This window comes from Telmatherina bonti (assembly GCF_933228915.1).
Source record: "Telmatherina bonti genome assembly, chromosome: 18".
In the NCBI taxonomy this organism is placed as follows: domain Eukaryota; kingdom Metazoa; phylum Chordata; class Actinopteri; order Atheriniformes; family Telmatherinidae; genus Telmatherina; species Telmatherina bonti.
This window is the reverse complement of record NC_136616.1, coordinates 23,086,642-23,158,730: the sequence shown is the minus strand read 5'-3', so window position 1 is coordinate 23,158,730 and position 72,089 is coordinate 23,086,642. Positions and strand designations below refer to the sequence as shown.

Sequence of the window (72,089 nt, the reverse complement as noted above, 5' to 3'; positions counted from 1 at the left end):
TGTCTGTGGACAATGCTTCTTTCTTTTTAAAGCCCCAGTTGTTGATCCATTAAGATGTGTGTCTACCCATCTTTTTCTTATGTTTCTCACAAATGTCCACACAAATAAATTATTTAAATATTCTGCGTTTTCTTCTGGTTCTTGTAGAACATTATCACCAAGTTGTTGCTAATAAGAAAGCCCTACCAAAGAAGATGAATGAGTTGCACCAGCCTCTGATGTCAGACTGAATAGTTCTTTTCATCTTAATGTTCGGAGATAGCATCCTTGATGGACAATTCTAGTGAAATTACACCTGAAAATGGTTGCTGGAAAAGAGAATTTAATGTCCTTTTTGTTGTTCGGTTTTCTCTGTATAAAGGTTTCCTAAAATGTACTGTTCTATTTAGTGTGGCAGGATGAAAGTTAATTTCCACATTAAACAGTTATGCTGATCTCTGATTTTGGAGGGAAAAAAAACAATCCACAAAGCACTGTGAAACCAGTGAAAAGTGGAGAAAAAGTGGAACAAACTTTCCCTCAGAATCCAGGCCAACGCTTTACCCCTTTGCCAAGTGTTGTTCTTTCCAAAACGCCTGTGATGCTATATGATTAGGTCTTTGTTTGAACTAAGTACAAGCCCACACACATATATTTACTCTTAATTGGGATATCTAAAAGGATAAGGGTGAGTAGGCTGAAGATGGAGGAGGGCAGTTGAATTTTTATCTCCAGCAAAGGAGGAGTTTTTCTCTTCAAGTGGCTCGAGATGTTTTTTGCTGGGGATCAGCTTTAGATCAGCTTCAGCCTGCTTCTTATCTTTGAACTTTATCCAATGTGTGATGCTTTCCAGCATGTCGTCAGAGAATAAGTGAAACCCTTTTAGGAGTTGCTGATGGCTGAATAACAATCATTAACAAAAGCGTCATGGGTACTTCGGCCTTGGCAATTCACAACCCCGTTTGATCTATAGAGAACACACCGTGGATGTCAGCTGCAGGAATGCTTATTTCCCTGGGGATCCAGCCAATATGGGACAGCAGAATTCAAGAGGCTAAAAATATATTTGTAAGAGGTGATTACAGGTATGAAGTCTGATGGGACCAGAAAAAAGGCTTTGAAATGCTAAATTATTGTCCATATCATGCTCTAAATAATGGATGATTGTCATCTTTTGTCATTTGCTGTATTATTATCATGCATAAATTTGTGCTATTAGATGTGTCCTTGAATGGTTGGAAGAGACCAAATCATAAGTGCAGCAACAAGAAAATGCTGACATAGATGATGACATAGTTTGTAAACTACATTTGCACCAAAAAAGCAATCAAGCTGTCATTGATTAAAGATCAAGTTCCTACGCTGACTGGATTCAGCACAAGACCTTATTTTACCACACAGCTTTCACATTTTCTGCACTTAGACTACTTTCAAAATGCTAATTTACTGTCCACAGATTTTAAACTGACAATAACAATAATTTGTTCTTATTACTAACTATTATTTTTTATCATTATTAGAAGAAGAAGATGTATGTATTACTGTTAATATTATCATTTTAGAAAAACCTAGGGACACTATTTTAGCTTTTCCACACAAAATGTCTAGTCTTAGAATAAAAAACTAAGGTTAGAATCAAAATGTTACTTCTCTATTTTGAGCAGTTTGGGTGAAGTTACCTGAAATGCATCCAAGACTACTAATAATACAACTGATTAAATCACCATTCTCATGAAACTAAAGAGAGAAAAAAAATAAAATAAAAAAATAAAAATAAAATATATATATATATGTGTGTGTGTGTGTGTGTGTGTGTGTGTGTGTGTGTGTGTATATATGTATTTCTTTTGTTGTTGTTGTTGATCCCAAAACATGTAAGTAGCATGTTACAGCAGCAAAATCACTAAAATTAAAATAATAACATAAACAATAGAAACATGAATAAAATGACTGATGACAAATACAGTTTTATTGAAAATGATAGAATATACAGTATAAAACATTATGTGAACAATTACAACATATCTTAATATATACAGAAGTACTGTGGTATGAACGAGTTTGATGAAGAAAGTTTAAATGAATAAGTGGCAAATTACAGAGGAAGGCAGGCAAGCTTTCCGGTATCCGTCCTCCAGGCAACTGAGCTGAGTGAGTCTGTTGCAGGAGTGGGTGTGATGGGTTCTCCAAGATGGACAGTAGTTTCTTCAAAGTCTTTCTGTGGACTCACTGGTACTTGCACTCCCCCTACCCTGTTTACCTCTTTTGGCAGCCTTTCCAGAATATGGAAAGGTTGCATCATGCACCTTATTTTCTGAGGTCAATTATCATTTCCCGGGTCTTTGTCATGTTCAGAGTTATGTGTATTTTCATCAGACCACTCCACAAAATCCTTCCATCCACCACTCACACAAGAAACCACTGCAGAGTAATCTGGGAACTTTTGCAGGTGGATCGACCCAATTTGGACGGCAAGTCTGAGGTGTACAACGTGAAGAAGAATGGCAATAGCACGGTCTCCTGTGTGCTGCTTGTCAACATGCTGGACAGCCTATTGTACTGCCAGACAAATTGTGGTCTGCCTGTCAGGTAATTGACAATCCAGAAGATTGGCAATTTAGCATCAGATTCTTGAAAGAGTGAAGGGAATCCATAATAGCAGCACTAATTCCTTTAAACAGTCTTCCAGGATTATGATTTGATATCCGTTGTATTACTTTTTGATTCTTAGAGGTTATGTCCTACTTCAGATTTCCTGGACTTCCACTGTCTTTCTGCAGTCTTTTGAGGGCTCAAATGTGATCATTGATTTTCAAATAGGCCAATTTGGTCAAGGATGGATGATGAGCACTGATTGGAGTTATGCCAGGTTCAGAAAAAGAACTGAGTGTTAACAGTTAGACTGTATAGATGTCCCTCTCATGTGGCCAAATGACCCATCATTTGTAACCCTGAATGTAAGAAAAAATGTTAAACGGATGCTTCCCTTATCAGCAACCCCTTCAAATTCAGTCTGTTTCAGTACCTCTTGATTAAAGTAGCCCTAAACACAAAAGAGCAAACGCTCTTATCAGACAGATATCAAGGGAGAAAAATAACCCTCACCATGAAGGCACTGCTCCTCCCCCTTATCTGTGACTTCCCCAGGCAATAGGGGGAGGGGACAAGCAGCCGGGGAGGACATATAAGTGGAGATGAGGAACAACTTGTCAAGATGGTGGATAATGAACAGAGCACTCCATGTGGGTGGAGGAACTAAGTGATACTACTTGCCCCTTGGGTGGGTTTACCCACATTTGTATCAAATGCCGCTCATGCCACATTGGCATTCATCATTTAGGCCTTTTTGGCAGCAATTCACCTTACAGCAGTCACATATTGTGCATAATCTGGTTTGCAAGGGCACCACCATGAGCATGTTAAGAAGCTCAAGTATGTCAGAGAATTATGTTAACTACTTCAGAGCAAGGCCTTACATATCTAATCTACGACAACAAAGATCCGAAGTGGACTGAGCAGAAATAAGTTGCTGAGAAGTATTGAAGCAAGACGATAGAGGCTGCCTGTATCCTTAAATTTTTCAGCAAATCACATTTGACATTGGCAAGGTGCAAACTCATTTCACAGATCTAAGAATAAACCAAACTGTTGTCTCACCATGCTTGGAAGCAGTCGTTCTTGAGAACTTGTTAATTAAGTGTTGAGGACAAAGCTCCCGGTGTATGTCATCATATAACATCTTAATTAAATTTATTTGCCGTTATAACACCCTGCTCCATCACAAATCAAGTTCAAAATCTCATTGATCAAAATGATTAGGCAAGTATCTCAGAATTACCCTGTACAACATTATTAGTATACTTTGGGATTTTAAGCATCCAAAAGAGCATAAAAGTTTGAACCCACCTTTATTTAAACACATTTCACCATGGAAACCAAAGCACTAAGTGTATTACAAGAGATTTGACAATGGCTTACACAACTTAAGCCCACATAATAAAGAATTAATGAACTATTTGCCAGGGTGATGCATATTAAGGCATGTTTAACAATCTGTGAGGCAAGCTCTCGACAGCCACTTGGCTGGGGTGATGGATTTCAAAGGAGGATGAGACATCAATCACTGTCCCATGGTGATTGGTTGTTTGTGTGTGCGGCAGTGGCCCTCCATCTCAGCACAGCGAAGGTTGGCTGATTGCTCTCTCTGCCTCTCTACATTCATTGTAGCTACCTGACACCATGTTATATGCCTAATGCTGAGCATGGAAATGTTCATTTACACTTGACTGGGCCAAACCTCCACATCTGCAATATCATTTGGGTGTCTTGAAACTGAATTTGCCGGTTTGCAGGTTTAGTTGTCTGGTTATTGCCTCCCTTGCTGTTTTTGTCCATTTATACTGAGATAGGTCAGATGTCTGTCTTCTAGCCTTGCTGCTACGATTGTTGACTGACAAGTGGTCAAGATGTCTCTTTGTGCTTATCAAAAAGTTGACAGATGAGACTGAAAAGCTTTGCTGCCTATCTGCTTTGAAACCGCTGCGGAATCAGGTCTTTGAGCTACAACAACTGCTGAAAGCAACACATAAAATGACAATAAAGCTAAAAAAAAATTGTTTGCATTGATTTTTGAATAATCCATGTTTTAAGTTATTGTGACTTCAGAAATATTTTCTGTCTTATCCCTAAATATTCACTGCTTTAAAAGTAGTGAGTTCTAAATCTAGTTTATGATAATATGTGTTAAGTTCTCGGCAGTACTACTGAGATACAGACCAATCTTCAAAGCCACCAAAGAAGAAGACTGAACATGTGTACAGATTAAACTTATTTATCAAATGGGGGGGGGGAATCATCTCCCAGTAAGTGGCCTGAATGCATTTTTTATTTTGTTTCCAAAATGTTAAGAGTCTGTGATTGCTTCTTCAGAGAAGTCTACAGTGGAAAGCGACGTTAAATGACAGCCTGCGACAGCTGTTGACACACTTACTGGAATCTCCCAATTAAAGTTTCCATAAAACAGCTTGCAGAGTGCTATTTGCTTCCAAATTTACATGTTTCTTGCTGAAACAGACGTCTGGGAGGCTGTTACCACACTGAAAAGTTTAGTCTCCCCTGATTGGTAGTTGAGGCTAGTAGAACTGACCACATTGGTGTTTGTTCATGGTCATGAAGGAGGTACATAAAAATGTAAAGAAGGCTCCATTGGATGTGAGATTTGCATATGTCAGGGGTATGAAACTCTGTCCTGCAAGGTCCGCAATCCAGCAGGTTTCCTATGTATTCCTGTTTCAACACGCTTGAATCAAATTAAATGGATCTAACAGCTGGGGGTGGGACATCGAATTGAAAAAAAAATCGAATATCGGGATTTTTTGGCTTCATAATTTCAGATTTCTTTTTTTTTTTTTTGGATTAATTTCTTTTTACAAATATATACAAATAATCCATTATAAAAATTTTGGTCATTTTTACTGTTTTTTTTATCTTTTAATTTTTCTTCTTGGACATTGTAGCAGCAGAATTATGATCTGGCTACTGTGTTGTTTTTTCTGAATTGAAATGACTTGCAAAAAAATAAAAAAAATAAAATGTTTTTTTCTTTGTTTTTAGTCTACAAAAATAATCAATATTGAAGAATTGTGAGGATCACTATTTAAATTGAATCAGCACCCTACAAAAAGCCCTACTAACAGCCTATCAGGTTCTGCACAAAAGACTATATAATTTGAGTCAGCCATGTTGGAGGAAGGATACATGGAAAACCTGCTGGATTGCAGACCTCGTAGGACCAAGTTCAATACCCCTGGCAAATATTAACCAAATATTTAGTACGATGAGTCATCAATATTTTTGGGCTTGCATTGAGACCCAATACTATTTAGACAGGAGAAACGTATGATTTCTTTGCATTGCTGAATCAGCTTTGGGCTTCCACTGAGAAAACATCAAGTGGCAACCTCCGGCCTATGTGGAAGTGCATAAAACTGCAGCTCCCCCTTCATTCGCTAGGGGCTGGCTCCAAAACAGAGCAAATCCCCATAGACTCCCATGTTAAAAAGGCCATGTTCATGGCAGAAATAAACATGTTTACAGCCTGGTTCAAAAATCCATTTTCGGTTTAATAGATCAGGCTTACCTTGATGACAACTGTGCGGGGAGTGAATTGTTTTTCTAACTCGCCCGTTTTAAAGTAATTTTATCTCGAAGTTCGGCAAATTTAGGGGCGTGTCCTTTTGATTGACAGCTACCAATCTCTGGCTTCAAGTAAGAAGAACGTAGAACAACTGCGGTTTTTAGCTGGTTAACAACTTGACTTAGCTTTAGCCCGCTTACCTCCGTTAGCTGGGTAGCTCCCGTTATCTCGGGGTTAGCACGGTTAGCTTTTAGCTACAGAAAGCTCGGAGTTTGCTCGATGTCAATCATCCGCCATGACGCTCACAGCCCCCCTCTCAGCTCCACCTCTATGCCCATATTTGTATTTTCCAGGTGAGACGACGCGCATGACGTTGCGACGGTAGGAACCGCCCACCGAGCTTCAATTCAGCTCTTCAGAAACCCATGGGTGATGTCATGGAGACTCCGTCCATCTCTTTGTACAGTCTATGGACAACATACAGCACTGAAACATTTCATTAGAAATTTCAACAAATCAATGCATTAAGTCACAAAATTGCACTTGCACTTAAAATATGCAACAAAACAAACCTTTGGTTGCACTCTGCAGGATTTTATATCCATGACAGCTCTGCTTTTTGCAAAAATGAATAGGAAAAAGGAAAATTGAGTACCTCAAGGTATATACTACCACTGTTTTAGTATTATACAAACTGTAAGGCAAGGGTGTAAATGGTGATTGTAGTGTATCTCACAGACAGCCAACGTCACTTTTATATGTCAATATATCTGTGACAGCCATGTTACAATAGCCCACATCACTGTGATCAGTATAAACATATCATTCCCTCTGATGTGTTATGATATAACTTAAATTTTCATTTGTAGTGTGTCTTGCCAAGGAATTTTAGAACATGCTGCTTTGTGTCACTGTTGAAAAAGCATGGTAATAATGCATCCAAAGACGTTCACTCAAGATCCCAAATCCTAAGACAACGTATTTATACAAGTAATTTTCCATGCAATGTTATTATAGATCTGCACAAGCAAGTCAGGGGTAGAAAATAAAGCCGAGAAGAGCAAAATTTCTCAAGTTCAGAGATGGTACAGTGAACTGAGACAAGCGCCAATAAGGACTGATTGGAAATATGTTTGAAGTACATGAATTTCCTTTTGTCAAGAGTTAGATTTTTACTTATGGATTACTTAAAGATTTGCATCTGGTGAAAATGTGAGAAAATGAGAGCGGAAACAAAAGAAACAATGTGAAACACCATCAGCCTTGAGAAGTACTGAAGAGATATCGTTCCCTTAGTATTAAAACCGGATATTGTAGAAACGCATTTCATAACTGAGTTATTCCCTTTCTTAGATGACAAAGATTTACAAACAGTGAAAATGTACATTTACAAAAGACATTGTCGGACCAGCTTTGTCTTTTGTTTGTGCTTGTTTCTTTGTTCTTCATCATATTTAGAGAATATTAGAAAAAATATGAGACAAAAAGATGAAACCTAAAAATGCATAACTGCTTTCATATAAGTCAGGTTTGTATGACTGTGTCTCATTTTACAGTTAATGAATTTGACATCAGAATCATAAGAATCAGAAGCATATTTATTGCCATTAACTAGGGATTTTTCCTGGTGCAATGGCGCAACATGGAACATTCTAGTAATAGAATAAAGTAAATAAGGCTAGAAGATTGAACTATAAGGGCATGCAATGAAATAATCTAACTGAAAAAGAAATGTTACATTTACAAATTAACACGACAAAGCAAAGATGGCACCCTGAGAGCACACAACAAGCAGATGAAAGATGACGCATGACAAGGAATCCAGCATGAGATCTCACCTGGCATTTCAATACACTTTCTCTTTATCCTTCGTGGAATAGCCTTTCAGTTCTTTTAGTCTCTTAGCAACACTTACTTTACTTAAACTTACTCTGTATGTTCTGCATGAGGAAATTAAAAGAGAAAGTATTGTTGGGTAATAAATACTTCATATGCAACATAGTTTCTAAAATGCTACAGATTTCTTGCCTTGCCTTGCTCTTTTTAATACCATGATTAATCTCATTACTTTAACCTGATGCCACAAACACCAGTCAGCAACATCAGTCTTGTTTTTTGTTGCTGTCATTTCTTACCCTCGCCTTGATACACGATGAAGACTGATGGAGAAAATTAACATTTATCTACGTATATTGAGGATTAGTTTAAAGGGTATTATATTCAGTAGAACAAAGTGGTTTATCAAATACACTTGAAATGCCTTATAATGAGCCCGAGGCTAATATCTTTCAGTCTTTGCCGCAGACAATCTCTGACATTAGTTCACATTGGTATGGTCTATTGTTTTTGGAATTGGTTTAACTCTAATGCCTCCTCCAGATGGCTTTCCTCAATTAAGCTATTCTTTTCCAACACCCTTAAGAAGCAATGTGGGTGCTAAGAGTTTTGGCAGTTACATGTTGTTTGTTTTACGTGTGTTGCTGTGCCCTTCACAGAATTAGTCATAGGGTGAAAGTGCTATTAGAGTAAAATTAGAACCCTGCTGTGTTTGAAACCACACAGATAAATGAGTATTTTTAATCAGTTCATAAACACTAAGGAGGGGTCAAGTTAACCTCAGACTGACCTCCTTAAGTCATGAGTTGTAGTTTAGAAGGACCATAAACCCTGTTATACTCTTTATCCGTCTTGACCTCACTATAATGCTGCCCATTTCTTATGATCAACTTTTACTTTTTTATCCAGCTACTATTATAATTCCTTTCGATATTTTCCAAGCTGAAACAATGAAATGACATATTTGTTCAATTTTGACTGAAGTACATGAAAGAACTATGTGTAAATCAATAGCTAACAAGACATTTCCGCATTGCTTTTTGCACTTATGACATGTGAGTGACAATTTAATGACGCTTGGGAGAAGATCTGCACTGCTCCCAGTAACCCAGCCACATAGGGTTAAGTGAAAATGAAGATCTAATATTGCCCTGGCTGTGAGGTGTCCTGCTGTGTTTAGCATGACTGACAATATGGCCAACAGATTCATTTCAGTTTCTTTATTGCTGACAGTATTGATGATTCAGTGGAATGAAATCACCGTATGGTGCCTGCTTCATGATCACGCCTTTTCATTCTCTTGGGGGTCAATGATAACAGCCAGATTAGCTGAATGCTGTGCTGTGTGAGTCAAACTTGTTTTTGTTTTTTTTGTTTGTTGATTTTTTCCCCCCTTCAATACTGGATGACTCACACTGAAGAGGTCTCTGATTGTATTTAAGAGTATTCAGTATTTGGTACATGTGCACAACGACTGCCGGAGCTTTACAGTGCACAATAGTGAAGTTGAATGCACAAAAAATATCTCAAATTTAATAGCACACGTGTCGTGCAGCTCTAACCCGAACCCACAAAACAATTCATAGTGCTTTACTTAAAAATATTAAAAGCATTTCAGCAGGTTGAAGGGAACCTTAGTTTTTAATTTAAAATATTGTGTTGTGACTCAGTTTTTGGCCAACCTGATTTATGAGCAAGCTATCTGCTGAAGGCCGCTTGGTCCACTTTATGGTTCGATTGTTTGGTTAATTACTAATTATTTTACACCATTAAGTTTATATTATGTTTTTGTGCTGCAAGAACCTGTTTGTGTACAAATAGAGAAATAAATAAAAGAGCGTAAAAATATTTAAGCAGGGTGTCAATGTACCCGCGGATGGACCAATTCTTGTTTCACGAGGTATTCATCATTAATCTATCTATATATTATATTCATTAAGAATCATTAAGCTAAGTTCCATTGCATTGTTGCACACTGGTTAATGAAAAAGTATCTAACCCTTACTACAGATGAGTGAATGGGAGAACTGCATGCTGTTGTTCATTCATCCACTCTTCCCATTATTACCCTTTTTAATGGCACAACAGTTACAATTTTAAATGATCTAGAAGTTAGTCAGACCATTCCAGAAATGCCAAAATAACTGATTATTCTATACCAATTCTTTTAACTAATGCCTAATGGTTTTCCTCTGTAGAGATGAGGTAGTTCTGAAAGACCACAATCACTTAAGGTGTTATAAATTCAGTCCTTACACAGATTGTGTGGTTGGCAATAGAAAGAAGAATGCCTTTCTGGGTCAAGCAGTCAGTGACATAAAGTTAAAGTAAAAGTCTGTAGGATGGACATTGTGAGCATGCTGTGAGCTCAACATATGGAGTTTTCTGGAGATTCAGTTTATAGTGTTTCTTATTCTATCACAGTGGCAAGGACAGATGTGAGTAGCAGCTTGAACTCTGGACTGATCCATCTACAGGAGGTGCTGGAATCTAGGAGTCGCATCTGGGTTAGCTTGACTTTCATACATTAAACTCAAACTCCTGGTGTGCATGTATTACCAAGGTTATTATCTGTACTTTTTAATTACGTCTTTTCTCAGAATGCTGGGAAATTAAATGTTCCCTTTCCTTTTTGAGTTTAAATTAACCAACCTGAACAACATTAGGCACCATAGAGAAAATACTTCCATTGGTAATATTTTACATACAAATAATACCGCGAGCTACATTTACAGTAAGCAGCTTCACAGCAAGGACAGACAGCCTGGTTAATCGCCACTCATCTTACTGATGCTAATTTACTTAGCTATAGGGTGCATTCACATCAGGATAGTCTGCTGGACTGAGTCCAATTGGGGACTATAGTGGGGTGTATCAATACGAACCGAGATCGCATTCACGCTGCACTTTGGTCAAACGCACCAAACCTTTACAATAATCCTTATTCCCACCAAAAGGTGGCGCTGCATTCGTGTTTAGTGTTTCCTCCTCTTGCAAGCCAAGCATGGAGCATGAAACTATTGCTGTTTTGGGTTTTTTATTTTGTTTTATGCAAGAATACCGCAGAAATACACTGCAAAACTGGATGCAGTATGAATAGACGAGGCAGAGGACTGTTAGCTCGATCACTATGTTTTTACCTACAATGCAATACGACGCCACATGCAGAAAGGGGCTTTTTTTTTGTATTCCACTTTCCGAATTTGGTCCGCTTGAAATGGGCCGAGACCTACGTTTGTAGGTGGGCCGGGTCTGCTTCTTTGGTCCAAATCAGAATTTGTTTGGCATATTCACAGCTCCACGTATGAAGCAGACTTTCTGAGCAAACACTGTTGGATTCAACTCAAAAAGGCTGATGTGAATGTGCCCTTAGGGCTAAAGGCATGTTCCAGTGCTGCTGCTTGGTCCGCTTTAAATGGACTCTGATGTGGACCAAGGAGACACTCTGGTCCACCAGAAAGCCAGGGGTCTTGGTCCGGACTATCAAGGGACCAAAAAGAACAAGATCATATCTGCTGCAATAAAGCATCAAGAAGAAGAAGGAAGTGATGCAGATGATTGTTTGGGTAGGAGGAAAAACAAAGCCAACATGTGTTCACAAGACATATGTTCTGCACATTGCGGTAGAATTGGGAAATCCAAGACCAGATTAATGTTGCCAAGGCAGTTTTTGCCACATGAGTAATGTGCAGTTTGAACACAAACCGAACCAAAGGAAGGTGTAACATCATTCAGAAATCCCCACCCAATCGGACTGCCTGCCAGGCTATCCTTAGGTGAATGCACCTTAATTAGTTTAACACTTACTAACTCAGCATTTGACTGTTTTTCAGACAAAGTCTCCAATTCAGTCATTCAACTCTCACCAACAGCTTTTGGGAAGCAGGAAGATTGACACTTGAATGAGTTCAACAGAAGAGCTTGCTCACAGTGTTCATACAAGTTTTTTAATTAGGGGTTAGATTATACCTCGTGGGTATTTGGGAGCACTCTATGGGGTGCTTGGGAAAAAAAATTAAGTTAACAAAAATAGTGTCAGTATAGAATGTAGAATTGTCCTGTAATAGCAATAAAATATATACATGTAAGTTTATAAAGTATTCACTTTAGTTTTTCTATGAAGCATTTTTATTCTGAATGGGCTTCTAATCGGAATACTTGTGTCCAGGATAACATGGCCTCTGGTGCACAAGTTTTGGAGAATAATAGTCAAACACATCCCTTTTCTGTAAAAGTTTTAGAGGTGGAAACAATAATTTTAATGTGGCAAACATATTTTTACATTAAAATGGCCCAAGTTTTTCCTTTATAAAAAAAGTAATCCATGTCTTTATGTTTTATTGACATGGAACATGTTTAAAATGCGTCCTTTTTAAATGTTTGATATGCGCAAGTCTTTGTTTAATGACAGCTTTTAATAAATTAGACACAGATTATGATTGACATGGCTGAAAAATGATGCTACAGGGGTTATAATGCTAAGAAAAGCTTGAGAATCACTGAGCTAGGACACGGATTTAGTAACAACCAAACTTAATGGCTCAAATACTGCTGTGCTGCATCTTCAACCCTTTGTTACCTGGGTTGTACATGAATATCTTTTTCTAAATCCTGATGAGACAGTCTTTTAATCATCGATATGTTCTTCAAGTGATAATAAAAAAAAACTTTCTTAATGTAACGGCTGAAATTCAGGTCCCACATTTCTGGCTTTGTTTTTAAACTTAAAAACTGAGTGCTGATTGTTAGTGCCCCAAAAACTATGCAGTTTGATCTGCATTTAACTGAAGGAAGTTCTGGCTCATTCAATCTTGAATTAATTAAATCAGTTAATTTAATCGGGATTTGAATCATGCTAGAGTCTCCTGGTGAGAGATTATAAATTTATGTATGATCAGCATAATCGTGGAAACATATTTTGTTACGTTTCATAATCTGAGTGAGTGGGTGCATGAGAATGTTAAAAGCAGTGGTCCTCAGATAAAACCTTGGAGAACTCCGCAGCTTGTTTTTGTTTGTTCAGATTTAAAGGTGAAAAGGTTCGAATGATCTATATGATTTTATTCACCAAAATGGTCAAAGGAAGGAATCAGTAACCAGAGTTTAATTATGGACTGGCAAAAGGCGCGTTAGAGTGATCTTGCTTTATCATGACAGTGATAAGAGACCGGTGTGCTTGTCCCGTTATGCGCAGCTGCAGGTGGAAAGGGATGAGAGGCCGAGTGACACCGGGAAGTAAAATGCCAGAGAGGGACTAGGCGGAACTGTCTCATGATACAAAATATTCAGTTCTGAAGGCAAAAGAGTGTTCAACCTGATGTTTTCATTAAGGTTTAAGGTTTATCTAATATTAGTATTAGTATTTTTGATAGTAACTTACGCACTTATTATTGTTTTTATCTAATGGTGTTTGTGGTATTTCCAGTCACCCCTTTCCTAATAAGTAGCATAAGACATGGAGCAAATTTTTTTATGTGGCAAGAAGATAATAATACATCTTATTCATTGGCGCCTTTCAGGAAACTCAAGGTCACTGTACAAAACAAGATTAAAATTCAAGAGTAAAAACCCAATGACATGTAAAACAAGTAAAAACAGCAATAAAGGGCAACAGTGAGATGATCATCCAGTGACTCAGATGATTAGCTGATAATCAGACCTCCGTTTAGCTTTTTAATGAGTTCACCTAATCATTTTAATCAGTGAAGCAGGTGAACGTCAACATCTGATCAAACCGTGATTGTAAAAGGGAGGAGAAAAAAAATGCATAATCATGCAGGCGTGTGCTCATTTTCAACAATATATTAGTGCATTTTAATCATTTATACACTTTATGCATGTCTTTACTTAGATAAGATGCCAAAGCACTAAATCTAAGACTTTTTCTTTCTTTTTCCAAAGAGAAGATAGCCTGAAAGAGAACATTAAACTGAGCACATAATGTAAAAGCTAATGACTTTCTTCTTCCACAAACAGACTCATTGAACATTTTTAAAGATGTCATCTAACAAACTTAAAAACCTTTGTGGATAAAGAAAAACTCAAAATCCAAGAACCCCTATCAGATGGCATGCACTGATAATACTTAATGTAATAAATGGGAGCAAAGATCAACTGCATATTATGCAATTAATCATAATGGCTATCATTATGACAGTAGAAGCATCCCATGACTGCATTTCAGAATAGTGCACATCTCTTTAACATACCCAAAGCAACCAATACTTTCATCTTCTGAACTATCACCTCTCAGGTTGCCTCATTATGTGCCTTGATCTTCTATGCAGTCGGATAAAAACAGAAGCCTTGCAATGCTTTGATCTGTGGCATAAAAGCTCCCCAAGAACTGACAATATGTCATGATGGAAACAACATTAGATAAACCAGGTTAAAATAAAATGTTTTTTGATGTTTTGTTGCATTATTGATGGTGATACAAAAAGTAAATATTGACCTCATGAAATTCTGAGAATGAAATTGAGTTTGGTTCATACAGTAAAGGAAGCCAAATGGTTTCTTTACTCTCATATAGCTCATCTTTGTTAAAGTTATGTATATTATTTAAATAAATAAAATGAAAAGCTCTTCATTTCAGCTCTTCACGCTGCTATTTGAATAATGAATAATAAAGCTGTTGTAACATTTGGAATTACAAACTACTTAATGGTTTCAAAAGAAGGGCCTTGGTTTGTACGAACAAAGAACAGAATGTGATGATTCATTCACTTCTCTTTTCAATCCTTTTTTTTGGACACATTTTGGGTGAAACAGAGACAGAACCCCCTCTCTCTGTGCCCATATGGCCATCAAAACATGCTGTGGAGCAGAACATTTTAGAAAAACATTCATCTCTTTAACAGACATTTGCATATTTATGCAGAGCACTCCAGTAAATTGGTTTAAAAGACTCTCTTTTCTTATACTTTCTTTCCACGTAATTGTGACAAATTCAGACTTGTATTTTCTTTTCTTTTTATACTTCTTGCTGACTCATCATCGGTCACCTAGGTACAAGTAATCAAGGCTTGTCTTAAATATGTAATGCTTGATTTACATGTTGATTTTAATCGGATGCCACTTGGGAGAATAAAGCCAAGCTCCCCACCAATTTCATTGTGAATTCGAATCAATGCAGCTGCATATTTTTTTTCTGTGTAGACAGCATTAAAGTAGTGTTGTAAGCTTGTGGCTGCTTAAGGCATGAGAGGATTTTTTTTCTTCCTTTTTTGCTAGAAATGATTTAATTTCAATTTGCCCAGCAGATTGCACTGTAGTGACGACACTGCCTAATTAAACCTTTCCCCAAGGCAACAAATTAAACCATCTATTGAACTTTAAACAAAACAAAACTTTTACACATATGACCTCCTTTGGTGAAGCTAATGATTTGCAGCCAGGGGAGACAGCTTGTCATGACACAATTGGACTACAGCTGAATTTGGAAAAAAATGAATATATCAAAAGAAATGTTAAAGTTACATATAAAGAAGCGCTGTTACCGTGCCGATTCCACCATGATACGAAAGATTAATTATCTCTGACATATTTGTGTTTATACATCCTTTTAAAACTGTAATCTGTATCCCAGAAGGGTGAAGAAACACAGCATTCTTTCGGGATGCTCAGCACAGTGTAGATCGCAGCATGCACTCATCAATGTTTTTACTTTTTTTTTTTTCCCGTGACTTAAATATAGCACACTAGAGTATTCACATAGAAAAACATTATTTGCCCCTATTTCAACAGCATAGTGCTCCAGTTTGGGAAGGATTAACATAGTCCCTCTAATTGTTTACGCTCTTTCTTCTCACTGTTTTAATATGCATGCAATGGAAAATGAGAAGTTGTACTCCCCGGGATACGTCCTGCAGGAGAAGTTGGTTCAAAACAAAACTTACAGCTTACAGTAGATGATGCTAAAAGAGAAGTTAACCTTGTGTTTCTGTCCTCATCTGATTTCATTCAAGTGTTTGGAAAGAAGGTGATGATTTAAAAAAAACTTCCATATGCATCCAGTTGGCTTTTCATAAGGTGATCAATTTCCACCAGTGGGGTTGTCAGTTACTGAAATGTATTGTCAGTTTGACTTTTTTTCAATGTCACAAAGAATCTAGTTATGCAGGAGAATTTTTTAAAAAATAATGAACCTCAAGAGCTGCTTGTTGTAGTGGAAATGACAGCGGTGCATTAAGGAGAAAATGCATTTTGGGCAAGTAATATTAAAGTATATGAGCTCAAAGTTTTTTGCCTTCTTAGATATGATGTGACCAGCATGAACTGCTTTCATTGCTTTTCTAGTCCCTCCAACGTCAATTGGTATTCTAGTCTTAATGAAGTGTTTGAATAGCACAGCTATACAATATAGCAGCTTAAAAGGAAAATCCGTCCCTATAAAAAGTTTTTACATACTTTCCTGTATGAACATATAGGCAGATGCTTCTTCTTTTTTAGCTCTGTATTTCTCTCAGGTGTTCCATTGGGGGGTGGGGCATCATAATTGTTATTTTTTTTATACCTTTTTACCTAAAAGTATATTTGTCCTAAACTCATGTCTGTTGTGTGAAATCTGATGACTGACTGGTTTTCCTATTTGTTGTCTTTTCCTCTAACATTGCTGAAACCATTGAACTGCTGTCTGGTATGCGTCCGTTTCTTTTTGGAAAATAATCCAAACACCTGCTTGGGATCAGATAATTGCGGTCTCTATGCTCCCCGCTACTTTATATAGGGCATCTATCACCCAAGGTACAAGATGACATTTAGCTCACCAAAATATTGCTGAACCAAGACTGACAGTAGATAAAAAGGTAGACAAAGGTTAACTGAATTAGGAGGCAATTTACAGAGATGTATATGATGACTCTTCCTCCACAGTTGACTGGAATTTTTCTTTGACAACCCATAAAACTAAATAAGTGTAAATGTTTTGTGTTGTGTGGCAGGACATCTGGATAAGGAAAATCCTTGAATGACTCTCCATTCCTCAATGAGAGGTAAGAAAAAAAATTCTTTTGAGTGAAGTACACAACTGTTCGGGTGTTACAGTCAAATTACATCATATCAAACTTTGCATATAATAATACTCCTTGATAAAGTCTAAACTTGGTTCAACTTTTGGATGTATCTGTGTGTAAAAGAGTACTGAAATGCATAAAATTATGGTTCCCTCATGCCACAATAGAGGAGACATGGTTGCTTAGAGTTAGAATTCTCACCAGGCCAGTTCAGACCAGTATAGTTTTTTTTTGTTTTGTTTTGTTTTTTGTTTTTTTTACTTAAATAAGGGTTGTTCAAGGTCAGTCCTCAAGGTTTACTATCCTGCAACATTTATACAAAACCCTGCTCTTTCACACCTGAATCAAATGGACAAATTCCCTCATCGGCATGGCCTGCAGAGGCCTGGTAATGAGCCATTTATTTCATTCAGGTGTGTTGGAGAAGGGTTGTCTACAAGCTGCGAGATGGTTGATCTTAAGAACCAGACCAGGGCACTCCTTACTTAAGTGAAGGCATTTCTTCATTCAGAGCCAATATTATATGAGGAATAAACTCATTCATATCACATAATATCCATCTAAATGTATCTTAAAGTTTACTCACATATTCGGATATCCGCTAGTAACAAATCCACTATCTCAATGAGGTTATGAGATTATCATGGGCAGTTAATTCTCCAAACAGAAATAAAAGACAATAAAATGTCATATTAGAGGTATAACAGACATAAATTCCAATGTATTAAGCTTTTCACCTCATCACTTGTAAAAGGGTTCGTTTCAATGATTTCACCCAACTGATTTTTGATGAAAGTACATGTCAAAGTAACCTTCCTTTTGGAAAAAGACACAGGTATAAATAAGTGGCTAATGATAATGATGATTATTATTATTTAGCAGCTTTACATTTTCACAAAATCTCAAAGTGCTACAAGTTCAAATCAAGAGAAACTAATAAAAAGTCTAATAAATACACTTGATTATATAAAAGCCTTTCTAAATTGAAAGTTTTTAGGTGTTGGTTTTGTTGGAGAAATTATTATGAGTTTGGTTTGTATTAAGTATTAGACATATATGCTTTGATTTGCTGTGATCCTGCTGTGTTTTGTGTCTATGCACAAAGCTTTCTTTAAGTTATATGATCCTTGTCTGGAATGTGCAGACAAAGTCTGAGACAGGAAGAGTTTCCTGCAGGGCATCTGTTTTTGTCAACTGCTTGGTTGACCAGTTGTCTAAAGGTTAAAGGTAATAAGACCAGAGTATTTTCCACCACAGTTTTTTGTTTTTTTTTTTAAATTAATTTCTACATTGTCTGTGACACCCTTGGGTCTTCAGGAAGAGCATTCCACAGACATGGAGCAGCAGCCTGAAATAACCTGTACCCCTTGTGCTGAGTTTGGTCCTAGGTATGTAAAAGCTATTTGAGTCAGTAGTCCAGAATCAGCAAATGGTGGCATGTAGAGTCAGTAGCTCTGTCAGGTAGCTTGAGGAATGGCTATGCAGACACTGGAAGGTCAGAAAGCAGATCTTATACTCTATCCTCTGTTGGAGGGACAGAAAACTGGAGGCAATATGGTTGTATTTGCACTTCCTCACCAGTAGAAACACATTTCTGGATCTAAAGCTTGTGCAGGCACAAAAAAAATCTCTTTTTCCACTAAACTTTTGTGCACCATTTTGAAAACACATCCCAGAGGCCATGAAGCATGAATGATAGCAGCAAAGCTACAGCAGGTTTACTTTTATGACAAATGCATTCAGACAAGTTTGGTGCAGTCCAAATTAAAATTAATATGAACTCACATGGATGGCAGCCTCATAATTATAAACCTAAAAGAGCCAAAAAAAAAAAAAAAAAAAAAAAGGGGAAAAGATCCAGAGAAGTTACACTAATCAGCAAACAAATGGAGACTAGCCCTGTGAGTTACTGATTTTATATGCCTTTTTAACAGTAACATACTGTAAAGTGCAGCATCACATGTCAGAGTATAAGTAAAATACAGAGGATTATTTCATGTTGGAAAATAAAGATGACAAAACCTGATATTAATAGATCAGCTAATAGTCTTTTACATATGGTAAGAGGACTAGATAGTGGCTTCCTCTGACAGAAAACTGCTGGCTCAGTGCTTTCTTACACAATGAGAGGACACTTCCCCTCATATTGCCAATGTTTGAGCCAGTCACAATTCAGTCTGACAGCCATAGTGCAAGGAGAGGTCGACATATGACACAGTCCAATGAAGACAGTGAATAACAGTCTTGTGCAAGTGAAGCTATCAGAAAGAGCAGAGTTCACAGTCTGTTTAAGGTTAAACAAGGGACAAGTTTGAGAGGGTTCAGACAATCAGCTTTGCAAAGATCCTGTTTAATCTGCTGTCATCTGTGGGACAAACTGTGGTTCATTTTCACTGCATCACACTGTTTCAACTTTGTTTCCAGCAGATCATGAGTATTATTGCCATCAATATTTAGTGCCCAGCCAATCTGCTCACACAAATAGCTTTATCTGATCACTTCTGTTTGAGTGCCATCAAGATAAACAGACAGGCACAGAAAGACATTTATTTTCCCTCTTCCTAGTTACCAGGGGTAACATTTTTGTCCTTTTGATTGGTTGAAAAAAGCTGCTGTGACAACATTGACGGCTTCTGAAAAATTTTGAGATTTTCAACTTCGTTCACTTCAAGCAGCTGCAGAAAAAAGGCAGAGCAGTCTGACAAATGACAATGGTTGCACCTTTCCTTTTTCCAAGACAACCGTACACATACACCTTCTTCTCATTTAGATGCGCTGACACACAGAGAAAAGGTTCATGTGGACGCAATCCTTTACAGCGCAATGCTACTTTTTACTATGCCAGCACCATTGGAGGAGAGCAAAGGCAAATTAAGAAAGACATGAAAGATGAACCATTAAGACGAAAACTTGCAATGCAAGTCCCCCTCTGTGTTAGGCTGCATCTCTGCACTTTGTCACTGTTGGTCTCTTGGTTTTGTACACTGGTGTTCTGGGAACCTAACAGCGTGGAGACACACAGCAAAAGTGGTTGCATGCATGCAGTCAAAAGCAATTTTCTTATCACTCTTACACTATTTAGACTTCTACATCCCATCTGGAATCCCATTAAATACCCTGGTTTCTAATAAACATGCTTGAAATGAGCATATAACAAAGTTTAATTTGTTGCTACAGTTGCATGAGTGAAATTCTACTGCTTCATGAGCACCAAGTGTATCTTGAAAATTTGCTCTTTTGTGGCATGTTTCAGTAAAACTGGAGTCTTTGCGCAATCTGCACCAATGAAATGATTTAATGGCAAGTAACCTTTTAAACACGTTTCCACTAAATATTGTGTCAGTAGTATTTATCTTGTAAGTTGCCCTTTAAACTAAGGAGGGACTTTGGTGAAAGAAACCTTCAATTCATTTGGTCAGAGGCAGAATATTTGACTTTGAAACAGTTTTTCTTTGCTTGTCCTCTTGTGGATAGTGGTGTTGCCTCCCAGTGATCCAGACTGAAATAAACTAGTAAAGGCAATTGATAAATGATTAAGCATGTCCTACAGCTGTAGAACTACTGCCCCATTAAATCCATCAATTGCATATTTTAAAAGAATCCATCGAGTGACTAACTAGTTTACTCTAACTCAAGCAGTGAAAGCTCTCTGTCCAGGCTCGACAGTCTTAATATTAATTTTCATCTCGCTAACTTCCAACACTCCCAATTTCCTTTAATCCTGTCTGGCTTTTTGAAGATAACGTCACCTTAAAGGGACTGAACTAAGTCGATCAGTTCACATCAAAGACTAATGTCCAAGACATTTGAATACCTTGTCTGTCAATAACTGGTAGAAGTTCCTCAATTTCTAATCATCATTATCTGCGGTGTCTTTGTTCTGTTGGCAAATGTGCCTGGAATGCTTCAAAGGCATGTTAATCAAGCAGTGTATGAAGATGCCAGGAGACCAATTACACTTGTGAGCTGCACTTCAGCTTTCTCAATTCCTTGAATCCTGCTGCTCAAACATGGTTATCATCCTGATTTCATTCCAATGAAATAGTTGACCTTGACAAATAGCTGAATCCAGTGAGGAATTGGGAACATGGACACAGGATGGCAGCACTTTAGTCTGCAGCTCTGGTTTAAAGCAGCAGCATCTACTGTGAATGAGCCACATTGCTCTATATTTTGATGAACAGAGAATAGAGCAGTTTTGTTGCCTGAGGCTTGCATGAATGTGGCTGTAATTTGAATTTGTGGATTATTCTGAAGGCTAGTGGAAGCTCTTTGTCATCTTTTCAGTGAGTTCACTTGGACTTAATAGCATTAATAGCTTTACTTCAAGGTCTAAGCACACAATTCTACCTCAAAGTATGAACAGGAAATGTATTTGTATACTTAAAAGGCCACTTGAAGACACTTTAGTCATTTTGCTCTATAACTGCCATCCAAGATACATCTTGAGAAGTGTGATTTGCGGAGAGCAGATGCTGGTTGAACAATGAGCTCTCCATTGCTCCAGCTGTTTCTTGTTTCGCTGTAGGGTGGACTGAAGAGCAGAAAATATGCCACCAGTGGAAGATGCACCCCAGCTGGCTTTAAGAAGCCACAGTCTCATCTTAATCATCGTCCAGCCATCCATCTGCCATAGGATTTCTGTGTTCCCAGATGTCGTAAAAAGCCCCACCATGCCCCTCGCACCCCGCCAGACAGCAAGTGCCTGTCCCTGCTCTGCTGGCACTGCGTTCTGCTCACACCAGGACAAACTTGATTTGACCAGAGGGAGGCTCTGGTGATTGATGATTCCACCTCATATCTTCAGCCACAGCAATCTGGCCTGGCACCACTGCTGCACTAGTTGTGTGTGTGTGTGTGTGTGTGTGTGTGTGTGTGTGTGTGTGTGATGGATATATCATGTGTGCATAGCTGTCTGGCTGTGGTAGTGGAGAAAAAAAAGATGCAAAGGCATGTGAGAACATCTAGAAGAGAGAGTTTTAAGTTGTGTCCACATGTGTGTGTGTGCCGAAGCACCCACAATGACTGAGTCAGATCTGCAGCCCTAACAGATGTAGTTGTTCATTTCCTGTTTGCGATGCAACCTTTCCCAAGCATGTGACAAGCTCCAGCCTCGCTCTATCTAGGGTTTGTTAAAGGAAGCTCAAAATGTCAACGGGTTCCCCTCACACCCACAGGTTTCCACTGCTGTGGCAGTAATCAGCACTCAGAAGTCCCTTCCGCGCCTTTAATGCCCAAGCCAGAAGCTTTCCACAGTACTGCTACTTCTGCTACTTCATTTTTTTCCCCTCTAAATGTCATCTTCCTGTTTGTCTCCCATGGTGTTCCTTAGGCTAACACGCATCTAGACTCCAGTGAACTGTCACTAACACAGTCCAGTTAAGATTCATTCCCGCTCTTTATGGTGAGGTGTGTCGATTACAAGTTGTCAAAAGATAGATGTATTCTCTGAAGTAATTATGTAAAGACCTTGTGTAAAATATTCAAGCCCTGCGTCCCGCATGCTGAGACAAACTTTATCAGGATGATCATCAATGTGGAGAGGTTGCACATGGACAATAATTTAAAATGAGGTCATTATAGACATTTAGAGCAACCTTAGTCCGATCTATACATGCCGCAATTTAGTGCAACCATGAAAAAACCACCATATAATTACACTGTATGTTAGCAGCAGTCAGAAAAACCATAAATGACAGAAATACCCCAGATAAAGCAACCTCCGTGAACAAGGGGAGAAAGGAAAGCAAAGCCTGAAACTAACTAACCCAAGGGGGAATATACAGTACAGACTCAGGTTGACTAATCCAGCTAATTTGGCGTGCAAGCTTCTCTTTGTTGCAGGGTTGTTTTCTGTCTCTTTCGGCTTTTTTAAAGTCAGCTCCACTCTTGTAGCATTGCTGCTTTTATCTATCTGTTCAGAAACTTCAAACATAACAAACACACACACTCACCTAGGCACGCGAAAGCACGCCAACCTTAATGACATAAATGGCATGTAATGATGATGATATGGAGCTGGAGGGAGAAATAAATCACTGATGTAATGCTTCCGGTGAAGGCTCGCTTCAAGCTGCAGCTCAAGTCAATGCGAGGGGCTCCATCTACTGTTTGGCTCTCCAAACTTCAGCATGGGTGGGATATGACTGCTCTCCAGCTGACCACCTCTCCTCCCTATAAACGGAGGGGGACAGCCACTGTCAGCAGAGAGACTGAGGTAGCATTATTTATGCCTGTGAATTATGGACATGCGAAGCAAGTGAAGGCCAATATATGTTTTATACCAAAGCTCTCTCTGTTTATTTTGGCCGGGGTTATGACTTAATAGCTTGCAGTTCTATTGATGATGGACCTCCTGATTTATTGGCTCAAGCCAGGCATGACAATCAATTAAGGCACTTTGTCGGGACAGACGTGCCAAATGCTCTGTCACCTGTGCTTTATGACTGACTGACTGTGTTCTTGCCAGTTCTGTAGAACATGGTGTTTTCCATTCTGCTCCTATGTGATTACCCTGAAGCATGGGGCGGTAAAACAATGTGCACCATCCAGTCGCAATTTACGCCTCGGTTAAACTAGCAATATTTGCTCTCCAGCTTCATTACAGAAATTGACTGGTTTTTTTTTCATCTGATAATCAGAATTACAATAACTGTAAAATGGGAAGCAACCCTATACATAGCATTGTTTTATAACCTCATTTTGTAACCTCACAGAAGGGAACAAATAATTTTTCAAGGGTAGATCTAGTTGTATATACTATCCATTCCCCTGGAAGCCATTGGCAGTAATTTACTTCCTCTTTCATCATTCTAAATGCACCTAAATGGTTTGGGAGGGTGGGGTTGAGCAGCCATAACCAGGAGTCAGGAGGGGAATTTGGAATCTTTGATGCTTTCCCTGGCATGAAATGTATTTACAAATACCTTCGTGGAAGCCAATAGAAGGTTTAATATTTAATTAGGCCTAAGGGCATCTCACAATAACGGACGCACTCTCTGATCAACCCTACAATATGGACTCTTCCCCCTGTCAGCTTGAATAAGGAGGGAGTCTGGCTGCCTCCTTTGCATGTTACAGCAGTTACATGCAGGCTGCTCTAATCATTAAGCATTTTCAGTAGAATGTACCCGCTGGAACAATGAGCCACAAAAAAAAAAATAAAAAATTCTACTGGATTCAGGTTTTTGTTCCTCAGTAAATTGTAAAGCCCCTCACTTTGGAAGATTACCATGAATGATAATGAAAAATGCATTCAGACCCTCTTTGTGCAAACAGATTTTAAACTTTAATGATCCCGTGGGGACAGCATGCATGCATGCCATAGTGCACTGTGAAAGTGGATTGTATAATCAGGTGTCTTAACAGAGCCAAAGACTGCTTTTGAAACATTCCCCTTTTGTTCCTTGTTTTTCGAGTATCTGATAACAAATGCCACAAAGGTCTGACAGAGACGCCTGCAGCTGAAGCTTCAAATCATGATTCTAAATGTCACCTGAAAAGTTATAGTTCTCAGCAATGCTTCTTTTCTTTTTTTTTTTTCAAAGAAAAATCAGATCCAATTAATATCTTTGCAAACATTTGAAATTCTTCCTTCTATCAGCCAAAAACAATAATAGAAAAACCCATCCATGATGCAGGAATTAAAGCTTTTTTTTTTTACCTACAAATGTTTTAAACAGCTTTATGTAACTGGCTGGTTGGGAAGTGTGTTATGCTCCCAACAATTTGAGATATTAGTCTCCCAGAAATAAACTTTCTGACTTCCAGTTCAGCGACTACCTGATACTGCTAGCAGTGGCTCATGCCCATGGTCAAGAACAATGTTCTAGTGGCACATAAATGCTTTGGCATGTGGGTGGTTAAGGTTCTTTAAAGAGACCGTCCTGGTCGGCCCTTGCCGGCCTGGGCCTGCTGGGGCCTGTTCCCCCTGACTGCGGGGGACTCTGGTTGAGCACCTCCTTCGCCACCTCCTGGGCAGATGCATGGCTGGCTCTGGAGTGGGGGGGTTGGGATCTGTACCTGGGGGTGACTGTCGGTTACCCGGGTCTCTGGGTTCTCCTGGCCTTCCTCTAGCTGTAGGCGGGCGGGGTCACATTGGCATGATCACTCTTCTCTAAACACGTTCCACTCTGAATGTTCTGCATGAATGTTCTGCATGTGTCACAGTCACTGAGTCATCCAGCAAGTTTATTCACTAACAGCAGGTACCTCTCTTTCTGTCTTTTTGACTTAACTTGCTAGTTTCTGGTCCTCATGATTGTCAACGGTTTTGTTCTCCACGAATCTAGAGTTGGCTTGTGTGGGTGTATATATTTATGTGTGTGGGTGGGTATGTGTGTGTACTTATGTGTATGTGTATGTGTATGTATGTATGTGTATGGATATGTACATATGTATGCATATGTGTGAGTGTATGTGTATGTGTGTGTATGTGTATGTATGTGAGTATGTATATGTGTATATATGTGTATATATATATATATATATATGTGTGTGTGTGTGTATGTATGTGTATATGTATGTATGTATATCTATCTTTATGTATGCATGTATGTGTACATGTGTGTGTATGTATGTGTATATGTATGTATGTATGTATATATGTATATATATAATGTATGTGCGAGTGTATATACATATATATGTAGGTGGGTATGTATGTGCATATACATGTATGCATTGATCTCTTTCTTTTGTTTTTTTTTTGTTTTTTTATGTTCTCTTTTCTGTTCTCTTTCTGCCCCTTTCCTGTCCTTTCCGGTCGGGTCCAGCAGCATAAACTCTGTAATACAAGCTATTATCCAAAACAAATTGAAAAATAAAATAAGAACACAGCATCCAGAACATCAGTCTGCTTGCTTAAATGCTGGACAAGACAAAAAAAAAAAAAAAAAAAAAAAAAAAAGAGACCGTCCTGGTTACACACTTGAGTCACTGTATGCAGTAAATATAAGTGCTTTTAACAAAAGCAGAGAGTCACTTTTACATTTCTGCTTTTTTAGCCTGTAAGCCTGTTTTATTCGCGAAAGGTTGTCGTCAACTGTCACTTGTTAGCTTTTCTTCTATTATATGATTTTAATGCCTTTCTTTTAATGTGGCATGTATATCTTTGAAGTCCAGTAGATTGTAGCCTCCAAGGCTTTTCCAGGAGGAATAAAACAACTTTTATTTTCCTTTTCTTTTTCTCCTTGGCTGGATTAAATTATGGGCTCTTGATCTCCTCTTGCAGTCAGAGGGGTGTCATCCTAGAGGACTGGAGAAAATGACCTTTTTGACCCGAAAGAGGAGGACGGCTTCGGGTGTATTAGTTTTCTTTTCTTCCCCCCCCCCAGATAAACACACAATTCACATTTACCTCCAGATTTCTCTTTCAGGACCTCCTGCAGACCCCAAACCAGATGGTCTGAACAAAACCTCTAACACAGTTTACAGTCCCTTAGGTCAATAGATACGGAATGTCACATCGAACTAAGCAACTGGCCCTTGTCAAAATGACACCTTTACACCTCCAGATAAGACTCAACGGCGCCAGGAGAGAGACCCGGCAACTCTGCTTTGATCCTCCCCGAATATACATTCTGGGTGACAGATCCACCCCTCTCCCCACAGGAAGAAACTCCAGATGCACTTCTTTGTGTCTTCTTTAAATTTCCTTTCACTAACTGGTTTAATGTAGCCTACATGATTTTTGTTGATAGGTTTGACTGAAGTTTCCCTTTTTATTCATTCTCATATGCGATTTAAATCCTTGAACTGATCACACATCAGAATCAATCATGAACACTTTACTACATAATGTTGGTTATATCCTTCCAAGTTTGGAACCCCTGTTAAGCAAATAATAGGAATGGATAAGAATGTAACTCTCTTTCAGGATTCATCGGCTGAGGAAGACAAGTCATGCCAATGGATTAATCCACACTTGATAAGAAATATGGGAAATATGCAACAATTGGGTTTCATGTGTAAAAGTATTACTATTGGTAAATGTTCCCTTTTCAAGCAAACAAAACATCTGCATGAGTCCCCAGAATGTTGATTGCCATGCTTAAAGCTAGGAAACAAAGTTAATAATTTGATTATCATGATCATGTTAATGAAATGGGAGAAAGGAACCAGGGCCCGCAGTGAAATAAGACCTGAATCACTCCTACCCTCTTGGTTAACAGTCAAAGCTGACCTGATTGGGTAAGACTGACCAGCCTTCTGACTATTAGTGGTTTGTGATTGGTCAGGACCTAGGAGGAAGGGTCCAGTTAAATGGACCCGCGCTCTGGACTTCGTGGGTTTTTTTGTCCTCCCTTGTTCTTCTCTCTCGGCCCTTGACTCTCGATCGCCGTGATTCTTGTACTTTGACTTAATTTCGTTGCCCTCTCGCAACTTTCCGCTGTACGCAGCTGTTTATTTGTTCTCATAAGTTTACTCCATCTCTCTTCTTTTGTGCGCGTAAGATCTTAACGAGATAAGTTCGAACAGAAAAGTAATATTTGTGTTGAAGGCGAAACAAGCCTTGTTTAAGTTTACCCAGCGAACATTTTTATTTTTCCTTTTTGAGATCAGTAATTCACCAGAACCGCAGTTCCACTAATTTTTGCGTCTGTACAAGTACTGCCTACCCTCAGACAGTACGCGTGGAACACAACCTTTGGAATAATTTGAGTACGAGAAACACCGCCCTTGGTTCTGGGATTCTGCTGGACAGAGATCCCAACCCGTTCATCAGAGCAGCTCCAGACCTACTTCTCCCGACGCCAGAAGGTCCATTTCCCGGAGACTTGCAGTCCAGGACAGAACCACCCGGTCCGCCGGCTCCATCAACTGACCCAGCGGGAAAAAGTAGGATCTTCATAGCGCTTTGATATCACTTGTGGTGTTCAACAGTACATCAAATTTAACCAAAGTATAAATTTGAATTCTCATCCAAACACAATATCACTAAGTATAATTTTAACAAAGATTTAAGTGAAATAACGATACCGATTTAATTGCTTCAATTCCAACCAGTTCCTTTCTGCCCCATTTTATTCAATTCATTTTTACCTCTCATTATTACTGTCATAAATGAAAATCCCTGCAAACAAATTCACTTGACCATCTCACCAATAACCTCTCCATCATTGCTCATTTTCACTGCTGTATGTTTACCATCATTGTAATAAATATGTATAATCAATTCATCCGTTCTTGTCATAATTTCTGAATGTACAATTTCTGGTTCATTCGTTCTGAGAATTTACTACTTTAAGTGAGACTGTGTTTATTGAATTAAGTATATTTCAGGTTTTTCTCATCCTCCTGAATCTTAAGTTAAGTAAAAGTGATGAGTGGTGCTCCGAGGTAATTAAAATTTAATAAGTAGTAATTGATAGAGGCCTAGTTTTACTACAAGATTGAGGATGTTCCAGCCATTTTTATCCATGTGTTTATGAGTAAATCGTGTTCATTTCTCCAAGTGTCTGACTGTAACTCGTTTTGTTGCCTGTGTTCATGAGCACCCCATGGTTTTGAGAGACCAAAGGGGGCCAATACGAGCCTGAAGCAAGGGAAACTAATGTATTCTTTAGGTGACTTAACCACTTTTTGGCTCAGTCACATATAGCTATTATTAAATGATGTGTCTTGACCTTCATGTTTTCTTTCCCTAAGGAAAGTGTTTGCAGTATGAACAGGGTAGCAGATGTATTTTTTTATTATTTTAGTGTCAGATTCTTATTTTTTATTGTATAGAGCTTTCTTTTATTTTCCTTTAGATATAATCTATAAATAAGACTTAAACTAATATATCTGATAGAGTTCTTTTGTTGTAACATTAAGTTACAACTTATATATATATATATAAAATTGTTTCACCACGCTGCTTTAAACAAGGATGCAGCAATAATCTGTGGCTCTGCAAATGGCACATTTTTCTATCTTTCTTTATATTTTTTCCCTCTCAAAGTCTGAATTTTATTTTCTGAGCTGACTTTTGGAGAGACACAGGCTAATTTGGCAGAGACATGATGTCATAACACTGCAGCTCGCATCAGAGGAGCATGACTAACTAAACCTCACTGTTGTGTAAATTAGCACACCTGCTCTGTGGTACAAAAGCCTTCAACACACTGCCATCACAAGGCTTAACAACAGCTGACAAAGCTTTGTGACAGATGCCACAGCGTCAACACACTCCAGTCTGCTCGTTTTTTTTTTTTCTCATTGCAAATTTAAGTGCTAAAAAGCAACAACAACAACAACAAAAAAAGCAGGATGTGATTTCTTTAGGTTTTATGTGACAGATCCAGCTCGGACTTTGGAGCTAAGAAGAAAGGAGGTGAAGTCTTTGTTTTGTTTTTTTTTAACTTCCATTTTGCTGTCACATAACTCACACAGATACCACAGAGACAAGACACAAAATGTATAAATGCCCAATTACAGTTGCTTCAAAGAGAAATGCATTTAAAATTTAATAATAGGAGGAATTACATAATTTATGGCATTCGGTTATATAAGCGGCCTAAATATGAAGCAAAGATTGTATTGTTTCTTTGTCAAACGGCAGTCCATGTGCCAACATATTTTTTCTTTGTTTTACAGTGTCCACTCCCATTATGTCACTACATGTTCCATTGCCCTTGTGACTACGTAGCCATGCATATGTTTTTGCATGACTATATTTCCTGAAAGGAACATGTAGACTGAGGACAAGACATTGTTGAAGGCAGTGAATAGTGTCTTTAGAAAAAAATTCAAGTTTCTGTCAAGGTATATCTGTTCTTTGGCCCTCCCATAAGATTTGTACTTGCTACATTTCATTCTGCTTGTTGCCTCACTTCAGCATCAAGGCTGGTCTGTCTGTCTATCGTCTGAATGTCTGACGCTCTGTGCAGCACATTCCTTAGAACCATGATTTATAAATAGAGGATCCCAAGGCTCAGTGAACGATTATCTCCTTGTGCCACTTCTGTCTTTTTTTTCTCTATATTCAATACAGCCTCCACAGAGATCCTTTATTCTTCCACTTAAGTTAGTGTTTGTTTGCAACATATAGCCAACTTAAAAATAGATAAATGATAATAATAGTTGTTTGCATGATATCTGAAATAAGAAAACAGGAAAAATAGAAAGGGGAAAATTAGTAAACTGTAATTTATTTGTGACTGAGAGCTCTCAAACATGTAATGACCTGATCTCATTAAAACACTGACTTCAAACTGCCATCTACCTTCAGGCATTGTTTCCCAACTAGACCTAGAGTACATTTAAGGTTTTGATCATTACCTCTCAAAACTATATTACTTCCTTTAGATGGGACTGGTTTCAACATTTTATGCCTGACAGCAATTAGCCATTGGATTTATCCTGAATAATTGCTTGCTATTTGTTTCCGTCACGTTATACTAATGTAGACAGTCGACCATGTAAAGTTTCTTCATTAACTTAAAGAAAGAAACTTGGTCCACTGACTACCTCTTATACACTTACTTTTACTAAAATTGTCACCTTATGCATGTTAGCTTTTCTGACAAGGTAGACTGGCAAATTAACCTGGGTTTCCAAATACAAAATAAACAAATTCTGTGTGAAAATGGCTAAATCTGAAAAAACACTTCCACTAATGCAAAATACTGTGTGTGTGTATATATATATATATGTGTGTGTGTGTGTGTGTGTGTGTGTGTATATATATTTGACCTCTTCAAATTTGACCTTTTTCATCAAACATATACAAACTGATATTATTCCCATTCTCCAAGGTCTAAATAAACTAAATATATCAGTTACTTTAATCTTGAACCTTGGCTATGCCTGCCTCATAAATCATATAGTTTTATTGTAGACGTTTTTCAAAACAATGCAAAATTTGGGACATTTTGTCCTTGTTTTCATTGTAGCTTCCCAGAGGTTGATGCTGTAGCACTGAAAGTTGTACCAAATGAAAGCTAATAAAATGTTCTTGCATATGGTTGTAAACACATTAACAACTGTGTAAATTTGAACTAATTTTATTTAGGTGTCACATTTCACTCCAAGAGCATCAAACAGAAAGTGAGAATCTGGGCCTACCAAGTCTGTAGCTGTGTTGAGGACAGGAGGTTCATAAGCTGGAGGTCATGGATAGCTGTGTCAGCAGATAGCAGCGTCAGATGTGATGGTTACACAGCAGCTGGTGGAGAATAGCTTTCATTTGGTACAACTTTCAGCATGAAAGCCTCTGGGAAGCTGTAACTCTAAGGTGTTTCTGACACCTGAGCTCCTCCTGTGTAGATTTGGTCATGAACAAGGTGAATGGCACCAGTTCCTGGGTCAGATACCAGCTACCAGATACCATTTTCTTGAGATCACCAGTTCATAGTCATTGTATTGTATTGCAGAATTAATTCATTTTTTGAACCCAAGTAAGGGTCCCAGTCCCATGTCGCCAGTCTATCACAGGGCCAACACAAACAGACAAACAACCATTCACAATATAGAGTAAATGGGAGGAAGCCAGAGTACCTTGAGAGAAACACACACAGAAAGAACAGCTAAGGATCCAACCAGTGATCTTCTTGCTGTGAGGCCACAGTGCTAACCACTACGCCACCGTGCAGCCCTTGTATGGCAGCATGTTCTTCATAAGATGGAGGTTATGGATAGCTGTGTCAGCAGATAGCTGCATCAGATGTGATGGTTACACAGTGGCTGGTGGAGGATAGCTTTCATTCGGTTCAACTTTCAGTGCTACAGCATCAGCCTCTTGGAAGCTACAATGAAAACAAGGACATAATGTCCCAAATTTTGCATTGTTTTTGAAAAACGTCTACAATAAAATTACATTGCTCATGAGGCAGGCATAGCCAAGGTCCAGGACCAAAATGACTGATATATTTAGTTTGTTTAGACCTTGGAGAATGGGAATAATATCAGTTTGCATATGTTTGATAAAAAAAGGTCAAATTTATGGCCAGGCAGAGAAGCTGCACAAGTTGCACTGTATTACCGTCAAGGCCACACCCTCTATCAGCGCTGCTCTGTGTTTTCCTCTTATTTATGTTGTTCGTGAATGCGCAGTCAAAAATAATTTGCATAGATCACTATACTGCCTTTGTATGTTATTGTGCTCTGCTGATGGTCTGTGTATGCTCACAGAGAATTAGAGATTTGATGCTATGCTATCAAGCTAGCTGAAAAATATCAAATTACACCACTCGATATCATGACATATAAAGTTAATTGGGACAGTCTGGGGACTGCTAGTTTTGCAAGTATTTCAATGGTGTCTTGAGTTTGTTGGATTAAAAAGGCACTTACCTAGCTACACATAAAATATGACTGGTGTCATAATCCCAGTTTGCAACTGCTTGCCTACCTAACCCTAAATCTTAGGGCACATGCCTGCTGTTTACTCAAAAAACTAATCAATCTCCTTGTACAAATCTCCAAATACCATACAATTTTTCATATCTATTATCAGAAATTTTAAGAAAAAACTCTCCCCACTCTCCCTCAAATCAGATGGCAATAGACCTAAAAACTTGTATTTCCTCTAATTGTTCTTCTTTTCATGTGCCTCAATATAGTTGTATGTGTAAAGTATTTCACTGAGACATTCTGTTTATGTCTTTCAGCGACATGCCACCGTTTCCTCTTCTTCTTTTGGCTCAGGGGAACACCAGAAACTATGGTGACTCATGTCCCATATAGTGGAGCAAAGTGGTTTTACATGAAGATCCAGGCTGTCTCAGTTATATATATATGTCTCAGCTCTAGCATATCTTATCAAACATATTGCTTTTCCTCCTTGGTTTACAACTGTAGCTGAATTTTATGTATTTGAGACATTTTCTTAAACAAATAGGACCTTTAAGTCAACGTTTTATCCTTTAATCAAAATTGAGAAAATACTTCATGAAGAAAAGTTCCAGAAATGACATGACAGCAGATTGCATGAATAAATTCTTGATAAGTAGTAATTGGGACATGTTTACGATTTACTAACTTTGGACTGAAATACTTCTCACTTTTTGATTCTTAGTTTTTTTTCAGTAAATAATTATTCGTACAGAATTTTTGCAACATCAGTCTAGCCTTTTTATTTTTGTTTTTCGGTCTCTCTTCTTCTGTTCCAGTTCAGATCATGAGGCTCAGTTACCTCTGAAGAGTGTGTTTGGATATGCATGTGTGTGTGGGTGGGTGTGTTGGATGTGGGTGTGCACCAGCTTTAAGAAGTAATTTTTGAAAAGTCTTTAATTCCCACAGAGACATACATTTAACTTATGAGCACTTTTTATCTTACCAAGTGAGAAAAAACAGTCCTTAAAGACAGCTCAAGTCTCGCCCAAATCCATCCAGTGACAAACCTAAGCCCTCGTCTACCTGGAAAGGTGAGACAGAAGCTTGATCTCTTGACTTGGGATTACTGAATGTGTGGAGAAAAAAAAGAAAAAAGAAAACCTGATGGATTGTTCTCACTTGAGTAGCGGGAAAGTGTTTCAATGTTTTCTATGGCTGTTTCAAAATGCTAAAATCCAGGGAACAAATGAAATGTGATGTAAACTTCTGTAAGTATAACACAATTATTCTTTGACTGAGCTGAATTTAAATAAGCCATCTGGAAGTGCTATCTAGATGTCTTTTCCAAGTCATGTAAGCAAACTGGAGCTTTTTAACAGATAGTTAACATGAGCTTAGTTGTAACCTTTTATGCTGTTTTAACAACAGACTATTTAACTAAAAAGTTAAATAGGTAACAACAAGATCCATGAAGAAGTTAAGTCAATGTAAAACTATCTTAAACAGCACCACCACCAGCTGTTAAAGAAACAGCTGCTAAACAACTGTAATACAGTTGAAACGATAATACATTCATTGCATTGTGCTTTTGAATGCCTGTTTCTTGAAACACGTAAACCTGACAAAAGACCAAAGATGGTCAACAAAGACCCCTGTTGTCTAACTTCTTTTTGTTGTCGAGCACTGTTGTTTGAAATGGCTCATTGCTACGACTTCAGAAGAACATAGCAGATTGAAAAGAAGTCCCAAATCTTCAAGTGTCACCACTTATTTTGCCTTTTCTTTCCATCTTGTGCCTGTATAATGGATAACATACTTCGTATTCTTGTCACATCCTTTTCTTTCTGCATGTGTCACCATGAAAACTAAACATAATCGTACTGATCAGGATCCCTTGTGGTGTCTTATACACTAGTTTTGTCTCCACATGTGGAGCGTAAGTGAGCTTGCCTTTAATTGTCCTCCAGTCTGCCACAACTCGAATGCATTCATGCTGTCTCTAATGCTGAAATGAGATACAATCTTTCTCAATACTATGCCTCACGGTAAGTGAATCTGTTATCCAGACACAAACGGTGTCTTCCTGCTACACATCTAAGTGAATCCCTCACAGTTACTGTGCAATATCCTGGGAACCTCCCCCCCTTTTGCTCCTCCAGAGACTGACGTAGATTCCAATTATGAAGAAATATGTACAAGAGATAGGCTACTGTCGCAGGTCCCATGGAAATTTCATTTTAATTAATCTTGGGTAGAAATCGGCAGCTCCAGCATCCCGACACGGCTCCCTGAAGTAGATCCAATTTTCTGTCTCAGTAGGCATTAAATTAGCAAGAACATTTCAACCTTCGTCACCTCTGCACACATAACAAATGAAATACATTTGGATATGTGACATAATGGAGTGCTAATAAATTATTCGACACCTGCGTGAGGTACGGGGACAGAGTGGCAGGTGAATCGCCTTATACAGGCATCTCATCACATCTGGTTAACAGCAAAGAAATGGAAAGGAAAGCAACTTTTGGGATGTGAGATTCTAGCCTTTATTTCTCCTTTTTTTTCTTACTTTGCAAGTAAATTTTGTTTCATAGCATATCACCGGTTGTGACAACACAGGGTGGTGGAACATTAGTGAAAACTTCAATTGAGATCAGATTAACCATGACACATCTAACAAGTGTAATATATCGGGTTTTACCTTTGCAACCTACAATGGCAACTATCTGAGCAGAGCGATCCAGACTGGTCTATTTATGTTTTGTCTCATTAGAAAGTACTTCAGCCTGACTCATCTGCATCACCTTCATGTCTGCGCTCTGAAATTTAACAAGTGTTGCTTTTATGGAAAAATAGCCCACAACACAGTGATATCATTACTGCAGGGGAAGCTTTTGCATTTCGTTTGTGTTTGGAGTTTGGATTGTTATCAAAGTTTTCATCAATCCAGAGACACACTGCAGTAACAGATCAATGCATGTCTATATTGAGAGGTTGTGCTGAATTAATTTCCTTCAGGAAAACTTTTGCACATACTGATGAGAGGAAGTTTATTCAGTGTGAGCGCAGACTAGCATGTTGTTCATGCAGGGTAAGTTTGGGAAAAGTTGAAATCTGCCATAAAACTTTTAGCACGCCACATGTAACACAACACAAAGGGAATCTGACATTTTAAGAGAGATGCACAGACCTCGGCTTTGAGTGTAATGAGAAGACAAGGCTCCAGGAACTCATTTTATATTTATCATATTGTTTGTGCATGCCTCTTACTGACAGGCAATGTGCTACCATCTCTGTAAAAGACTTGTTACATCAGTACCTGACTCTCATCCACCCACAGACTGAGGTGGATTCTCTGTACCCCAAATAACTCCACATTTATCAGTCATGCAATATCAGTCATAAATTACAACATATATCTATCTTTTGCCAAAGTAGTGAAGTCTGAATTGGTCTCTCAAAGAACCATTTCTATACATTTTACACAATACTGACTGATGGCCATTTGTCCAAAAAAAGGAGTCACGGTAGATTCCACATCTGGGACTCCACAAATCCTCACCCAAAGCCTAGATTTTCCATTACTTTCTTTCAATCCCTTCTTTTGATGGTGACTGTGGGTTTTAGTCAGCTGACTTGAGAAGTGACATGAGAGGATACCTTATAAGCGCTTCAGTGGGACCCGCAATTTTAAAGGAAATGGAGGAAGTTACTGACAGCATGTCGAAAAGGCAGCATGGAAGAAGAGACAAATAACAGGAAAGATGTATAAGATTGTTAAAAAGTAAGGTTGGGCATTAGATAACCAATTACAGCCAACAATTTGTGCATTCATTGTCTGTACTGGAAGAGGACAATTTACCAGGTGATTTCCCTCCACAGAACAGATTATGGAAGATAGAACTTGTCAGCAATCAGTCTGTGCAATTCAGGTTTTAAATCCAGTGTATCACATTCTGTCACTCTGTTGGGTCCCTTTCTATTAGATAGTCCCACAAACATCCATTTTCAGTGTGTAGGGGCAAAGGTGTAAGAGGATATTGCAAAGCAGGAAACAAATAATGAATATCATGGTTTGTATTGCAAAACTAAGAGTGAAATAAAGAAACAGGATTCAAACTTAGGTCTGCAAAGCAAAGGTTCTATAACTTTTGCATGCCACAACCCCTCCAGCTTACTTATCTCAACTCCTTTTTTTGTTAATAAATGACTTTGCTCATGGTGTCAACCCATGCTGGGACGTCCCTTTGCACACCAAAGACCTTTTGTACACACTGAGTAGGATGCAAGCTGAAAAAATGATAGTATTGCACTCTTTGAATAAAAAAGGTTGTTTTATGTCATGATTTTCTACAGAAATGAAAAACACTTTTTTGATCCCCAAAAGGAAATTCAGTATTGTAGTAGATCATCGTTAAGTAGAGGAGGTCTTGTTCTGGAGGCTGATGGCTGCTGGCAGCAATGATTTTCTGTATCTTTCAGTCTCACAGCAGAGCTGAAGAAGCCTCTCACTGAACACGCTTAGTTGTTTCTTTACTGTGTTGTGGAGAGGGTGTGAAGAATCCTCCATCATCTTCATCAGCTTGTGCAGCATTCCTCTTTGGAAAATCAGCTCCAGCGGCTCCAGAAATACTCCCAGCACAGAACCAGCTTTCTTGATCAGTTTGCATTGACCAAAATAGCTAACAAATTAACTTTAAACATATGACTTTCTCACTATATCAACTTATTTTATGTTTCTTTAATGTTTGAAACTTGCATTGTACAGTCTTCGTACAGATACAGTGTGAGTTGCAAGGTTGTAAAACCTGAAACTTTAAACACAAAAACTCCAAATGTTTTGTTGTTGTTGTTTTTACTATTTCTAGTTTATCTTTGAATATCTCTATATTGCCCTTTGGTTTCCTCTGTCTTTATCTTTGTTTGTCTCTTAGGCTACCTTCAGACTGCAGGACTTGCTGCTCATATCAGATGTTTTCGTGAAATCTGAATTTTTTGAAAGTCCATTCACATTTCCAATCAAAATGTGACTTGAATGTGATCTCCTGTATGAACCTCATGCGCCCCAGAAGCATCCCGCATGCATAGAAGACACGGCAACGTGCAGTGAGCATGCGTGTGACGTCTTTGGGTTTGTTTTAAGGAGACGTTTACGGGAGAGGAAAGTAAAAGTTTTGGTCAAGGCCTGTTGTGGAGCTATGGCAACAACAGCTGTAGAGAGAAACATTTGGGTACGGAGTCGCAGTCAGGACTGATGGGAGAGTGATGTGAGCGTATTTACCGATAAAGAGTTCATAAGCAACAAACACAGAATAATGACGTTTGACGTGTGTCAATGACGCATGGGTCGGATTAATGTGACCTGACGGTTCAGACTGAAGTCGCATGGCAAAAGACCAGATACATATCGGATTTAGGACCACATATCCAAGCGGCCTGGGTCACATTCGAAAATATCAGATCTGTGTCATTCAGGCTGTTAAGAAAAGATCGGTTACAAGTCGCATAGGGGCAAAAACATCAGATTTAAGTCACTTTAGCCTGTAGTGTGGCTAAAGATTGAGCAGCCTTAGATGTGTTCCTCCATTAATTTCCTCCATTAATTTCCCCTTTTACACTTTGGTAGAAAATCTGGGCTTATGTGAAATAATATTAGATGGGTTTTTTTTATTAATTATGACCTGCCTGTCTGGTCACCAGGAAGATGTTTTGAAGGGTACAAAGGCCTTGCTCAAGTTCCCATGCCTGTTTGATTTAAACCCACATTCTGCAGACTCCAGCCCACCTCTGCAACCACTAGGCCACCACCCCACACCCCAAAAAATGTGTAATTCTAAAAAAAAAAATGGCTCTGATTCTTATTTAGGCACTGTTTTACTTGGTGTTGATGCTGTTCACTTTTTAAGGTATTTTGTTTATAATATAGCTTGGCCCAGAAATGTTTTTTTTCATCTGATTAATTAAATGGAAAGGAATAAAAGATTACAACAAATGTGTGAAACAGCATGAGGCTTAGATAAGCATCCATATTATAGTCTTTGAAAATCTACTTCTTATGTCTTGACCAATTTAAGTCCCACAAATAAGTATGTCTATAAACCTTTTAGTGTACCCAAATGCTGTACGGTTACAAACTCTTTGAGCTTCAATGACATGATATGGTTGCTTACATGCTATCAATGCCATCAAAGTTTAAAGCTTTTGTACATCAGTCACCTAGTTTTAGGTGAAAAGCAAGTTTGATTGAGCAGGTGCATGAGGAAAGGGAGTTTTGCATACAGTTGCAGTCAAAATTACTCAACTTCGATTGCAAATTGGGTTTACTGGCAAAACTACCAGCTGTTTGCAATAAATAAATCAAACAAGAACCATTTTAACAGCATAACACAACTAATATCATGAGTAATTTTTCTAAATTTAACAGAAAATGCCACTTTTAATGTCCCATAATCTTAAGTGTATCAGGTGTGTTGTCAAGGTTTTCATTAGTTGCGTCAGGTGTGTTTGAGACTGAATGCTTCAAATTTTCAGTGGTGATTGAATTGTTAGCATGACATCATTCCGGATTTCTGCCATCCTGAAATGCTGTGCACCTAGAAACAATTAAAAGAAATTCATTTTTACATTAGCTGGTAAAAAATCTCCAGATCAGATGGACCAAATTTATCTTTGTGTATGTGTGTGTGTGTGTGTGTGTGTGTGTGTGTGTGTGTGTGTGTGTGTGTGTGTGTGTGTGTGTGTGTGTGTGTGTGTGTGTTTGAAAAAGTGAGATTAGAAAAATCTTCCCCATTCTTTGGTTCAATGCCCCTCATTTTAAAATACACTAACCTTAAATAGAATGAGGAGATTTTGGGGTGTTTTTGAAAAAAAAGCATGTGGTCTCAAAACCCCCCTTATTGTTAATCAGTATTATTCCCCTGCATTAGTGTTTTCACATTAATGATGAGCTTGCTCTTAACCATCGCGCCGGTCATCATTTACTTCTCTTTCAACTGTCTGAAGCTGGTGCAACCCTCCAAGCCAGCTGTTTCCCTGCCACGTCCCAGAGCAAGACAACAATGATTACAGCCACGGACTGCAATGGTCTGTGACGCAGCCAGCTTCCATTGAATTACCCCATCTACTCCCATTTACCTGCCAATATTCTTCCTCAGTAGGGAAAGATAATAGAATATTATTTCTGATGTTCCATCAGTGAAACTTGAGTATAAAACATTGGATTGACCAAAAAAAATAAAATAAAATTATGCAGTTTCAAGAAGCTGCTGCACAACTAATGAGTCTTAAAAAGCAATCAAGGGGAAGCAGCAGTCTGAGTTGTAGATCTCTGTATTTTATTGCTGAGTGTTGGTCACAGCACCTCAGCTGTTTAAATTATTGCTATGTAAATCACCTGAAGTGCTTCAGTATTGGAAAGCAGCAGATTTAAGATGCTGGTGCATGTGCTAAGTAGACAGCATCCCGATATTCATGGAGGCCCCCATTTGAGAGAGTAACTCCCACCATTCATCAGAGTGTCAGTCTACCTCAAGCTGGCACTATATTCTGAGATGTTCACCAGTGGAACAAATGAACTTCTTTCTGACTCACATTTAAAATGCTTGTGCTCCCCCCCCCCCCCCCCCCCTTTTTTTTCACTTGATGGCACTCTGTCAGCATCTGAGTTTGTATCTGCTGTACAGCTGAGCCCCTCCTATGTGAGGTTTATGCTTTCTCCCTGAGGTTTCTTCCCATTCCTCCCAAATGTCCAACTTTTCTTTAATATGCACGGCCATAAGTGTGAGGGTTAGTGTGCATGGCTGTCCATCTTTCCGTTTTAGCCCTTGTGATGTCAGCTGGGACAAGCTCCAATCCTGTGTGACCTTGTCCAAGATAAAGCTGGTATACAGCTGATGGATGGATGCTCTGAAGTATAGCACCTAAAAGAACATGCTTGTAGAGGAGGCACTTCTATTTTCCCTGCACTCCTTCTTTAATTGTGATCTGAAAAACCTTTGGACACATTAAATATCCCAAGTATTAATGTTTTGGCTACAACAGCAACCATAAAGAGGGATCTCTTGGGTATGATGAAGTATTTAGGAGTCTCATGAGACCATTTTACATACATCTCAGTTTAGCGCCCAATGCAACTTAAATGTCTTTTAAAACTAATGTAAAGATGGGAGAAAAAAATGACTGCAGCTTGAGCCCCACCTAGACCAGCTCCAATCTGTCTTTTAACGCCCATTGTGGGAATCTTTACATGCAACATCACTGTCCTCTTCTGGTTTCACACTGTACTACACTCATAGTGTGGAATTTAATTTAGGATCAAGTCTGGATTATTACCTTTATACTTCAAACAACAAATTCATCCTGGAATTTAAGCTTGTGGCTTTTAATGTGCTTGTCAAGCGGCCCACAGTGAGGATAAATAGTTTATTTATTTTGTGTGGAAAAGTCCCTGCTGCCTTTCCCAGCACACAGCCATTTCCAATAGAAATGTATTTACCGTGCTATTTGTATTCAAGTAACAAATGATGTGAAGACTTCTTTCTTCTTATTCATGTCATGGGTACAGATTGATTTGTCCTTGGCACAAATATCTGTAATGACCACAGCAAATGGAAAAACAAAAGAAATCTTGTCAGTGTGAGGTAAGAGACCTGTAGTGCCCTTACATCACACACTGTTAGTCTTTGCATTGGTTCTGGTTTCCAGGCTGGAAAAATGCATATTCCACATTGATCTCAGCCTGGAGGGCGGTTTTCCACTCACAGCTGTTGGTATAAACAATTAATGACTTGCACACAACATAAGAAATGAAACAAAAAGTTTACTCTGCATGCTTGCCTGCACAGAGATAAGAACCCCCACATTCTCAGGCATAGTCCTCCACTCTCCGCCTCCAGGGCTTTGGTCATGAGGTTTATTCATTCTGCACGCAGACAGTACCGCAGGACAGAGCTCAGATTGCTCTCTGTTCAATTAAGTAGTGAACAGTATTTTCAGCATGGCAGCTTTTCATGCATTGCTCTGAGTGAACTACTTACACTAATTATTTGGGATATGTTTTTTATGATACTCATTAGACTTAAGTTAAAGAACAATATACTTTTTTGTTTAGAAGTGGCAGTCATGAATTAGCCTTTGCAGCCTTTCCAAAGTTTGAAAGGCAGCTGAAAACGTGTAGTGCTTTTCTAGCTTTTTCGAGATTAACATTCTGATATAACATTAAAGTCAGTATAACTTTTAGAAAAAGGTTATTTGGGGGAGTGCACTGTAGGCTCCAGTGTTAAAGTTTGAGTTCCTTTTTAATTGCATTTTTCACACTTGCATTAGTTTTACTTTTATACTTTAAGTATTTTTTTAAAATCAGTACTTTTACACTTTCACTTGAGTAAAAAAAATTGAGTCGGTACTTTTACTTCTACAGAAGTCTTATTAAACTTGAGTATCTAAACTTCTACCTGAGTAATGAATGTGAATATTTTTAACATCACTGATATCGCTGTTGAAATTTGTGATCAAGGCAATGTATAGTTTAACTAGACAGACAAACATGCAGTCAGATAGACATTTTATTCATCCTGAAGGAAATTTGCGCACTAGTACTGACGGTGTTAAAGTTTTATGATCAGATTCGTCACAACACTTTCATTTGTGTAATTTTTACTTATTTGTAGCCTCTGTCCTTCATCCTGCTTGACAAGCTAATATTTTAAAGGATGTTAGAATCTGAAAAATGGAGAAATGAGGCTCAATGTGGGAGGTTTCTCTGAGGAGCTATTGCAGCTGATACCTATGGCAGAAATCTTCAGTGGCATCTGTGATGTTGAAAGGGTATGTGACATATAAAAACCTGCTTTTTTAAATGGATCATGATGCCTTTGTGCCAGCCATATCTAAATAACAAGATTTTAAAACAAAGATTTTGAAACAAGGCTTTAATCTTTGGTAGGAGGAACTCAGTCGAAGGAGGACCCAAATGTGAACCAGCATGGGGATATAATTTTATTTGTAAAGAAAACACTTCAGGCATCTCTGGGAGAAGATGAAAAGTTTGCAGATTTGAGTGGAATCCCTAGACAGCAAATGAAAGATGTCCATTAAATGTGGTTCAGTCATTAGGATGGGTTTGTAATTGCTTTGATCATCTGAGTTCATCTCCAGCATCACCGAGTCACTGGAGTTTCAACGTGGCTGAACACCTGCCAAAATTTTCACTTTGACATCAGTGCCGAACATTTAAGTGCTAATTAAAAATGACGGCAACAGCAAAATAAAGTTGGAAAAAATGGCTTGCTTTATATGTTACCATGTTGCTGGAGTTTAAGCATGGCATCATAAAGCAGCTAGCATGGAATCTTACGGCGGCTGGGTTCAAGATGCCTCAAGTTGTAACAGTTTGCTCACATGAGGCTCATTCTCTTAAATGCTGAAGGGAATGACCGAGTGGATGAGGGACTGAGATAAAATAAGTGGCCTAAAGACAACTGGTCACAACAAAGTGAATGACAAGCTGTTGCAGGTTTTGTCTGAGAGGATATGGAAGGGGAGAACAGAGACAAAGAAGCAGACAGTCATATGAACCGCTTGTATGGAGCTCCCTGCTAATGACTCCCACTGTGCCATTTTTACCAAAGGCAAGGATTACCATTAAGCCTAAGTCACATCATCTCACATGATCTTCCATCCTGCCCAAGGTTTATTCACACACAGGCAGAGATGTTAGCACACACAGAATGGGAGGCAGGCAGAGAGGGGATGAAAAGGAGGCCGAATGAACAGCGGTCACAGGACTAACAGATGAGATGTGTACACATGGAGCACCAACAGAGGATCAATACAGTCAAATTCTAAGCAGGCCAAAAGTTTACTGACTGTACAAAGCTACAGTTGTGTGCGTTTGGGTTTTTGTGTGTGTGTGTGTATGTGATTGTGTTTTCCCAGCGTGTTAATACCTATTACAACCATCAGATTATTAAGGTGTAATACCTCGTCATTCTTTCCATTATATTCTTCATTTGTGTTTTGTGATGACTGACAAATGACTTTAACATAAAAATGTTTTACAAATATTAAGCAGAGATCTGGTGATGATAAAAAAATAAAAAATAAAAAAAAAAGTTCCTCTTTATCTAAACAGTCTGCAAATAGCTTCTGCCTTGAAATATTACTTAAAGCACTGCAGAGCATTTCAGGTCAATAGCACCTTCAATTATTAAACACGCCTAAGTCTGTTATAATGATAAATTGTAGGCTAAATCATTTAGAGCCAGGGTAAGACTCTAAGGCCAAAATAATTTATAATGATAACTATTAAGCGTACTCATGCTGGCGTTTAAATATGTGGAAAATGGAGATGGGAGAATATTATGTTTAAATAGTCCTGACAGCGTCACCCTGCAGGCTTCAAAACATTTCTCAAAACGAACATGAGAACTGCACATCCATGAGGAATGCAGCAGCGTTTTCAAATACACGAAAATGGGCTTAGTACTAGCTTTGTGTAATCCTGCCCGTCACGCCTCAATTATGGGACGATATACCCCGACTGGAATTATGACAACCAATGTGAAACTCATGTGACTGGGGTAAGTACCTTTACTTTTCAGAGGGGAAAAAATGCCCCTGTTTGAAAACTGCTGCTTTGTTTTAGACCCCACGGGACTACATCTAAATGATTAACTACTTTATTTGCAAATCACAAAAACCGTCTGATTCTCCCTGTCTAAGCAAAGGCATTTTGATTTTTCTCCAGAATTAAACCTAACTTTATGAGCAAACTGCATCAGTATATCATAGCTCAGATGTTTGACCATAAAATCTTTTTTAAGCAGCAGTGGAGGAAATATTAATGCTCTCTGGGAGAAATATGGCAGCTTCAGTATGAAAGGAAAAGGCTTGTATTCACTTAAAGATATTTAGAAAACTGACTCATCTCAAAATAATTTTTTTTTTTTTTTATTTCACATAAAAGTTTTTTAATATAACTAATATTGTTGTGTCACCACATCAGAACAGATATTATTGTCAAATGTATTGTTTATAGTGGAACTATTATGTGCATTTCAGGCTAATTTATTTTTTTATTTCTGAGACCAGAAGGGCTGGGATTGATCGAGTTATTGTCACAAATCGCTTTATTTACTTCAGACCGACCCTCTCCATAGGCTGTCAGATCAGCCTGTGGGCAAAACGAGTGGATTGAGACTCTTCCGCATTAAGCCCCGACTCCCGCCACTGCACTACATCGGGAGCGCGCACCGCAACTGCTTTCGCCATCATTGTAACATCTCATAAACAAAATACAATGTCAACACATAGCATACAGCCCTACATGTATGAACCTGAATCAGACCTTGAAAACGAAGTGGAAAACAGCAACCCACAGCAACGAATGCAGCAGGATGTCTCTCTTTGGTCAACTCACCAGCCATCGTTGGAAATAACTTTATCCAACGTTTTCCACCCGCCTGATGTATTTGTACATGCCCTTGTTAACCAGTAGAAGGTAACCAATCACCGAACCTTATCCCCCGGGACGTCACAAGGATTTTGAAGTAGAAAAACTCTCTAAAACGACGCATTTTTCGTCGCCATGGAAACCAAACAGAGAGCGTGCTGGAACTCAAACATGCATTTAGGTGATAAAAAAACAGTGCCGTTCACATGTCTGATGAGGATTCAACATTGTAACACTGTAGAAAGCTCAGAAAATTCCAAATACCATAATAGCACCCCTTTAACAGGCTACAACTTCCTCTTAGGGAGGAGGGAAGGGTGGCTAGAAGGTCGGCTGCACTTTTAGGTTTCTTCTTTTCCAAGTTGGTTAAGTAGACTTAAAACTGTAATATAACTGTAGAATTAAAAAGAAAAAAAAACTATCATATCAAAAATACATTGTTTTTACAATGAAACCAATACTGTCATGGGCACCATTTTACAGGTTGTCATGGTTACGTGCAAACAAAACATGTTACAATGAGAATTTGAAATTTCCTGGTTGCTGTTTGGGCTGCAACGGTTCGAGCAAACCACACTTTTCACAGTGTGACCAAAATCAACATGAATGCCATTTTTAGCCTTCATATGAAGATACTTTCATGACCATTAAAGATCATAGATTCTTTTACCATTATTGTTCATATGACAACTGGGATGAGAATCAACATCTCTACATCCAAGACCATGCCCCCTCAACCAGAAAACAGAGGAGTGTCCTCTCATGGTCAATAATGAGGTCCTGCCCTCAGTAAAGGAGTTTCAGCTTCCTGCTTGCAAGTGTGAGAAGAATGGAGCAGGAGATGGATAGATGTAGTGTTTCTGTGGAAAGAGCTGAGCCAATGGATGAAGCTCATAAATTACTTTTAATCAATGCTCAGGTCATAGAGCATGTTGTTTACTGAAAAGTTTGTGGTTTGAAGCCCACTCCACCCGTGATTTGTTGGTGTGTCCTTTAAAGCAAGCCAATTCATCTTTCCTATTTCCAGTGTCTGCATTGCTGGATGAATGTTTGGTGGGGCTGGAGAGGCTGCTAGTGCACAGTGATTGCTATGTTTCTTTCAGGGTACCCCAGAGCAGCTGTGGCCATGTCTAAGTATGAATTAGAAATGCATGATTAATGGATTTAATGGCACCACAAGTAAAAGATTTGGACATATTATCTAAAAGGGGAATGCTCCCAAAATTTTGACTGCTATTATAAATCAAATTTTTTTTAACATATTCCTCCAAGTTCCGTCTCTCAACTAGGGTCATGAGCTGTGGGTAGTGACCAAAATATCAAGATCACAGATAGACACAGTCAAAATGAGTTCTGTGTCGAGACTTTCCCTTAGAGATAGGGTAAGAAGCTCAGTCATCTGGGAGGGGCTTGGTGTAGACTCACTGCTCATTTGCATTAACATGAGCCAAATGAGGGGGCTCTAACTTGTGGTTTGGATGGCTCATGGATGTTCCCCTGGTGAATTGTTTTGGGCACATCCTACTTGGAAGAGACCTGGGGGGACAATAAAGACACAGTGGCAGGACTGTGGCACATTAAAGTAGCTGGTCTGGAATTGTATCAAGATGTGAGCTGGAAGAAGTAGTTGGGTAAAGTGAAGTCTGGGTTTCCGTGGATGGATGCGGGCCTTTGAGCCTACATGCACATAAGTCACATGGGGATGTTTAGGATGGACGACAGCCTCATTATTTGTTGTCAGAACCTGTTTTAAACAAGAATCATTCATAATTCTCTATGGGTGCATTCACATCAGGGTAGTGCGCTAGACTCAGTCCAAATGGGGACTTGGCTCAATTGTAAGTGGATGTATTCATGCGGACCGTGATCGTAGTAACACTGCACTTTGGTCAATCGCGCCAAACCTAAAATAATATATCTCCATTCCCACCAAAGGTGACGCTGCACTTGTATCTAGCAAAAGAGAGGACAAGACTTCGCATTTCCTCCTCTTGCGAGCTAAACATGGAGCAGGAAACTATCGCTGTTTTAGGATTTTTATTTTGTCTTATGTAAGTATACTGCAGAAATAAACTGCAACAATGTGTGCAGTATGAACAACAGACAAGACAGAGGATTCTTAATGCAATCGCTATGTATTTACCTACAATGCAAAGCTACGTCAAATGCAGGAAGTGAGTTTTCTTTTTTGTTTTTTGTAGTCTGCTTTCTGTATTTGGTCCACTTGAAATAAGCCGAGACTTGCATTTGGAGACCGCTCCTTTGGTCCAAATCAGAATTCATTTGGCGCATTCAAACAGATCCCCAAACAAAGTGGACTTTCTGAGCAAACATACTCAGATTCTAATCAAAAAGGCTGATGTGAATGTGCCTTATGCCTCTTAGTCCAATTCAGGGTCATGGGGAAGATGGAGCTTATCCCAGCAATTATCAGATGAGAGGTACATGCTGAAATGGTTGCCAGTTCAGCACAGTATCAACACAGAGAGACTAACAGCAGTTCAGGCTCACAGTCACTCTTTTAGAGAATATAGTGTGACCAATTAACTGAACATACATGTCTATAGATGGTGGGATGAAGTCAGAGAAGTCAGAGAAGTCAGAAGTCGGTCGTAACGAAAAGAACAATATCTCACATACCGGCGGCTGAAACGAGTTTCCTCCGCAGGGTGGCTAGGCTCTTCTTTAGAGATAGAGTGTGGGGCTCAGTCATCCAGGAGGGGCTCAGAGTAGAGCAGCTGCTCCTCTGCATCGAGAGGAGCCAGTTTAGGTGGCTCGGGCATCTTGTCAAGATGTCTCCCTGGTGAGGTGTTCCAGGCACATCCCTCTGGGAGGAGACCCAAGGGGAGACCCAGGACACGCTGGAGGGATTATATCTCTCAGCTGGCCTGGGAACACCTTGGGATCCCCTGCAGAGTTGGCAAATGTGGCTGGGGAAAGTGAAGTCTGGACTTCCCTGCTCAGGCTGCCGCCCCCGCGACCCGACCCCGGACAAGTGGCAGAAAATGGATGGATGAAGTCAGAGAACCCACACAGAACATGCAAACTCCACAAAGCCCGCTGTTTGAACCTCCTTCCATTCAAACCAGCAACATTCTGAATGTAAGGTCACCATCACTACATCTCCACTTGAAAAATACAAATTTATTGAAAAAAAGATGATGGAATATTTTTGTGACATTTTATTTTTCATATTTTGCTGTTTTCATAAGCTTTCTTTGAAAACAATGATGAAAACACAACTAAAGTCACATTTAGCCTCAACACACCAGTACCCATAAAAAAACACAATACTGATTAGTTATCACAGGAAATTAAAACTGATCTATTTAGTTTACAGCTTGTTTAAACCCAAAATGTGACTTGTTTTTACCCCTAAAGCTTATCAGATGCTTAGTCCGAATAAAACAGTGACTAACAACACAAAGTATGAAGGAAAAGTAGAACAAAAAGGAAGAAGATAAGAAAAAACATAACAATGGTCCCAATTAGGACTCATGTCTGCGCTGTTTATTGCATAGAGTTGGGTCTTTTCATTTAAAGCTAAGATCTCCCGATCATCACCATTTATTTGATGTGTGAATTTTGCAGAGTCCAGTTGCTAATTACAGAGTTGATCCTTTAGGAGGTAAGTATGAATGTGCTCCAAATATCTAACAATTAACAGCTGGTACCCTCTCCACAATCCAAATAAAAGTTTGCAGCAAATAAGAGAAGAGTGTGAAACTTTGGATGTTCTTAAAACCATCTACCCTGCTGTTAATATCCTAGATTCTAAGTTCATAAAGGGTTTTGCTTTAGGTTTGTTAAAAACAACATTCCTTTTTCCTTTTTGCATATTTGCCTTGATGTTACAGTTTCTCAGCAATCAAAATGCATCCTTTCTTCTCTGTTAATTAAAGAAAAAAGGCCTCAATGCGTGTTTTCTTTACATTGTTGTCCCGTTCAACACAGATTCACTTCAGTTACAGAAAGAATTTGCATTATCAAAATTCCATTCATATTTTTATATCTCACATGCTCTGGACAGGAACAGCAGAGAAAGGGGAAATGAAGAGAAAGGCCTTCTTGAGAAGTCAAATGACCCAATGATCCTTTTGACAAACACGAACCTCTGTAGGATTTCCAGATTAGATCCTGGCACTTCATACTGTGGTGGTGAAGAGGAATTCTTTCTTGCCCAGCAAAGTGTTTAAACAAGATCTTTTCCAAAACATAAATTTACTTCTCTTAAAGGTTTTAGCACGAGCGTGAATAACCAATGTGATCAAAATATTAGTTTTTTAAAGGTTTTCATAAATTAATCGCATTTTTTCGGGGGGGGGGGTTGCTGCAGCCGCTGACTTTTTAGTAGAACAATGGCGTGCATGACCGGATCACACTCCCTTCTTTCCCTACAGTAGGAAATATGATGTTATGTGATGGGATCACGCGGGAGTCAGAAAATCCTGGTAGTCATGCGCTAATCCGGTATTTAAGGTCAACGCTTCAGCGGTTTGGGGCGAAAGAGAGGCAGAGGCCTGCATGGGCGCATGGAAGGGGGAGAGTTCTACTTAATCACCTGGCTGAGAAAGTAATCCCTGGTGTGTTGAAGTGATGCAAGTTTACTTTTGGGTACAACGTTAACCAAAGTGTGTACTTGCAGGTAGTTTCCACCGGGTTTAGACTGAAGGAAAATCAGCCGCAGTCGTGCGTAAAAACTGGCAACGCTTTTGGATAATGTGGCGGTGCTGCGTTCTGGTGCTTGTGGGCGCGGTGATTGTGAACGCTCAGTTCCCGAGAGAGTGTGTCACTGCAGAGGGCCTGAGGAGCGGACAGTGCTGTCCGTCGCCCAACGGACTTGGTAACGACCCGTGTGGCTTCAGTGCGGGGCGCGGACAGTGCGTCTCCATCTCAGTGGACACGCGCCCTCATGGGCCACAGTACCCACACGATGGACGGGACGATCGGGAACGATGGCCCATCCGATTCTTCAACCGCACTTGTCAGTGTAATGGGAACTTCAGTGGATATAACTGCGGCCGCTGCAGACACGGGTGGACGGGGGCCAACTGTGACCAGCGAGTTTCTGTTGGTAAGTGCGCGTAAAGGTGTTACAGAAGTGCAAGATTTTGAACAAATATGCTATAGATTACTCAGTAGCACTCGAGCAGTCCTTTGGTATTTTGATCCAGCTCTGTTGAATATTATTTATATTGCTCATAAAGTAATTCAGTAAACCTAATGTGCGTTTTCTAGCCTAACTATTCTGTTCCACAGTAAGGCCTTTCGCCTGGCATATTAACCTAATCCTTTTTGTGATTTTTGCTAAAATTCCCCAGTAAGAAGAAACGTGATACTGCTCAGCCCGGAGGAGAAGCGTACGTTCGTGAACGCGCTGGACCAAGCCAAGCGCACGGTGCACCCTGACCTGGTGATTGCAACTCGGCACTTTTCGGACATCTTCGGACCCGACGGGAACACCATGCAGTTCGAAAACATCACCATATACAATTACTTCGTGTGGTCCCACTATTACTCTGTCAGCAAAACCTTCCTAGGCCCTGGGCAGTCCAGTTTTGGTGGGGTGGATTTCTCCCACGAGGGCCCCGGTTTTGTCACTTGGCACAGGTACCACCTACTGCAGCTGGAGCGAGACATGCAGGTGAGACACGAAGTTAAATATTAAACTGTTTATCGACGTTTGTACACCACCACCGCACCGCCTGCGTGTTTGTTTTCTATAATGCATTTCTCCACAGCTGAATCAGCGAGGAAACCATAATTGACTTTCCAATGTCATGCTTTAATAAACCAGCAAAATGTGACGATAAACATTCTCAGGGCTGAGGTTCGATCTGGAGAAAAACAACAAACACACTCTTTTGGTGAGGAGTTATTGGACTGTGCAGGGGAGAATATTAATCATCCCTTCTGGCAGAGTTGGTTTGACTATTATATCTATCCAGTGGGTGAAGATTAAGCAGAGAAAATGAGGCTGCCACGTGGACTTGAAACTCTGGCAGAATGTTGAACTCCTGCTGAGACACTCCATCCTTAGTCTGCGCAGGTTTGTGCTCGAGCTCCCTAATTAGGTGCTTTGTTCAAACCTGGCACATTGACAGAGATTGGAGGAGAGCCCGTTTTAAAATATGAATTGGAATAAATTACAGCCTAAAAGAATTGCCTCAGCTTCTGGTCCTGCTCCAAAAAATTGGATTTTTGTTTTTCTCTTTTAAATATGCTTACAAATAGAACTGAGTGAGCGATTTTCCAAACCACTGTGGCCTTGTACCAGTGGCCTCTGTGCTGTGCTCATGTAGACATTTTACATTATGCATGTTAAGAGATAGCACCCCTTACAACCTCTTTCAGAAAAGGTTTTCAGGGATTAATTTGAATTGGTTGCACATTAAATCAGACAATGAGAACAACATTTCTTTAAAAATGAGCAAACACTTTGCATGCAAACATTTTTTCTGTGTATTTACTCCATTGCTACATACGCTTTTGTGGATACTATCATCTTTCCTGCTCGCTAAGAACAAAAAGGTGGGGCTGTTTTTCTTTTTTTCTTTTTCACACTCTGCTTCTGTTTATGCCCCAAAACCAGGACATGCTGCAAGACCCCTCCTTTGCTCTCCCCTACTGGAACTTTGCAATTGGTGGAAGCAGATGTGATATCTGCACAGATGATCTGATGGGAGCCAGGAGCAGTTTTGACATGAATTCACTGAGTCCCAACTCCATCTTCGCTCAGTGGAGGGTTGTCTGTGAAAGTGTAGACAACTATGACACACTGGGGACCATCTGCAACAGTAGGACAAGAGTTCATCGCTTCACACAGTTAAAATGTCTTTTTGTTCTTTGAGAACAATAAGCTGCAAACGCTTTTTCTGTTTTATTTTCTTATCCCCTTCAGGTACAGAGACTTCTCCCATCAGGAGAAACCCAGCAGGAAATGTGAACAGGCCCATGGTCCAGCGTCTCCCAGAGCCTCAGGATGTGGCTGACTGTCTGCAGGTTAACACTTTTGACACACCACCCTTCTATTCCACCTCCTCTGAAAGCTTCAGAAACACCATTGAAGGTAAAAGACACGAAATGGGTTTTGTTCATCTGACTGCAAGTCTTTTTTTTTTTACATTTTTATATACAGTAATGGATTCTCTTGTTTCATTGGTAGGCTACAGTGCCCCCCAGGGTAACTATGACCCAATTGTGAGGAGCCTCCACAACCTGGCTCATTTGTTTCTGAATGGGACCGGAGGACAGACTCACCTCTCCCCCAATGACCCCATCTTTGTCCTACTCCACACCTTCACTGATGCTATATTTGATGAATGGTTAAGGCGACATGGTCCAGGTATATCAGCAACTAAAACTGTTAAAAGTGTTTGTTTGTCAGTGTGTTGAGCCTTCTGGCTAACTTGAGGTGTTTCCTAACAGATGCAGCTGTGTATCCTGAAGAAAATGCTCCCATTGGTCACAACAGAGGCTACAACATGGTGCCCTTCTGGCCTCCAGTAACTAACTCTGAGATGTTTGTGACTGCCCCTGAGAATCTTGGTTACTCTTATGAAGCTGAATGGCCTAGTATGCGTCATCACATTTCTTTTTTTAATAGATGAATGTACTTTTTCTAAATAGAATCAGTTAAAGTAATAATCATTTCCTTTTACCCATCTTAGGTCAACCTTTCACTCTGACTGAAATCATCACGATCGCAATAGTTGCTGCCCTTGTGGTTGTCGCCGTCATTTTCGCTGCCACTACCTGTGCTGTACGAGCCAGGTCTTACAAGATGGATGGCCACCAGCCTCTGCTTGGGGATCAGTACCAGCGGTACGACGACGACAAAAGCCAATCCGTAGTCTGAGAATGCTGCTTGAACATGAACCCAACCTACATGCCTTTCATACTCACATTTCCATTGAAACGGCTATGCACTTTGTTGGTCTTAATTTTTTCTCACTAAAAAAATAAAAGTGTTTCTGCCGCATACATGCCCCCATTTTAAAAAGATACACAATATATACATCTTTTATATACAAATAGAACAGTGTAAACTTCTTATTTAAAGTAAATATGACATTTACTGCTCACTAAGAAATGTTTGCAATGAGAATCAATCATTAGCAGATCATCTCTTTGAGGTTCATAGAAATTCAAAATGTGTTAATTGAGAAATAAACTATTTGGCCTTTAAAACTATATTAGGTTGATATTGATTTTAAGAATGAACAAGTGTCAGGAATACAGAAGTGATCAAGGGTGTTTTCTAAATTTATGAACCCATGTAAAGTAAAGAGACCATTAAAAAGCCTATAAATATAATAATTATTATTATTATTAAAACATGCCTCAACATAGCCACACCGTTTTCTTTGCAGGCTACAATATTAGTTTAACTGCAAGGCAAAACACCAATTATAAGAAAATAGTGTTAAAGCGGCAATGTCCACAAGAGGGCGCAGTAGTTTAATTTCTAAAACTGTACAGCATTTAAAAAAAAAAAAGATGTGCCTTTTTTTATTATGTATGTAGACTAAACTGATGCATTGAACTTGAAATGCTTCAAAAGAAAGAATAAATAACAATTAAATAAACGGAAGTGGTGATTCAAGGAAATATTAGCAATAACTGAATGTCTACTTCTTTTCTTTGCCTTTTTTAACATTTAAATTCAACTTAAATGTTTGAAAATGTCATTAATGCTATTCTGTTTTACATATTCTGTTCAATGTGGGTGCATCTTAAATGTCATTGATGATTAAATGTAATATCTAGACACCTTCCTTGATTTTTACTCGTGTGTCAACATGGAAAGGGGATAGAGGGGCAGCATACAAATCAATGGGGCACTCTTGTATTTATCATTTTCGCGTATCTTTGGTTTGAGACACTTTTACACGAATATACATCCCGTAACTATCAGTCGAACATTTATTTCACAGCACAGAATGTGTCACAGGCAACTTTTTCTCCACACCTTTTTACCTGCATGGTGTCTGGTTTCAGAGGGAGCTCCTCTCATGGGAGGGTCCAAGCGCAGCACGCTGCTGTTAAACTGTCCCTCTGCTGCTCTGAAGCTTCAATGGGATGTCTACTGAGAGAAGCAGCGATGTCTGATCTCATAGTGTGTGAATGTGGTCTGGGTTTAACATTCTCTAGTCTTTTTGTCTTTTAATACAGCTCGCGCGCGCCTCTCGTAACGAACGTGTACGCTGTCTGGAAAGCACGCAGAAACGTCTAGTTTTGGTTTTTTTTTTAACTTATTTTCTGACAGTCCACGATGGACGAAGACAGCAGCGTATCTCCTGACTTGAGGGATATAGAGACAAAGTTGGGTCGAAAAGTTCCGGACAGTCTCGTTCGGTCTCTGGCGGGGGGTAAACACGGCGACAAGCACGACAAGTCGACGGCGCCTCATTTAGCAAGCTGCACATTTTCTGCCAATTCCGGGGACTTGAAGAGACTGGAGGGCAAAATGCTGTTCCTGAGACAAGAAATGGTAAGCGCAAGTTATCGTGGTTTTTCATCTGATACATTGTTTTGGAGTCTTTAAATATATAAAGACAGGTGGCAACTTTCTAACTGTTTTTTTTTTTTTTTTTTATCTCTTCATAAAAACTACTTATTAACAGGTTTAAGGCTTCACAGCTTGTTTTACCCTGACTATGTTCTTCTGGACTGGACAAAACAAGTTTGTGTATCAGATTAAACCTGATAAACGTCTGATTTTTAGATGCATTTGTTCCTTCTTTTTTTTTTTTTTTTTTTCTTTTACTTGACATTCATTGGGAACACACGTGCAAATCAGCTCCACGTAGCAACAAGTGGCTGGTAAATGTGTTAAGAAGCATTCACACTTGCTTCCAACAGTTGCAGTAAGCTGAGACCTTGGTAATACACCACTTCCTCACCCCCTCCTCTTTTCTGACCGCTCCTACTGTATTTGCCTCTCTAATTACAAAGTTTTATCAGCAAAAAACATTGTAAATAGCTTTTCACTGCTGAACTGCAACTTTGCTGGGCAGCATACTTCTATGTTAAACAGGCAAGGTCACTAAAGGTATTAGGATTCTTGAGCAGATGGTCTGCTTGACCGAGTTTTTCAGTCTGAAGTAGGGCTGTGTGGTGGCCAGCATGGCTGACCTGGTGCTTGAGTCTTTGCCTTTATAGGATTAGAGTTATTGTGTTGTGATGGGCCATATTAGACTTGTAATTGCTTCACTTTGCTCTCTTTATTTTAACAAACCCATACCTCATTGTTTGATTGTCAGCATATCACAATGTTGCATGACTGTCTTCTTTAAAAAATTTTAAAAATGCCCATGATTTAAGACAAATAGTTTTATCTGATTTCATAGATTTATTGCTGCCATTTGGACCATCTCTACATCCATGTTTTTAAGACTTCCCTCTCAGCTTAATTACTAATCTAGTCAGACTGTTTTTGTGTTTTAAGTCTGACACACACATACACACACATGTAAGCTTGCAGAATAGACACAATAAGCAGATTTTCTTATCCATTGTGTTAGACACTGGGAAAAACAAATCCCCAGCCTATCAATGGAGCTGATTGACTGAATGGGCTTCACAAAAATTGTTACATCACATGTATTTAGTTTGATATCACAAATAAAACACATAGAGGAAGTTTCTTATCCAGAGGAGACACGTTTATGCACCACTTGTGTTTCTGGAACTCATTTTTATGCTTCAGACCCAATGGTGCCAATCCAGTTAACACGAGGGTGTTGCTTGACTTTATATTCCAATATGACTCCATCTGCTTGTCCTTTATGTGTATATAAAGTGGGTGGTTATGTTCACACAAAGCAAACACACCGCCAGCAATATGAGCCAGATGAAAGATGGTTTCACATCCCTTCCAAAGAAAAGCTGCCGCGTCAACCCAGCTGCCTCCATGTATTTTGATTGTGGCAGGATGTTCCAGTTGCCCATGTATCATTTTTCATTCAGGGTGGTTGTCACCCAGCAGACACAGGGGAATCCCTCTGAATGACTCTAAAGACTGTCCACTTCCACCCACACTCAATAGCACGGTTTGTCATGGCAGGGAGTTTAGTCAATGGCCATACTGTGTAAGCAGGGATATCATTCATTATCCTGGATGAAAACTGTCTCTTGGCTGTGCTGTTACATCGTCAGTACCATGTAGTTAACATGGCATAACAAAGACTGATGGTCTAAACAAAATGGCACTCATTGTTCCTACTGTGAGACAACATAAGGAAACAAAACCATAGCAGTTGCTCATTACAAGGTCAAAACTGAGCTCTTAACTTCATGCTAGTGATAGGAATATGAATAGCGGTGGTGGCGTGGCTTTCTACAAACTTTTTGTCTTCCGGTTTTGTTGGAAAATATAATCATATTGTTCTCCCAAAGTGAGCTGTGTCATTTAAAACACTCACTTGTTTTTTTTAAGATAATACAAAACCCTTTCAGAGGCTCCTATATACCAAACTGATAATTGGCATTTCTGTTTTTTACTTGAACATGAGATGTGTGATGAATGACATTGTCAGATTCCATCAGCGCCTTTATATCTTTTCATGATATGAAATTGCTATTGGTTCAGTTGGTGAAAGAGCGGTTTCTGCAGTAATTGAGTGATCACAGAGGCAGCAGTGACAACAGAAAGCTAACAGCAAGCTCAACACACACACGCACACAGTTTTCTTCTGTCATCTTCATTATCCCAAAACAGGCAACACTATCATTTTTTTTAAATTTTATTTAGGTTTGTCTTCAGTTTTTCTATTTTTCTATTTTGTGTAACAGACATACTACCCAAATACTTCACAGGACAATTAAGTCTCCTTGCAAAGGTGCATCCTGTCTGACAGTTGGAAGTCATCTTCATGATGAGTCAGGAGGTCCAGGAGGCCTTTGTATCACTTCTAATTCATTACACTGGTTTGGTGCATGAGAGCACTGAGATGAATTAAACCAGTTCTTTTCGGTCCTTGTGTTGGTAATACTTTTCACATGTCACAGTATAGTATATGTATATGAAATCCATATACTATGGTTTTGAATTTCCAAGTGCTCCTATTTTCAAAAATGGTCGCTTCTCCCTCCAAGAGCACTGTGATGGTGAAAGCCCAGTTAATAACTGGATGTTTTGAAACTCAAGCTCACAAGCTGTCATCGGCATGTCAGTGATTGTCCATTCCTTACTAATCTGTCTTATAAGAGACATGTCAATAAATTCAGATAAGCACATTTCATTCCAAAAGGTAAGAGATTCTGAGTTTGGAGAGTCAGCTGACACTTGTTGGATTTGCTGCACAACTGCTTTGCACATGAACTCAGTCAGTGTCTGGTTTTATCTGTCATCGTTGCAAATTCTATCGAATTCTTCAACTTGCAAGCCAGTGATCTGCTTTTCTGTTAACAAAAGCACCTGGACATTAACACCTGGTGTATGTTGACATCAGATTTATACTGTAGTTGTCATTGAATGGGGTTCTAAAGCTTTCATCTGGACAGGATAGTTTTCTTGCACGGTTACATTTTGATGGCGGAATGTTGTAACTCTCCCCACTTATCAGCAGTTTTTCTGTCAATGGATGACATTCCTGTTTTTTTAATTCTATCTTTTATCCCCACTTCAGGCGAATCTGCGAGCTATCGATGGGAAACTGATGCAACAGCTAATGTCAATCAATGAGGGCATTGAGTCCATCCGTTGGATGATAGAAGACAAAGGAGGCATTGCCAGCCAAGAGGGCAGCCTTTACAGCCTGTCTGACAGCCAGGATGGTGCCTCGCTGCGAGGGAGCTTCAGCAGTCTAAATGACACCAACAGTGACGGGCTGGATGGACTCTCTGTGGGCAGCTACCTGGACACTCTAGCAGAAGACATCTCAGATGACCCATCGCCTACGGACATTGATTGTTTTGTGGATAAAACTGTAATCGACGGCGATGCCTTCACCAAGTCACCTCTGAAACTCCGAGTAGAAACAGATGAATATTACTGCTTCGGATAGTAGCGATAAGCTAACCGGCGTGGTTATAGACACTACTGAAATACAGATTTTGTGAAGAGTCTGAATTTGTTTCTTCACTTTTAAGTCGGTGGTCCGTTTATTTTCCGGTGATTTTTTTTTTTTTTTCCCAGATTTTAGCAACAGCCTTGATGTGTGGCAGTGATAACTTTCTACCTTGACACCTTTTTTTTTTAAACAAGTGGATTGTAGATGCAAGTCAAGCTATTTAAATGTAACACCACTTGCAAGAGCAAAAAGTCTTATGAGGAATTTTTCTTTATTTTGTCTTGCAGTTTAATGAAATTTAAGAAGTGCTTTGTTACTGTACGCAATACCTCAGCGGTTTCTGCTTTCAGTCTTTTATTATAAAATGTGGCAACATCAGCTGAAAACTTTCCTCTCCATCTGTGGAAAAGTCAACTCGGACTTGGAGATAGGTCAACAACAGTCATCTGATCTGAGTAAAGCAGCAGAATAGGATTTGCAGCCGTTTGGAAAATTGTACATTTCATGCTGTGTGATTCAGGACATTAAATCTTGGCAAGTAGTAAAGTAATTGGTTCAAGTGTAACATCAAGTGCTTTTTTTCCATGCCAAATTCTGCACACTGCTTACTTTAAAATTGTAATTATTATTAGTAGTGGAAGTTCATAAGCTACAGTTACTCAACATTAGCACAAGGCACAGCATCTAGTCAGACACAAGAGATTAGTTGCACAATTCAAAGCACAGATGCCTGACTGAAAAACCAAAGAAACATGATTGTCTTGGAGATCCTTTGGGCCTGAGGCCAAACCGCGGTAGCAGCACCAGATGGGAAATTTGTTGATGTGGGGGGGGGCATATGTGAAACACATGCTTGGCTTTGAGGGCACATTTTAATTTTGTGCTGTTAAAAAAATGTTCAAAAGCGCTATACAATGCTGTACAGGAATGTGCTTTTTTGTGTGTTTTTTTTTTGTTTTCTGTTTTTTTTAGCTTGGAACTCTTTGTTATCTTTTACATTTTTATTTTATGCTTTTGAGTGGAAAAAAAAGTTGTTGTTTTTTTAAATGATTGCAGTTAATATTGTTGTGGAAGTGAACTAATATATTGTGATTTTCCTCCTGCTTGTGTTGTGTGAAGTTTTTCATGGAAAAAGTCGAAAGTAAAAGGTCCTTTCTGGGTCGCCATCAATTTTTAGAACAAACCTCATCATGAAATAATCCTAATGAGATGGAACATGAGCATTTTGTTTTTTCCTTTTTCAGTAAATTTAGGGAAAAACTAGTTTCTTTTTAATAGAATCAGACTTGGTGATGCCCTTTGTAATGTGCCGTGGTAAATGACCCATCTTAACACATCCGTTTTATTTTAAATCTGGCAAACGGCTCATTGTTTGAACTTTTTAAAAATGTCCAAAATTGGCCCGGTGTTTACAGTTTTTAGAGTTGCATAGCTAGCAATGCAAATACAGTGACATGTTAGCAAAAGCCTATGAGTGCATATAATCTGAGATTAAAGATGGGAAGTGCAATACCTAAATAAAAACAAAAGCAAATCAACTGTGCAGAACAGTTGATTGTCACTTCTGGTATTCTAATTTTTTTTTTGCATCTTACTTGCTTCTTATCTTTCATGTGATAATTGAATTTCCAGAAGGAGTACACAGGGAAAAGTCATTATAGGAAATAGGAGAACCTCAACCTCTGGCTAATGAATAAAGAGACCATGGGTCACAGTACTTGGGTCGTTTTTAGACTTGTATCTAGCAGGAAAGTCTTAGCTGTGGAAATGCTGCATTGTTAGACCAGTCTTATTCATTTCACCCGTAAAGCTGTCTCATGTTAGGGCCTCTCCTTATTTGGAAATGGCATTCCTGAAGTCACGGATTAAGGGCTTTTTGTGGGTCGTTTCGAAATGGTTGATTGTCTTCCTGATTTATTTAAAACGTAAAAAATTTTTGTTGTTGCACGTGGTCCAGACAGATGTAATCACTTTATCCAGGCATGTTAAGCATACTTCCAATTTAGTCTCCTTCCAAGAGCAAAGCAGCTTTATTTGGTGTTATGCTTCTTTTCCTTATCTCCACCTCCCAGAGGCTTTGCAAAGCTTAAGCCCCCCCTGTCAAGCTGAACCAGACCACTACACCAAAAGAAAAAGAAAAAGCCCTGTAAATGGCAGCATGATCGCCTTGTCAACACTTCATTTAAAATCACAAAAACTTCTCTTTACTTCCCCAAATGTCATGTCCAAACAAATGTAACTATGCTCTGACTAATATCCCTCGGAGGTAAATGTTGAGACTGGAGCTAGTGGCCTTGAAATAATTGGACATACAGAACCGGTTCTGTGAGTTTATGTTGTAATAGGTCTGAGTCAAAATTCCTGAGAACTATATGGTACACTACACATGAACAGGAGCTGCCTTTTTGGGTCTTTCACTGGCTTTATAAGTGTACATGTCCTACATCAAAGGGGTATAAAAGTGTTGACAAAAGTTCTGTGGAGGAGACGAGTAACTCACTGAAGCAACAAGTTACGTTTGGGAAAATTTACATGAGTGTTTGTTTTTGCATTTGCTTCAAACTTAAACGTTTCCTCATTTCAAGGAGAAACCAAATACGAGCCATTTTCCCAGTTAAAAGTCAAGATAAAAAACCTTTCCAGTTGGCATTACAGTCAAGTAGAGTTAACCCACATTTGTCTCCTGTTAGATGTTGCGGTCACCCTGTTGTTAGGGTGAATGACATCCAGGGTTATGTAGCGAGCAAACAGTTTGAAAAAAAGGTACTGCCCCTGAGTTCAGGAACAGAGTACAAAACAATCATTTATTCATTCCCGTAGTTAGTCCTCAGTCCCTTCACTTGAGCACCGATAATTACACCATCGTACAGTCATGGCAGCGGCTTCCAGCAGGGATCCATTAGCAAATTAGACACAGGAGTTGGACCTGTGCCGGATGATGAAGAGAAAACCGATACTACGTGGTATTTGGGAAACTTTCACCATGCTACCAAATGAGGATACAGGATATGGATTGTTGGAGAGGGGTTCAAGGGGGGAGATCAAACAAGGCAGGGACAAAGTAGACCCCTCAGACAGGAAACCATAGATACAGAATAACTGGGCTTACTCTATTAACTTTTAATTATCTTCTCTCTCAGCAGGCGTGTGGCTTGTTTCAAAGTTCTGTTAGGTCTGCATCAGCTTACAATGAACTGGACACTTCTATAAACATGTATGTCATCGGAAAGGGAAGAAGTATTGAGCATAACATCACTGACAATCTAATGAATGTCTGTGACGGCTCTGTGTTATATGTTACTCTGTATCAACTATTTTCCAACATTAAAGGTTATGAAGCCTCTGAAAACATAGTTACACCTGGTCTCTACAGTAAATCTTGTTTTATCCAAGAAAAATAATAAAATACTGAGTGAACATCAAAGTTACTCCAACTTAGATATATAAGTTTTATGGCATGGCAGTTGCTACAGAAGCATTCGGCTTCTGACTAAATGAGTCTCATAAGATCATTACGTAACTGGAAGTCTTCTATGATTTCAGGAAAACATCCGTTTTGAGACGATAGAGTCTTAAGGGAGCGGTCCTGGCAGTGTGCCAAACTGTGAATCTGAGAGTCCCTTTCAAAGAGCCTCATCAAACCTTGTTTCTCTTGGGAACCAACGTATTTGACGGCAATGGAAGACACTTGAAACTCTTTACTTGAGTGCAAATATTAGATGTTAACAATGGCTGCCTCGGCTGTCTTAAATGACCCGGCTGAGATTTAGAGAAACACCCTGTTGAAGCTTCTGCAAACATTTCAATGGGAACGTCCGAGAAAGCCAAATACAGCAAGTGGACAGACTGAGGACGTCCTAGCCTCCAGGCTGGTCAGGGTGCATTCCGATCATAATTTGTAATTATTTGTAATCACCAAAACACAAGAATTACTGTGTTATATATCAGATATAGATCCAGACCTAAAGATAAAAACCCATGTGACCATTTCTCTGTGGGGTTCAGGAGTCTCACAGGATCAAACAAATTAAATCTGAATTACTTTACAGATTATGTGAACATTTTGTCCCTGGCTTATTGCTTTCGGTTTCAAACCTCCACGTCAGCCAATGCAGCTGATAAACTGGTGTTTCTGACAGGAAAATGCAAGCTGCACCCACTTTTGCAAAACTTTAGTCCAAACAGTATTTGGACTAAAGTTTTGTTCTCTAGATATACCAACAACCAAAAGAAATAAAACATAATGAATATAAAGAGGACAGACAATTAAAAAGCTTGGGTTTTCAACACTGCTTAGTGACTATAAACTCAACTCTGTGGATAAAGTGAAGCTTTAAAAGCAGCAGCTGATGATGAAAAGACAGCTTATTTGTCCACAAACAAGATATTAAGGAAAAGAAGTCTTAGTGAAGGCGTGGATAAGTTTTTTTTTTTTAATCTATGGAGGAAAGAATAAAGTTTTATTTGGGCCCATGTGCACCCAGGTGTTATGTCGCCATCAGTGCTGATCGGAGCTGATGATGATAATACATTAGACTATTGTAGAATAGTTACCAAGTTCACAACTTCTTTGACCAGCAGAGTTCTCAGTCTCTTCCTGATTGATAAAAACAGCAATAAAGCACTAACATCTGCTAACCTCTGGAATTTTATTGGAACGTGAAAGCAATTAGTTGGCATTTGGTTCCAACTCAAAAGACTCAGTGTTTGTATCAGTCGGGAAAACAATACCTGTATGTTCATGTTAAATTTCACGAAGGGCAAAAACGTAAGCACGGCTGAAGGTTTTGTTTTTGCTTTTCAAAGAAATACACTGACTGTAATATGGACTCACATGGCAGCTGTGAAACAGGTTGGTTTCCACAGTCCTGCCCAGTAAAAAAAAACAAAACATAAAAACAATCTAGCTGAATTATCTTTATGTTTATGTTCTTTAATACCTTTATGTTGTCTATAAAGGTGTTGTGGGTAAACGATTTAATGAGATGAGCCTGCATGTTAGAGAAAACAGTTAAACCATTCATAAGAGGTTATACTTGTGACCAGATACCTACCAGAGCTGTCTTGGGGCCAATTTTCTCAAAACTTTCCTTCATGACATGCAATTTCATACAGTAAATCACCGCTGCTATGACAACTGCCAACTCAGAAAAGGCTTCACAAAAACTTAATAACACCTGCTTGGTTTATCCTGGTATCAGTAAATAAAATGACAACCAAGAAAAGATAAATAAAAAATAAAAAACAGGAGCATGTTGAAGCATTAAATCAAAGACCTAAATTTCAATCACTCTGCGTTGTAGATTGAATAATCTGCTGATTGTGAAATGTTCTTTTCTGAAAGCACAAACTGGTGGAGCCAGTTTTACACTGTGACCACCGCTAATGTCAACATGTGTCACAACTATTATGATGTTTTCCAGTGATTGAAATGTCTGTTTTTCAAGTTCTTTGTGTCTGGAATAAAGGATTGGTTAATTAGTCATCATCAGTCACGGGAGTTTACATTTACTTTCCCACCTGCATTTCCTTGACTATGGTGGAGATCAAGTCATCATGGCGCACACTAAAGACACGAAAGTGAATAGATTTCAGCATACTCTTTCCTTTCTCTTTTTATCCCACAATGTGTTGAGTTGGCCTTTGACTTCCCGCCTGCTTTTGATGCATCTCTGGATCGAGTGGTTTTTCTCTGACCGCAGTCTGAGCTGTTCAGCCAGCTGAGATTAAACAGCAGGCTACATCAGCCGGGAACCTTCAGCAGATATAGAGAAGAGAACAACAAAGGCCTCTATCCCATTTGATCCCCTCCCGTTTTCTTTCTGACTATCCATGACTATACGAGGATTCAAAGAGACTTCTACAGAAGGCACTGACCCTGGCAGAGCTTGTGAACTTTTGTTCTGCTCTTTGACAGCCATGTTGTGAGTTATAAAAGGAGACCTTTTGTTTTTGTCTTTAAAGTTGATTTGATTGTGATTATTTTTGCATTAGTGCAGATTATTTTACAGCATTGACTAATACTTTATCAATGGATTTGATTTGTTGTGTGAAACTTGATGGAGGCTCATATATTTCGATATTCCCATATTCATTAATTCACTGCCAACCCAGTGTAGATGGGAAGCCCTCCCAGCAGCAGGCCAAGAGTTCAAGAATCTTTTCAAGTGTTTCCTGACACAAGTTGACCTTGTGTCATTAAAAGAGCAGAGCTGAGATCTTGCCTCGGTAGGCAAACACATTTTTCCTTCAAAATGATTCCCTGTGGATGAATACTTTGTAATTCCCCAGACACCCATTCAGTTCAGATGAGGGCAGCTTAGGGTCAGCAGGAAACCGTTACAACTGTTTGACCTGAAGAGGTCAAGAAACTTTGATCTTTGTGAATTAGTTTGGATTTTTTGCTAATTAGATGGATATTATCTGAAGGTTTTGTTCTCATGTTGAAGGAAATTCCAGGATTGGGTTACTCTGTTGTAACAGATGCATTTGTTTGCTTTAACTGCTAAGTTTTTTCTGTTTACCCGCACACACTTTTTTTTTTTTTTTTCTCCATATTTTTCATGCCCAGAAGGAATTCCTGCAGCTCAGTCACTCCTACCTTGGGCTCAATAAGTTATTTTCCACTCATGAGCTGTTTTTTTTTTTTTTTTTTATGCCTGTCATAATTTCTGTTCACATTATCTCAGAGTGCAGCTTTCTTGCCACCACATTTTCCCAACGATTCTGTCTGCAGTCTCTCATTAACTATCATCCTCTGTGAAAGAGATGTGATCCTCTTGGGAAAGAACAAATACTGTGCTTCCCTGCCACTGTCCTGTCATGGGAGGCCCTGCCATCATGGAGCGCCATCGGTCGCCACAATATGTAGCCTTGTTAGCAAAGCATTAGCATTAGCATTACCACTAGCAGCTGCAGATGTTATCTCAAAATTTTAAGGCCTTTTAGGCACATTCTTAGCTTTGTTCACTTTTTGTATTCCTGCAATTGCACATCATCTTTGAATCATCTTCTTTCTGCACATTTTTAATCTTCTAGGTGGCAGACACTGACAAACACACAAAGGAGTCAGTGTTCATTTCTTCAGCTCTCTTGAGGTCCATCCAAGTTCAAACCTCAAGACTTCCACAAAAACCCTTCTCTGCATCTCAAAGCTGCTGTAACAAGACCTTGAAGACTTCACTCAAGTGTTTTGGTGTAAAAGGTAAAAGACCTCTAATATCCGGTGAGGAGATTAGGAAAAAAAACTGGCAAGGTTCCCTTGGCACCCTATTAAAGCCTTCTCATTCAAATCCACAGCTTCAATGAAAACACAGGACAGTTTTTGTTTTGTTTTGTTTTTTTTAGTAGGAATGGGATGACCTCTTCTGCTGCCATGCTATTATTGAAGGTTTGAATGCAAAAGACAGTTGAAAGAGAAACGTTTCCTTACATTTATGTGTGAATATGTTTAGATTGGAACTAAACATCTATCTGCATTTCTATCAGTTTTACTGGTGCAAAATCCTCAGAAGCATTGATATTAAATGCCATGCCTCATATAGACCCAACAGATTACTTATGTAAGTGCTCAAATGAGTAAGGCAGGCCTAGTTTATGTTGCCAAACTTGCTTAATGCAATGCATCTTTTTTTTTCTATCGCTGTTGGAAAAGATCATTTTATTCCCTTACATCTATAGAAAAATACACTGTGCTCTGTTTGTCAGTCATGAAATTTTAATCCTTTGATTCCGATTGGAAGACAGGAAATGTTGCTGCATGCTATATCGGACAACATAGAGTATACACAGAACCTTACCCTGTCCAACACGTGTACAAGAGTTAGAAAGCCACACCGCTGAAATAACACCATGCTTTTGTCTTGACTTGTCTGATTACTACAGCATTCAGCCTCCCAGCCCCCACATACATACCCTGTGGGGATAGCCACCTGTCTTGGCTGACTCCTGGGATGCCTCCCTGGCCTAACAGGCAGTTCTTTGTGCAAGAGGGGAGGGGTAAAGCCTCTTAGCAGGCTGTTACTGATAGGACTCAGGAGACTTCTGCCGTCAGCGAGGAGATACAGAAGGGTTTACGGTGACACGTCTCCCACACTGTCGTTTTTGTTTTTGTTTTGTGTTTGCAGTCATCATTGCTGCTGACATTTATAATACAGCTTTGGTGGATTTATTTTTGTATTTGTTAAAGTTCTCAAATGTGGGATTATGGTTAACCCACATAGTCAATAAAGCAGCACAGACCTGCCAAGGTGACATCATCAGTAAAACAGACAGTACAATGACTGCAGAGACTGAAAGCTGACCTAACTGTGTTCAGTCTGCCAGCAGTTTGCGTTAATGATTGCCCCTGAGCAGGATCACCGTTTGAATCAGTGGTGCAGAGCTTGCTGACAGCTTGTCTGCTTATGTAGATAGATAGCTGAATGGTCTAACCTCAGCTACTCTCAGTGTTGCAGCCACATAGGTGAGGATGTTAGACTTTTTGCAAAGAGACTAATGAAGACAAACGATCCTGCAGGGTGCAGATAGACTAAAAGCGCTAGAAGAGCCAGGCAGATTTCCTGGCCTTAAAAACTACCGGCCCATTATGTTGTAAATTATACTGCTAATAGCTTTTCAGGACCACTTCCTTGTGTGTCTAAGCTTTGGAAAAAAGTTTGAACGCTCTTTTGTTATCCTGACAGAAATTTACTGAATAATTGCTATAATGAACTCAAAAGGATATCTTTGGGAGTGTGAAGAACTTAATGGTCATAGTTCCGTGCAATAACACAGTCAAAAATGTTTTTTTCCAAATGTTTTTTTCATCTGCACTATAAAATATCCTTCTGTCATGTGATAGATGACAGGACTATAAATCAATGAACCCCTGCGCACAATAAAAATAAACAAAATAAACCCCACAACCTCCTGATTTAAGCAGACACTGTTATAGGTCTCAGTTGATGCTCTGAGATCTTTGCTGTGTATTTGTTTTATTATCGTGTTATTTTCTGTTTCTCTTCAGTAATTATTTCACCTATGTCATAATCTGGTGGTTGTTTCTACTGTCTTCATTTCCACTTTGAGTCTCATAGTAGTGGTGTCATTTGCAGTCTTTCCTGCCACCTTTTCCATTTTGTTGTTGTTCTGTAGTCATTTTAACACTGATAGTCCTCAAAGTCATTATGTATTCTTGTTTTGAATTACTAGGCATATCTATATCATTGTTTTATGCATTCTTTTGCCACTTTAGTTATTCCTCTGTGAAATCAAGTGATTATACCTTATAGGCAGTATAATGGTGACACTGATTCTGCTCACAAGTTGTATTTGCTCACTACCAGATTACTTCTGTTGTTTAAATTGTAGATGTTAGATTAATATTACAGCTTTTAAATTTTTTTTTTTCATTTAGCCCTCATTTTTTGGCTTTTTACATTTCTGTCAAAATAGTCAGCAAATGAGTCATCTTATGTTTTGACGATGCTGATTGAAGCTGTATAACATGTTTGATTGAATTATATTGTGTGGCATTAAGACAATTGTTCTAATAATTGTTATTGCCTCTTTTATTTGTTGAGCTGGAAGCTGAAATTTAGCAGGAATCTTGGCGAGTGGAGCTTCATAACACGGATTCCATAGCAGCCTACTTCTGAAAAGAGTGGGATGATAGATATGTGGCTGCAAGCTTTGCAGAAGGCTTCCCTTATGCTTCACTGATACAGATGTTTTCCAGTTTATATGACAATATCTAAAGCACCACTTGGTGCAACTTGTATACATTGAAATTTGACACTTGCATCCTTCCAATTTTCTGGTTTGATTTTTTTTATTATCTATAAGTTCTTCCATGCTGATTACAACAGTATGTTTACCACTGAGACATGCAGTTTGCATATTTATACATCCTGATTTATTGTTTTGCAAGAAAAATGTTTACACTTACTATGTGTTTATATATATATATATATATATATATATATATATATATATATATATATATATATATGTGTGTGTGTGTGTGTGTGTGTGTAAACAAAACAAAAGAGATTTTGTTCATAGATATGTTCAGAAACTGCTGAAAACACAAGTCATCACAAAGGAATGCTGCATCTATGACATAAGTTTTCAACAAGGTTTTGGCTTTCGTGCCTGATCTGTCTTACCTGAAAATCAAATTATCACAGTACTACAAATCATAAAATCATACCGTAATACTTCAAATGACTGATCGTCTCTTCATGTAGTGCATGTAAGTACTATAACCAAGATGCCATGAAATCATTCAGGTCATAGGAACATCATTGACCATGTAGTGTCGTGTCTATGTAGCCCTGCAGACATGTCTGTTGGCTGCTGTCAACAAACAAAGATATGTCAAATTTCTTTCTTTCACAACAATCAGATCAACCCCAGCAATGTTGGTATTTGTCCTAAATGTCATTAAATAAATCCTCAGAAGGAAGTGGCAGTCCGAATTAATCAGATTTTATGTTTGTGAATGATTATGGATGGTAAAACCTCTTTGATTGATTGCCTGTAGAAAACTACTGTTGATAAATGTATTAGCACGGTTTATTGCAAGATGACAGGTTCATGCAAGTCTCATGGAGGTGTTTTTCTTGAATACCCTTAAGCTTTGGCAAGATGAATTCCTTGCTGCGATACGAAGACTATCCTAGAAATTTTCTCAAGCAAGTGTACTGAAAAACAAGTCTGGGTGTCTCATCAGTAGCCGAAGGGTAGTTACTGTTGTGGAGAAAGCATTTGAAGAAAACTGTTCATATTCAGATGCGCACATTGTAATAGGTTTTTATTCATTTGAAGTGCAGCTGTGCATAAATGTAAATCTTTCTTTCTGAAGAAATCTTTTGGATCACATTCATGTCAAATACTGAAGTTACTTTCTGTTTTGGCACCACAAGCAACCAATTCCAGTGTCATACAACTCTGAGAACAATTTCAAACATTTACAGCATTTGTTGTTGTCTTAAAAGTATATGAACCTGTCACTCAGTTGCATTTCTTTCTTTATTATCAGCCTAACAATCAGAGATGCAACAGATTCAGCCATCTTTTCACTGGACCCAACGGTGGCAGTGCAGATGACAACAGCATAACTACACCTGTTTTAAGCTTGGAAACAGTTTAGGGAGTAAAACTTTACTCCAGAACTATCTGGCATCTGTGATCTTGTGGGAAAAGGGAAAGAATGTTTTATCAGTGCAAAACCAGACATGAAGCGGTAAGACAGTCACCTGGTCAGGGGACATGGAAACTTGTTTTAAACCCCCACTGAGACCTGCAGAGGGGGTTTAGTTTAAAGCCAAGTGGAAGTCTTCGCTGCCTCGTACCCTGCGGGACATCCTCATAAATCAAGCAAGAGAGCTGGAATTTAAATGCTGCAGCACCTTTAAAGCTGCCACTGCATTATTGTGCAGCTTCATTTACTGCTATTCTGTAAAAAAAAAAAAAAAAAAAAAAAAGTAAGGGATGTTGAAAAAAAATGGCATGAATAAAAGTTTATTCAGGATCGTCTTCACATTTAAAGGTCAAGATGCTTTTGTATCTATCATTTGACAAGGCGCATGCAAAAGCAAGGTGTAAACCTAATCCTTTAAGCAATGAGCTGTTGGAAAATGTCACAAAGTTTTATGGCTTTGACGTTGTCTTTGAAAGTCTTTGTTTTTACATGTCTGCATCTGTAGATCAAAGTTAAACAGGAGTAAATGTTGAGTCACAGACCTGAGAACTCTATTGGGACCCCATAGTTTTTAATAAGACTTCTAATTTTCTTGAGGGCTGACAGGTTTAGATGATTCAGCTCTAACCTCTTCACCATCAGCACCACACTTTTAAATGAACAACAAGAGTAGGTCAGTGTTAAAAAGTGTGGGATGAAAGCCAGGAGCTGTAACTGCAGGGTTGATAACAGGGCCTTTTAAAAACGTCATCTTCAGGATAATAAACGGGGTTCAACATAAAATAAAACTAAGACAGGCAAGTCAAAGCTTGAGCACGAACTGCTCTAAAACTGTTAGACATATCGTGTGTCATTTCATGTGACATTTGCTTTCTCTGTAATGGTGCTGTCAAGTTTGCTGAACAAAGATTGAAAATGGGCCAACTTGCAGGGAAGGCCAGAAGCATAAATGGGCTTTCATCGCAGACTCATTTTTCCATGATGTCTTAAAATCAATAGGATGCCTTTATTTTTAACCCAGCGGTGCGGGAAGGGAGCAGTCAATAATGTGGCCCATTAATGCGTGTGGAGCAAACACATTCCAGTGTGTTTGCTGGACATTTGTTACAGGGCTGTGGTGCTGGTGATGACATTGTATTGATTGGTGCAACACCCAGTGATATTTCTCGACAGTTTTTAGATGGATTACCAAATACTGGATAGACATTAAAGACCTCAAGAGGATCAGGCTTACTGACTTTGGCAATTGCTTGATCTCTCCTTAAGTGAGAGGTTGACTTGTTTTTGTTTGTCGCAGTAATAGGGGATTGTTCATACTAAGACTAAAGCACAAGGTAGATGCAGCCTTCCGCAATCAGCCATGAAGCCACTGCACGATTGCCTTTAGCATCAAAACTGACAGCTGACTAAAGACTGACTTTGTCACATGTGACCTCAGCAAAACTCCCCACCCACCCCCAACCCCTAATACAAACAAACAGCCAGTTTTTCTCAAATAAATACCAGGTCAGTGGATTTTTCCCACATGTCCTTATGATGTCATTAGCTAGATTCAATTCTTTTAATAAATGCCCTGGTATCGCTTCTGAAAATAATTCAATTATTTAAAAAAAAAAAAAAAAAAATCATAATTAAAGGCAGTGCTTTGATCCAATCAGCTTTGAAGAAATGACTTTCCTATTCTTCCATCAGGCCTATATATGGTCACGTCTGTCTCCGAAAGCCCTTCATGATAATAACTTGATGGAAAACTGAAGGCGCTCCACAAACCCATTGGTGATGTCATGTCAGGCTCTGTTAATAAATTGTTTACTGTCTATGATCAGCACAGGAGGTCCCCACATGATCTGCATAATTTAACTACTGAGCTAAAGAAATCCTCCATAGACCTTAGTTATTATTGGACAAATTAGCATGAATCTCAATGTTCAGCTTGATGTTCCAAACTGAATTAGTTACTCGACTGACCATCTAACCTTCCCTCTGGTCACCACAGACTGGTAGAGCTATCAGTTTAACTTCAGTTGAGGAATAAATCCTCCTGTCTTCATCAGTCTCCCCTTCTGATAGCCACCAGCAGATGTTGGCCTTCTAACACTGTTAACCAAGACAGCGCCATGTTTGATTCTAGCATAATAAGTTCAGGCCATGCCAACATTATAAAAAACACAGGGTTTCGCAACCAGTTCAATCTTCCTCAGCTTATAAACTTTTTTTTGTGGTGCTGAATAAAGCACTGCTTCCAATCTAAATAACTATATTGATTGGTTTGGCATTAACATATGAGCGCTTCCTACACGTTTAAGTAGTTTGTTGGATTCTTTTGTTGTCATTCATTTTTATTGGAATTTACCTTGATTGTCTGTGATATTGAGGTACACCGCAACCTTGCATTGGAATAAGTGGGTGTAGAAAATGGATGGATAAAAATTAAGGTTCAAGAATACCTAGCATAGAAGGTTTTTTCTTTATTTATCCCCCTTTTTTTTCCTTTTTTTTTTTTTTTTTTGTTCCTGTCCACATCAAACAGCCCCTAACCTTTGTCACAAGGTTAGACGTGTGCATCTCTCAGGTGATTCTCCCACCCTAAGCTCTGCAAACATTTCAAAGCGCCTGTGTTACAGCATTACTTTACACAGAGCTCGTGAAGTGATGATTACACACTCTCTGTCTTATCTGTTCTCAGCTGCGGTGATGTCATTTGGAGCTGAAGCTAAAATGCAAACATAGCAAAGCACACAAGGTGTGCTTAAGACAAGCAGCAGTCTTACGGTGAAACAGCTTCCTGCAAAGTGCTGCACAGTCGCACAGAGACTGTAGATCACTGCGCGAGATGGACCACTAAACGCTGTCCTTTGTGCTGTGTTATCGTAGCCTGAACTCAGCAGACTGTTTGTACTGCTAACATGCCATACGTGCAGTTAAGGGATCAACCCCCAAACATTTAATACCAGTGTTTGGTGTACTCAACTTAAACATGTGCTCTGTTGTCTGTGTAAACACGATCCTCAGCCCATTACACTCGATCCACTTTGTGCAAACACACCAAAGGTGTCAAGGAAATCTGACCCCTGCATGATGTAATTTGCTTAACTCCAACAGTTTCTTTAGACACTCAAGGAATGTGAGACTTTGTGCTGAACTGTGGTTATCCTTGTAATGAAGGAAACCTCACTGTAAATCATGATAACATCCAGCTTCCTGTTCACTGAGT

The 72,089-nt window shown here is 39.0% G+C and overlaps 2 protein-coding genes across 2 annotated transcripts; both read left to right on the top strand.

Moving 5' to 3' along the window:
- Positions 1-49,228: 49,228 nt before the first annotated feature.
- On the top strand, positions 49,229-53,256 carry tyrp1a (tyrosinase-related protein 1a). The gene is made up of 7 exons (XM_079257959.1): positions 49,229-49,748; positions 49,996-50,318; positions 51,267-51,471; positions 51,576-51,743; positions 51,840-52,019; positions 52,103-52,249; positions 52,345-53,256. Exons 1-7 carry the CDS (start codon positions 49,394-49,396, stop codon positions 52,530-52,532), a joined length of 1,566 nt encoding a protein of 521 aa, XP_079114085.1. The 5' UTR covers positions 49,229-49,393; the 3' UTR covers positions 52,533-53,256.
- A 515-nt stretch (positions 53,257-53,771) lies between these two features.
- lurap1l (leucine rich adaptor protein 1 like) lies at positions 53,772-58,551 on the top strand. Its single transcript, XM_079257378.1, has 2 exons — positions 53,772-54,167; positions 57,307-58,551. Exons 1-2 carry the CDS (start codon positions 53,949-53,951, stop codon positions 57,682-57,684), a joined length of 597 nt encoding a protein of 198 aa, XP_079113504.1. The 5' UTR covers positions 53,772-53,948; the 3' UTR covers positions 57,685-58,551.
- The last annotated feature ends 13,538 nt before the right edge of the window (positions 58,552-72,089 follow it).

What these genes read in the sequence shown, in the direction of transcription:
- lurap1l (XM_079257378.1), top strand. Translation starts at nt 53,949, where the DNA reads ATGGACGAAGACAGCAGCGTATCTCCTGACTTGAGGGATATAGAGACA. An exon ending in TGTTCCTGAGACAAGAAATG is followed by an intron (nt 54,168 to 57,306) that starts GTAAGCGCAAGT and finishes TCCCCACTTCAG; the next exon opens with GCGAATCTGCGAGCTATCGA.
- tyrp1a (XM_079257959.1), top strand. Translation starts at nt 49,394, where the DNA reads ATGTGGCGGTGCTGCGTTCTGGTGCTTGTGGGCGCGGTGATTGTGAAC. An exon ending in ACTGGGGACCATCTGCAACA is followed by an intron (nt 51,472 to 51,575) that starts GTAGGACAAGAG and finishes TATCCCCTTCAG; the next exon opens with GTACAGAGACTTCTCCCATC. An exon ending in CTTCAGAAACACCATTGAAG is followed by an intron (nt 51,744 to 51,839) that starts GTAAAAGACACG and finishes TTTCATTGGTAG; the next exon opens with GCTACAGTGCCCCCCAGGGT.